The sequence below is a fragment of the Oncorhynchus clarkii genome, chromosome 19, assembly GCF_045791955.1.
Source record: "Oncorhynchus clarkii lewisi isolate Uvic-CL-2024 chromosome 19, UVic_Ocla_1.0, whole genome shotgun sequence".
NCBI classification, from domain to species: domain Eukaryota; kingdom Metazoa; phylum Chordata; class Actinopteri; order Salmoniformes; family Salmonidae; genus Oncorhynchus; species Oncorhynchus clarkii.
This window is the reverse complement of record NC_092165.1, coordinates 45294974-45359667: the sequence shown is the minus strand read 5'-3', so window position 1 is coordinate 45359667 and position 64694 is coordinate 45294974. Positions and strand designations below refer to the sequence as shown.

Below are 64694 nucleotides of genomic sequence, written 5' to 3'. Positions count from 1 at the left end.
TGTCTCAGCCTCCAGTATTTATGTAGTTTATGTGTTGGAGGGCTAGGGTCAGTCTGTTATATCTGGAGTACTTCTGTCTTATCCGGTGTCCCGTGTGAATTTAAGTATGCTCTCTCTAATTCTCTTTCTCTTTTTCTCTCTCTCGGAGGACCTGAGCCCTAGGACCATGCTTCAGAACTACTTGGCATGATGACTCCTTGCTGTCCCCAGTCCACCTGGCCGTGCTGCTGCTCCAGTTTCAACTGGGCTGCCTGCGGCTATGGAACACTGGCCTGTTCACCGGACGTGCTACCTGTCCCAGACCGGCTGTTTTCAACTCTCTAGAGACAGCAGGAGTGGTAGAGATACTCTTGATGATCGGCTATGAAAAGCCAACTGACATTTACTCCTGAGGTGCTGACTTGCTGCACCCTCGACAACTACTGTGATTATTATTATTTGACCATGCTGGTAATTTATGAACATTTGAACATCTTGGCCATGTTCTGTTATAATCTCCACCCGGCACAGCCAGAAGAGGACTGGCCACCCCTCATAGTCTGGTTCCTCTCTAGGTTTCTTCCTAGGCTTTGGCCTTTCTAGGGAGTTTTTCCTAGCCACCGTGCTTCTACACCTGCATTGCTTGCTGTTTGGGGTTTTAGGCTGGGTTTCTGTACAGTACTTTGAGATATCAGCTGATGTAAGAAGGGCTATATAAATACATTTGATTTGATTTGATTTGAACCTCCAGCACAGAAACTTTTGTGAGAAGTGCTTTGGGTAATGCAGCAGAACACCAAGTTTGTCCTCGGAACATCCATATGTCTGTGTTAATCAATCAAATGGGCCCTCTCCTTCTCATTCCTTTCGTTCTCCCTCCCTCATTTTCTTTTCTCTCTCCTCCCTCTCTGCCTGAAGCCTGCTCTTGTCCCTGACATGAATCACAGTTTATTGGAGAAATGGAAGCCGAGTTCTGCTCCCGTCTTTCTCATTAAAGGTGGAAGTGAGGAGAGAGAGAAAGACAAAACCCTGCCATTGCATTAGTTATCAGTCAGCTCCCTCCTTCTATAACCCATTTACACATTGCTGGGCTATGCCTGTCATTACAGTCTGCCTCTCCCCCACAGCCAAGGTTAATCACCTGCAGGGAGGACTGTGCACCGCAACGGGTACAGCTGGAATTACTGTGTGCTACCTTAGTCCGTGTGCTACCTCAGAGTGTGTGTGTGCATGAGTACGTGCGTGTGTGTGCGTGCGCCGTGCATAAGTGTGTGCTACCTCAGTGTTTTTGTGTGTGTGTGTAGGTCTAGGTCTGTGTGTGTGTGCGATAGGAAGGTGGGGAGTAGCGGAAGGCTGTTTGATGTGTCAACAGTCACAGTTCAGTAATGGCTAATCTGACACAGAAGGTGATGAGTCGTAACAGAGCTGGAGTAATTCATGAGATACTGTACAAACCAGTGGAGGCTGGTGGGAGGAGCTATAGGAGGACAGGCTCTTTGTAATGACTGGAAACCACATGTATGACTCCATTCCATTTCATTCCATTCCAGCAATTTCAATGAGCCCATCCTCCTAATATTAAGATATTATTATATTAAAATATTAAGATTTCTCTATTCCTCTATATTCACAATTAACAAGATTGTTTAATAATGGATATAGGCTATAAGACAACCATAGAATGTGATAGAAATACATTGAAAGCAAAGAAGTATCACATTTTCTACAATGAAATTATATTTAAATTCCCCTTGAGACTCTCAAACCATTTCCTGAAAACGTAATAATATAATCTCAAATCATATTTATATGTAGCATTTCTAGAAACCACATAATGATAATGGAGGAAAATGTATGTACACATTTATCTGTCATGCTCTTCATTGAGCATTATGTTTACCCATCCCTTAGGAATGTGCTCTGAAATCGAATTATAGTTTTTCTCTTAGCATGTTTCCCATAAACCAACTTCAAACGGTTGTATACAGACCACCATACTGCAGCCTTCCCACAGGACAAGAGGCAGGGAAAGGCGAAATGGAAAAAATGTGGAACAAATTGGGCCTTTATCATTCCATCCTATCAAAGAAAATGGAAGATTTAGGTATTTAAGGCAGTGCTTTTTTAATCAGCCCTAAAACACATGACCTCATTCACCACAGCGATGTCCCCTTCATGGGGATGTGGAGGAGGTTGTTAGGCCCATTGAGAATCTCCACATTATAGTCTCTTCATACAGCATGTCAACAACACCTCTGTCTGTGTCTGTGATGCACAGTACATGGGGTGGGAAGGGTGGAATCACACACGGTGAAGAAGATGAGTCCGTAGAAGCAGAGATACTGTATATAAAGACGAGATGGACTAGTCTCCTCCCACCCTTAGCAGATGCATCCGGTTTTCAGGGGTACGGCCCACTGGGCACAGACGTTAATTCAACGTCTATTCCACGTAGGTTCAACTTAGTTTCATTGAAATCACCTGGAAACAACATTAATTCAACCATTGAGCTATCGTCAACCGTAGCTTAATTTTCCACTGAAAATCGGATGTGGGAACTCCGGGCAAGCGTTTCCTTTACGCCTGCTACATTAGGTTAGTCTCCGCCCTAACAATGGGAGTTGTGGTCCCAAAGGCGGGAAGGCAGGCGGTCTGCTTATCGGTATGCTTATCAGTCTGCTTTTAGTCTGCTTATCGTAGACACATTTTGATGGAGTAATCCCTCTCACTTCACCTCTTCCTCTTTGGTAGAAGCCCTTCTGTCAAGCTGGCAACTAGTGATGGTGTCAGATGGGACTGAATTAAAGGGGTTAAAGTTTAGAACCAACATTTGTGATCAAATCTTTGATTAGGCCTGGGCACCCTAGTGGCAACTTTCAGGGCAAGTTGGAGGTGGCAGGCATTTCATAGAAAGGTCTTTCATAAACAAGGATACTCATAAAATAAAACGTATTTAAACCCCTCAAAAAACTCTAACAATGTTCATCACCTTTTAAAGTTACCCTGCATCAAGTCTGTTGAGTATTGTTGCCCCCGACCTCAGAATGTTGGGAAGTACGTGGACAGGTGTGACTCTCCCAGGTGCTTCATGGCCTGCTGGTGTGTGAGACGCTCCACTGTACCACTCAGTGATGTTATTGCTGACATGGGAGAGGCCTGTTTAGCCCTTCTTCAGAGATACATCCAGTCTATACACATGAGTCAAGTCCCTCTTAAAGGTGAGTTCATAAACTTAACAAGACTTGCCTAAATCGTATTTGCTTTCTCCTCTCTAGAATGCTCACTAATAAAAGTAGGTGATAAGAGAAAGGATACACTTCAAAAACATATATATCTACTAATCAGTAAAAAAAAAAACTTTCAAGGAAAATTCTATATTTAAGATGATCAATGGTGAATAAGACGTTTATTGGTGTGTGTATGCACAGACCAACTTTGTTTATCAATTACATTGTTTTTTCTGCTGTCAGAGCTAACGAGTTTTAATACTCCAGATATGTTGAGAATTCTGCCGCACAAGGGTCTTGAGTAATCTTTTGATCCTGCTCTGACGTCATTGCCATCGCCTTGCGTCAGATAGGCCTCCCAAATTAGCCTTGTGTTGTCTGGATTCCTTGATCGAATGAAAACATCTCTCAGAGGATGTTTCAGGGAGTTTAACCAGAGTGAGATCTAGAAAACAATAGGGAGATCTAGATAACCATAGGAACATCTAGATAACCATAGGGAGATCTAGATAACCATAGGGAGATCTAGATAGCCATAGGGAGATCTAGATAGCCATAGGGAGATCTAGATAGCCATAGGGAGATCTAGATAGCCATAGGGAGATCTATATAACTAGAGTAAGATCTAGATAACCATAGGGAGATCTATATAACTAGAGTGAGATCTAGATAACCATAGGGAGGTCTATATAACCATAGGGAGGTCTATATAACCATAGGGAGATCTAGATAACCATAGGGAGGTCTATATAACTAACCTTGGTTGGTATCCTGCAAATACGTTTTTGTGAGAAGACAGACTTTGATACAGAGATGTAGTTTGAGTTTGAATAACAGGTATAATATGTCAAACAAGATAAATTATATCAAAGACAGTATGTACCTTACAGCAAGAGCTTGATAGGAGGCAAATAAATAAAGAAACAAGGTTACTGTTTAAGAGAGAAACAGGTGGAATTCACTTTCACACGGTTCTCAGTGCTCCAGCCTCGGTTGCAGCATGGTGAACAGGAGGGAAACTGTGTTTCAGTTCATTGATAACATGCTGAGCAGTGGAGGCTGCTGAGAGGAGGACGGATCATAATAATAAAACTATGTTCTAGCCATTATTATGAGCTGTCCTCCCCTCAGCAGCCTGCACTGAAGCTAATAGAGAGATGGCCTCTGGCCCTGGTTACCTCTGCAGTCCCCTGGCTATGTTCATATCTCCCGTCTGTTTCTCAGCTTACAGCTGAATCCATTTGGCCCTTATCTCCTTGGCCCTGTGGCAGTGATTAGAGCAGTGACAGCCACAGTCCTGCCATCACACCTAGAGCCTCTCCTTTGAGGCCTAACCCCTGGGGTCCTGGGGGCCCAGTTCACATCCAAGCCCCATGCCAAAGGGCTGGGCACGGCCAAGGGGGCGCGCCCACAGTCCCAGCCTCACCCTAACAAGCAGATGGGCATAACGGGCATTTTGGTTGCTCTGTTCAGAAGACACTCAGTCCTTTGGATTAGAGAGGGTCCTAGTCATCACAGCTCGATGATGTTCACAGATGGCGTACGGTTGTTGTTGTTATTGTTCTTGGGGAACTGTAGAGGGGAAGAAGGGGAACAGCAGTGATGAGAAAGATGAAGGCTCCTCTCTAAGCCTTGAATAAAGGGTCATTCTGCTATGAGCACGGAGCACCTGGACAAAATGGGAGGATGCCTTGGTCTTATGATGCTTTTTCTCTGGAAGGGAGATAGAGGGTATTTTATCATTTTAGTGTCAGAATTGGTCTAGTTGGCTTGATCAGAGATGACCAGAGGGCATTAGCCAGTTGTTGAGGGAGATGGAGAGGAGCAAATGGACATGGGACAATCATGCCAGCAGCAAATGGGCTGTTTGTGCATTGATTGAAAAGCTTTGGCTTTATAGCACTGTTGTGGCTTATGTCCTGAGAGAGATGCATGTTTGCATTTTAACTGTGTTTTTTAGGACGAAGTGCTGCCAAAAATGCTAGTAAATCAATGCATGTTCTGTTATAGGGTGGGAGTTGCCCTGATGGTACTATGTGTGTTACTGTGCTAGGTGCTGGTGGAAGTGGTAGGTTTTAAGTCGCCGGGACGATTCACCTGCCCGGTGTCGGTTGGGACTCGGGGTGGGGGGGTTATACCTTACTGCGCAACAGCCCCCCCGTTGGGTGCTCCGGAGTACTGCACTCTGATGAGGTCTTGGCTTTGTCCTTGTTGTTGTTGGGCTCGTTGTCTTTGATGATGTCATACTGACGGCAGAAGAGAGCAATCACACCTGACAGAGAGAGGAGAAGAGGGCACACACAGACAGATCGTAAATAACAACCACATTACCGAAGTGAAGAGCAGACGGAAATAATTTTACAAGGACAAATAACTACAAATTGTGGACAATATTTGTTTAAAATATACCCTTCCTTTGTTCTACACTCTTGAGGGTGTATGTGTGATGGTCTGTGGTGTGTGTGTGTGGTAGGGTTGTGAAATTCCGGTAAATTTCACAAAATTTCCAGGATTTCCAATAATCCTGGTTGGAAGATTCACAGAATAAGCAGGAAATCCAGAATCTTCCAAATATTTCTGGAACACCTGGGAATTTGGGGAAACTTACTGGAATGTTGTATCCCTAGTGTGTAGGTAGCACTCTGACCTTTGGAACATTCCACCCCTCACCTGCCCACATGATCAGCACCACCACGATAATGATGAACTCCCCCGCCCTCAGCTGAGCTCCCACTTCCTCCATGGTCACCTCGTCTGGAGGGTCAAGATACAGCAGCACAATCATTTGGTCACCATGGCAACACCATCATCAGAGTTATTGTTGGTAACTGGCATCTTATTAAATAACTCCACTGGTGCTCACAACAGGCCAGATTAATGATGGGGGAGTGTCGTCATTTGAATAGGAAGGGCATAACCTCAGTGAGCCCCGTATGTATACCCTCTCCTCTCTACTGTAACTATACATACACTGTAGTTGGTCTGCTCCTTGTTAGCTGGATAGAACTGTCTGCTGACAGTGTATTGTGTAGACTGATCTTGCTATTCCTCTCCAGTCCCAGAATGGCACCACTTATCACTGTCTCTCTGTCAATTAGCACTGCTTCAAACAGACCAGGTTTTTCATGATTTCAGGTGATTCTGACACAAGCCTAAAAACCTGTGTACAGCCTCAGCCTCTGTGACTACAGATATGCATCTGTTGGTCACAGATAACAAATACATAAAATGGGCCCCACAATGGGCCTCAGGATCTCGTCCAAGTATATTTGTGCTTTCAAATTGCCATCAATAAAATGCAATTGAGTTCGGTGTCCGTAGCTTATGCCTGCCTGCCCATACCATAACCCCACCTCCACCATGTGGCACACTGTTCACAATGTTTACATCAGCAAACCTGCTCACCCACACAACGCCATACATGTGGCAACATTCTCTGGCAACAGCTCTGGTGGACATTCCTGCAGTCAGCATGCCAATTGCACGCTCACTCAAAACTTGAGACTTCTGTAGCATTGTGTTGTGTGACAAAACTGCACATTGTAGAGTGGCCTTTTATTGTCCCCAGCACGGGGTGCACCTGTGTAATGATTGTGCTATTTAGTCATCTTCTTGATATGCCACACCTGTCAGGTAGAGAAATGCTCACTAACAGGGATGTAAACAAATTTGTGCACAACATTTTAGAGAAATAAGCTTTTTGTGCATATGGAACATTTCTGTGATCTTCTATTTCAGCTCATGAAACATGGGACTTTACATGTTTACATGTTGCGTTTATATTTTTGTTTATATTTTTGTTCAGCGTAGCTCCCCAATGAAGAGCGCTGCTATGTGGGAAACTCACAGCAGACGCCCCTATTAGATCACTCTGTCTGAGAGAGGCTAATAGTGTCAAATGATTCAGTAGAAGCTGAGCATGAAGTGAATACATAAGGTTGAGGCAGGGCCAGTGGGGATCCCCACTCTGAAGGGGTTGGAGAGAGACAGTTAATCACAGCAGCCAGGAATGATTGTGCTGGGCCTTAGACAGAACTCAATAATCATTATTATTACAAATAAAGCGCCAAAAAGAATCAGAGTTTTGTGTGTGTGTGTGTGTGTGTGTGTGTGTGTGTGTTTGCATGCATGTGTGGCCTATGTTTGTGTGTGTTCATGGTCCACTCATACAAAGCAACTGAAAGCAACATCACATATTGGACTGTTTGCAACTTCAGGAGATTGCTGGCTAAAGTTCACCACACAACAGCATACTGAGTGCACCCCATTTAAAGACCAAACAGAAGAAGGCAGTGACTCTGACATTCTGAGGGCCCTGGGTAGCTCCACTACCCTTCTGCATGTTCTCCCAATGAGCGATTCAGTCAATCGATGGGCATTAACAAATCAAAGCTGGACAGCCAAATGCTCCCAATTCACTTGTTTGGACATGATTTATTTAGAAAGAAACACCTGTCTCTATAAGGTCCCACAGTTGACAGTGTATGTTAGAGCAGAAACTATACATGAAGTACAAGGAACTGTCTGTAGATCTCTGAGATAGAGTTGTGATGAGGCATACAGTAACAGTCAAACGTTTGGACACACCTTCTCATCGTTTTTCTTCATTCTTTCTATTTTCTACATTGTAGAATAATAGTGAAGACATCAAAACTATGAAATAACACATATAAAAATATTGTAGTAACCAAAAAAGTATTAACCTCTAATGACTCCCCATCCCGCATGAGGGAGCGTAATCATTGACTGACACTAATTAGCATAACGCAATGGACATAAATATTCCTAGAAAATATTCATATTCATGGAAATCACAAGTGAAATATATTGAGACACAGCTTAGCCTTTTGTTAATCACCCTGTCATCTCAGATTTTAAAAATATAGCTAGACAAACATTTGTGTAAGTTTATCGATAGCCTAGCATAGCATTTTGTCCAGCTAGCAGCAGGTAACTTGGTCACGGATATCAGAAAAGCAATCAAATTAAATCGTTTACCTTTGATGAGCTTCGGATGTCTTCACTCACGAGACTCCCAGTTAGATAGCCAATGTTCCTTTTTTCCAAAAATATTATTTTTGTAGGCGAAATAGCTCCATTTGTTCTTCACGTTTGGCTGAGAAATCGCCCGGAAATTGCAGTCACGAAAACGGCAAAAAATATTCAAAATTAGCTCCATAATATCGACAGAAACATGGCAAACGTTGTTTATAATCAATCCTCAAGGTGTTTTTCAAATATCTATTCGATAATATATCCACTGGGACAATTGGTTTTTCAGTAGGACCGATTGGAATAATGGCTACCTCTGTATTTTACTCGAGAATCACTCTGGGAGCCATCAGGTGACCAGTTGCGCAATGTAGCCACTTACGGGTATTCTTCAACATAAATGCGTAAAACTACGTCACAATGCTGTAGACACCTTGGGGAATACGGAGAAAAGGTAATCTGGTTCATAGCCCATTCACTGCTCAATAGGGACGCATTGGAACGCAGCACTTTCAAAACATGAGGCACTTCCGGATTGGATTTTTCTCAGGCTTTCGCCTGCAATGTCAGTTCTGTTATACTCACAGACAATATTTTTACAGTTTTGGAAACTTTAGAGTGTTTTCTATCCTAAGCTGTCAATTATATGCATATTCTAACATCTTGTCCTGACAAAATATCCTGTTTACTACGGGAACGCTATTTTTCCAAAAATGAAAATACTGCCCCCTAGTCACATTAAACAAATCAGAATATATTGTATATTCTTCAAAGAAGCCACCCTTTGCCTTGATGAGGAATGTTTTTCCAACAGTCTTGAAGGAGTTCCCACATACGCTGATCACTTGTTGGCTGCTTTTCCATCACTCTGCGGTCCAACTCATCCCAAACCATCTCAATGGGATTGAGGTCAGGTGATTGTGGAGGCCAGGTCATCTGATGTAGCACTCCATCACTCTCCTTCTTGGTCAAATGGGCCTTACACAGCCTGGAGGTGTATTTTGGGTCATTGTTCTGCTGAAAAACAAATGATAGTCCCACTAAGCGCAAACCAGATGGGATGGCGTATCACTGCAGAATGTTGTGGTAGCCATGCTAGTTAAGTGAGCCTTGAATTCTAAATAAATCACTGATAGTGTTACCAGCAAAGCACGTTGGGAACCACACATGCGGAGATAATCAGTTCACCTACTCTGCTTCTCACAAAGACCTGGCGGTTGGAAACAAAAATCTAAAATTCCACCAGTCTAATGTCCATTGCTCGTGTTTTTTGGCGCAAGCAAGTCTCTTCTTATTATTGGTGTCCTTTAGTAGTGGCTTCTTTGCAGCAATTTGGCCATGAAGGCCTGATTCATGCAGTCTCCTCTGAACAGTTGATGTTGACATGTATCTGTTACTTGAACTCTGTGAAGCATTAATTTGGGCTGCAGTTTCTGAGGCTGGTAACTCTAATGAACTTATCCTCTGCAGCAGAGGTAACTCTGGGTCTTCCTTTCCTGTGGCGGTCCTCATGTGTGCCAGTTTCATCATAGCGCTTGATGGTTTTTGTGACTGCACTTGAAGAAACTTTGTTATTCAAATTTTCCAGATTGACCGACCTTCATGTCTTAAAGTAATGATGGACTGTCATTTCTCTTTGCTTATTTGAGCTGTTCTTGCCATAATATGGGCTTGGTCTTTTACTAAATAGGGCTATCTTCTGTATACCACCCCTACCTTGTCACAACACAACTGATTGGCTCAAACGCATTAAGAAGGAAATAAACTCTACAAATGAACTTTTAACAAGACACACTTGTTACTTGAAATGCATTCCAGGTGACTAGTTCATGAAGCTGGTTGAGAGAATGCCAAGAGTGTGCAAAGCTGTCATCAAGGCAAAGGGTGGCTACTTTGAAGAATCTCAAATATAAAATATATTTTGATTTGTTGAACACATTTTTGGTTACTACATGATTCCATATGTGTTATTTCATAGTTTTGATATCTTCACTATTATTCTACAATGTAGAAAATAGTAAAAATAAAGATAAACCCTTGAATGAGTAGGAGTGTCTAAACTTTTGACTGGTACTGCATATCTGGGAAAGGGTATAAAACAATGTCCAGAGTGTTGAAAGTTTCCAATAGCACAGCGGTCTCCATCATTGGGAAATTGAACTAATATGGAACTATCCAGGCTCTGCCTAGAGCTGGCCGTCCAACCAAATTGAGCAACCCCGCCAAGAAGGACCTTGGTCAGGCAGGTGACCAAGAACCCAATGACCACTCTGATAGAACTACAATGTTCCTTGGCTGAGATGGGAGATCCTGCCAGAAGGAAAACAGTCTCTACAGCACTTCATCAATCGGAGCTTTATGGGGGAGGGGCTAGACGGAAGCCACTCCTGAGAAAAAGGCACAACAACACGCCTGGAGTTTGCAATAAGGCACGTGAAAGAGAGCATGAGGCTAACTATGATGTGTTCTGATAAGACAAATTTGAACATTTTGGCCTGAATGCAAAGCGCTATGTCTGGAGAAAACCTGGCACAGCTCATCACCCATATAACGCCATCCTTTCCCGTGAAGCATGGTGGTGGCAGCTTCATGCTATGGGGATGGTTTTCAGAGACAGGGACTGGTAAGGATAGAGGGGACAATGAATGGAGCCAATTACAGGCAAATCCTTGAAGAGAACCTGCTTCAGAGTGCAACCGACCTTAGACTGGGGAGAAGATTTACGTTCCAACAGGACAATGATCCCAAGCACACAGCAAAGCAACGCTGGAATTGCTTCAGAACCGTTCAAAAGTTTGGGGTCACTTAGACATTTCCTTGTTTTTGAAAGACAAGCACTTTTTTTGTATATTAAAAAACCATCAAAATGATCAGAATATAGTGTACACATTGTTAATAAATTAAATTAATAAAATAAATTACTATTGTAGCTGGAAACGGTTGATTTTTATGGAATATCTACATAGGCATACAGAGGCCCATTATCAGCAACCATCACCCCTATATTCCAATGGAACGTTGTGTTAGCTAATCCAAGTTTTTGATTTTAAAAGGCTGATTGATTATTGGAAAACCCTTTTGCAATTACGTTAGCACAGCTGGAAATTGTTGTGCGGATTAAAGAAGCAATAAAACTGTTCTTCTTTAGACTAGTTGAGTATCTGGAGCATCAGCATTTGTGGGTTCGATTACAGGCTCAAAATGGCTAGAAACAAAGCACTTTCTTCTGAAACTCGTAAGTCTATTCTTGTTCTGAGAAATGAAGGCTATTCCATGCGAGAAATTGCCAAGAAACAACGCTGTGTGCTACTCTCTTCACAGAACCGCGCAAACTGGCTCTAACCAGGATAGAAAGAGGAGTGGGAGGCCCCGGTGCACAACTGAGCAAGAGGACAAGTACATTAGAGTGTCTAGTTTGAGAAACAGACGCCGTTTGCAGTTTCATTAAATAGTACCCGCAAAACACCAGTCTCAATGTCAACAGTGAATAGGCGACTCCGGGATGCTGGCCTTCCAGGCAGAGTTCCTCTGTCCAGTGTCTGTGTTCTTTTGCCCATCTTAATCTTTTATTTTTATTAGCCAGTCTGAGATATGGCTTTTTCTTTGCAACTCTGCCTATAAGTCCAGCATCCCGGAGTCTCCTTTTCAATGTTGAAGTTGAGACTGGTGTTTTGCGGGTACTATTTAATGTGCACCAGACTCAGTCGTGCACCCTCCTCATTAACCTGTGATGAGTTATTCCCAATTTTTGATGAACAAATAAGGTTTTATATGTAAGATGGTTAAGTAAAGATTATTATTATATTATTTCTTGTGCCCTGGTCCTATAAGAGCTCTTTGTCACGTCCCACGAGCCGGGTTGTGACAAAAACTCATTCTTATGTTTAATAAATGTATCGTACATTGTCTGTGTGGCAGGCTTACAATGATGGCAGAAAACAACATTTGAGATTGTGCTGAACCTGGTGCTAGAGGGGGTACGCACCTGGAGGTTGAGTGTTTGAAGGGGTACGGGACTATAAAAAGTTTGGGAACCACTGTCCTAGGCTACCTGGCGAAAATGCTTGCTCGCTAGCCTAACTTCCTTTCATGGGCAACGTTATCTAGTTAACATTAGCCTTCTACATCTAGCTACATACTGAACTTCCATCCGCTCAGGCCAGGGGAACAATGTATGAATTTATGGTTTGATCAGAATTGCAGTTCTAATTATTGGCCACTATGGAGAATTAAGTAAAACCACAAGCTCAAATCCCTATCTCCATCCATGGCTAATTTAGGAAAGGACCAATTTTAGCTAGCTAGCCACCGGACAACCACACAATGAGATGCAACTATTAAAGTTTTTCTGTCAATTGCTCTCAATGTGATATGATTGGAGGAAAGCCAAATCCAAACTGGCTTCCCTTGACACTTTTTTTGGTGGCTTCCCTTGAGATCCATAAATACATGTCACTGTGTATATGAGACTGCCAGAGAGGTTATGCAATACAAGCAAACCGAGAGAGTCATTTGAGAGGACGGTACATTTAGCACAAGTCATCTCTCCCTTAGTATGATGACTGTGTGCTTTTGGGATGCAATGTGTGGGCGAACTTGGTTGGTATGTGCGATGGTGTAGTGCTTGGGGAAATGGATGGATGTGTGTGATGTTCATTGCAGTGTTTACTGCAGTGTCTGTTAAATGGTGCAGTCAGTGTTTACCGGTATGTATAAAAAAGTGTGTGTATGTATTTGTGTGGGATGGTAAAGTGTGATTGTTTGTACATAGATCTCTCTGTGTTTGTGTGATATGGTGCAGTGTTCTGGGAAATGGATGTCTGAGCTGAACCAGAAGGCCGTTGAGTCCCAGAGTGGTGCCCTTGAGTGGGATGTTGTGCCCTTGAGTGGGATATCTATTCTAAATGGCCTCATTGGATTTCACAACACATAAATAAATATACGCTACATGACCAAACGTCTATGGACACCTGCTCATCGAACATCTCATTCCAAAATCATGGGCATTAATATGGAGTTGGTCCCTCTTTTGCTGCTACAACAGTCTCCAGTCTTCCGGAAAGACTTTCCACCAGGTGTTAGAACATTGCTTCCCTTCAGTCACAAGATCATTAGTGAAGTCAGCACTGATGTTGGGCTATTAGGCCTGGCTTGCAGTCGGCGTTCCAATTAATTCCAAAGGTGTTCAATGGGGTTGAGGTCAGGGCTCTGTACAGGCCAGTCAAGTTCTTCCACACCGATCTCGACAAACCACCTCGCTTTGTGAACAGCATTGTCATGCATTGTCAACGTTGTCTTGCTGAAACAGGAAAGAACCTTCCCCAAACTGTTGCCACAAAGTTGGAAGTACAGAATCGTCTAGAATGTCATTGTATGCTGTAGCATTAAGATTTCCTTTCACTGGAACTAAGGGGCCTAGCCCGAATCATTAAAAACAGCCCCAGGCCTTTATTCCTCTTCCACCAAACTTTACATTTGGCACACATTGGGGCATGTAGTGTTCCCCTGACATCCGCCAAACCCAGATTCGTCCGTCGGACTGCCAGATGGTAAAGCGTGATTCATCACTCCAGAGTACGCGTTTCACTGCTTGCTAGTCCAATGGGTACGAGATTTACACCACTCCAGCCGACGCTTGGCATTGCGTATGGTGATCATAGGCTTGTGTGCGGCTGTTCGGCCATGGAAACCCATTTCATGAAGCTCCTGATGAACAGTTATTGTGCTAATGTTGCTTCCAGAGGCTGTTTGGAACTCCGTAGTGAGTGTTGCAACAGAGGACAGCACTTGGCGGTCCTGTCCTATTTGCTTGTGTGCCCTACCACTTTGCAGCTGAGCCGTTGTTGCTCCTAGAAGTTTCCACTTCACAGTAACAGCACTCAAAGTTGACCGGGTTTAGAGCTAGCACGTCAGAAATTTGACTAACGGACTTGTTGGAAAGGTGGCATCCTATGACATTGCCACGTTGAAAGTCACTGACCTCTTCAGAAAGGCCATTCTACTGTCAATGTTTGTCTATGGAGATTGCATGGCTGTGTGCTCGATTTTACCTGTCAGCAACAGGTGTGGCTGAAATAGCCGATTCCAATAATTTGAAGGGGTGTCCATATACGTTTGTATATGTAGCGTATGAATATACAAATCATCATCAACTTTGACTCCTGCTTCTACTAATGGTAATAGTACCATTGCACTGCCAACACTACTGAACATTGCTATTGCAACTACGGCAACAAACTATTACAACAAAGCAACTGTGTGTGTGTGTGTGTGTGTGTGTGTGTGACTACAGTCATTTTTCAAGGTGTCTGCCTGGCTTTACACAGGGAAACAAACACTTCTCAGAGGCACGCACAAATCAGCCTCAGCCAGATCCATCTCATCTCAGCCCAGCCATCGCTCATACACTACCACCACTTTCACTGCACAGGGTCTCGTCTCCTCTCATCCACCTATATGGATGTAGCTCTGGGAAGGTTGGGGCCCCTGGGGACTGGACATCAATGTGATGGAGCTGTTGGTAGCATTTTCTGCTAGTTTCTCCTAGCTGATAATCATGAGAATGTCTCTACTAAGTTACATGCGAGAAGTGTATGTGTGTTAGTGTGTGTGTGCGCGTGTGTTTATGTGTGCGCGCCTACGGCCGTGTGTGCAAACAGCCTATGCCCGTGACAGAAGTGTTCCCAGAATCACAGGCCCTTTGCTGTCCTTGCCTCTGCTTCATGTGAGTGAGAGTGAGGAGTGAGTGAAGGAGCGAGGTGGCGAGGGGGTGAGTAGTGAGTGAAGGAGCAAGGCAGCGAGGTGGGTGAGTAGTGAGTGAAGGAGCGAGGCAGCGAGGGGGGTGAGTAGTGAGTTAAGGAGCGAGGCGGCGAGGGGGGTGAGTGGTGAATGAAGGAGCAAGGCGGCGGGGGGGTGAGTAGTGAGTGAAGGAGCGAGGCGGCGAGGGGGGTGAGTAGTGAGTGAAGGAGCGAGGCGGCGGGGTGGTGAGTAGTGAGTGAAGGTGCGAGGCGGCGGGGTGGTGAGTAGTGAGTGAAGGAGCGAAGCAGCGAGGGGGTGAGTAGTGAGTGAAGGAACGAGGCGGCGAGGGGGGTGAGTAGTGAGTGAAGGAGCGAGGCGGCGAGGGGGGTGAGGTAAGGGGTGCCAGCACAGGGCAGGGCCTGTGGGCAGTTGGGGTAGACACATCAATACATCATGAAGAGCACCCTGAAGGTGTTGTATTCAGGAATTGTGGTAAGAGTGCTTGATGTTTAAGAGCATTCTGTTGTGGAACAGAAGAAATACCTTAGGTACTGTGTGTATTTGCTTGTTGAGGTGTTTACCTTTACTCTTGGAGGCCTGTGTCTCGGCCTCCTTGGGCGTGCGGAAGCGCAGGGGTTCGCTGTGCGGACTCATGGGCCCACTCATGCTGATGGACTGCACGTGCACAATGTAGTCGGTCTCCTCCGCCAAGTCCCATAATGCACAGGAGCGGGTGGTGGTGTTCACTTCCTGGATGAAGCGTAGCATGCGCACATCCTTTTTCTGTTGGCACATCATCACAGAGGGGCGTTTAGCGAGCAGTGTAACACATATCCACTGATGTTGAAGAGAAGACTCACACACAACATTGCACCGTAGTGAACTTCTCACAGATATCACCCACTCACTCCCAATAAGTTTAGTTTAGTTTAGTTTATTAGGATCCCTATTAGCTACTGCACATGCAAAAGCTACTCTTCCTGGGGTCCACATAATACAAATACATCACAAAGTACAGAACAGTTATAGACAAGGACATTAAATAACTAATAATCCTTTTTTAAATGTATATAAAAAAAATAAGAGTTATATTTTGAAAAGACGGCAAGAAACAACAAAAACAAGTCTTAGTAGTAGAAGTATGCAGGTACTGTGCAGTAATAGTAGACAGAAATAGACTGTGTGGAGTGGAGCTGTATGTGGAGGAGTGGAGAGAGGGAGCAGCAGTCAGGAGATGGATGGGACCAGGGCTCTCATCTGGGCTTCTGGGACCAGGAAATCATCTGGGCTTCTGGGACCAGGAAATCATCTGGGCTTCTGTGACCAGGAAATCATCTGGGCTTCTGGGACCAGGAAATCATCTGGGCTTCTGGGACCAGGAAATCATCTGGGCTTCTGGGACCAGGAAATCATCTGGGCTTCTGGAACCAGGAAATCATCTGGGCTTCTGGGACCAGAGCTCTCATCTGGGCTTCTGGGACCAGGAAATCATCTGGGCTTCTGGGACCAGAGCTCTCATCTGGGCTTCTGGGACCAGGAAATAATCTGGGCTTCTGGGACCAGGGCTCTCATCTGGGCTTCTGGGACCAGGAAATCATCTGGGGGCTGCATTTGGTCTTCAACGAGGTCCAGGGGGCCAAACTCAAAATTGGTTACATTTCCTCGCCATCAAAATTTGCAAGCAATATTTATCTCTATCTATCGTTAATGGAATTTTCAATGCTCCCTGATTGTCTAGCTTTAATTTCGGTGATAATTATCTAGCTGAACACACTCAAGAAACTTTTATTATTATTTCTAAACAGTTTCAATTTGGTTTTAGTCATTTTAAAGGATATTGAGTTTGTTCCCTCGTGGGTCGGATCTGGCTTGACCCCCCTGCTCTAATCCTAACCTACACTTTGCTGTCTCATTGGCCAAGTTATCTACACTGACTGTCAAATTGACCACACACCTGTCCATCTGCATTACTATGCTGAACTACAGAGTGAGTGTTCAGAGATGTGCAAAGCAAAGATGTGTGCTGTGCAGGGACTGTGTGTGCCAAGATAAATAATATTGTTTTTCCCTCTTTACATAGCTGTCATCATCCACTGCCGTCGTCGAGGAGACAGGCGCTCTGGCAGGATCGTCCCGACAACATAACGTCCTGTGACAACGGTTCTGCAAAACAAGTGGCTGGCCGGGGACGCAGCGGAGAGATGGTGGGTAACGATTGGTGACATGTACTAATTAATCTCCTGTTGGCAAGTGTGTGTGTGTTTGAGTGTGTTTGTGTGTGTGGTGTGTGTGAGTGTATCCTCCTCCATGTTGCGCTCTGTCTCTCTCACCTGCTGTGTGATGGCGAAGCCGATGACGGGGTCCCCCTCGGGGATGTCCCATGTCACCACGGCAGACTTGGCCTTCAGAGCCTTGATGGTCACATTGACAGGAGCCGACAAGCTGTCTGCAAACACACAGAGGAAGAGAAAACGAGAGAGAGGAGATACACATGAAGCAAATTAAGTATACTTTCTTACTGTCTAGTGGGTACTGGGTAGAGTGGGTACAGTCATGGGTACATGTATTATTTACACTGCCTCAATAGAGTACTTCAAACAATTCGGAAAATCTCAGAGCTTGGCTAGTCTAGACAGTATGGCTACATATTGGCCATCAGCCTTCCTGAGGTGGTTTAATTGTTCACTACTACTTACCGAGGGAGAGCTGTGGCCTGATTCATTATTCACATCCATTCAGCATAATTATGATTCATAAGAAATACAACTGCAATCAAATCTAGAGTGGAGCTACTATTAAGGGGTTGGATTTTGAATAGCCTTGCAATTAAGGGTAGAATTTTGAATAGGTTCACATTTAGCATCAGTTGAATATTCAGTTAAATTACTCTCAACTCAAAATGGGGTACTGTATAGAGTTGGATCACTTTTTGTTATTCGGTGAAATGATACGTTGTACATGCTGCTTACCTTGGCAGTTTAATTAGGGCTTATATGATACATACAAGTAATGATTTGTTGCTGTGTAATTCATTTTTGTTGTGTGTGTGTCCTCAGCTATTACCTGAGGAGAGACATGGTAAAATCTATTCTGCGCCGCCCCTACAGATTATATCTACACCTGGTTTTCTGAGCAATCTTTAGAATTATTAGGACATGTAAAGAGCTTAATCAACATTCCAGGGTGTATTTGTGCCAGCAGCGGTAACACAAGCCTCCCTCTTATAGGCGAATGGTGAGTTCGAAAAAACTGAAAGTATGCACTCTAGAAACAGTTTTTACATACAAACTGTTTGAACACAGAATCAGACAGGCTTCTCAAAAAAGTCACCGTGGTAGAACGTTTGTTTTGATTGTTGAGTTTATTTAAGTCCCATCAGGTAGCCTGACTTCAGATGTGTAAACAGGATTATTAGGGAACTCGTTCTTCTTGCAAAGCATGTAAAAGTTTTAAATTAATTATTATATTAATCTGACTATCCACAATAATCGGGTTATCGTGTGCATGTAACCGTGCTCTCTGTCTATCTTTCTCTCTCTCTCTCTCTCTCTCTCTCTCTCTCTCTCTCTCTCTCTCTCTCTTTCTGTCTCAATTCAATTTCAATGTTATTTCAATGGAATGGGAAACATATGTCTACATTGCCAAAGCAAGTGAAGTAGATAATAAACAAAAGAGAAATAATATATATATATATATTTTTTTTTCTCCTCTCCAAACATTACGTTTTTGTATTGTTCGTTATATTCTTTATTAAAGATGTATCGAGATAACCACGCTGCATTTTGGTCCTCCTCTCCTTCGACACAAGAACCTTAACAGTAATGATGTATCTCTCTGCCTTGTATGTGAATCCATTAATTTTACAATGATATTAAATCTATTTGTAATTAAATCTATTTGTAATTCCATACTCAGACCTTTCTTGATGGCCTATTACCGAAACTCAACTATAGTCTCTTGCATATTTCTAGATCATCTTTATGGAGTCAGATAATTCATGAGGCCCTTTCCTGCAGTCAAATTACCTAGTGGCCTCATGCTTGGAATGTTATTCATATTTTTTTACAATTTAATTATTAATACACATTGAAACAAATTAAAAGCCAAAAATGTGGTGTTTCTATGTCAAACTTTTTTTTTTATGTTTCATTCTTCTGTGGTGTAAATAAAGTGTAATATTGGGATGCAAACAAACAATTTAATACATTTCAAATCTGTATCTGACATACTACAGGTGTCTTTTTTTAATGACCGTAACCATGTGTGTGAGGTGTTTACTTTTGTTTCAAAGTAGATTTGTTTACAGTTTTTTTCGATTGCTAAACGACAGTGGACACAACTGGAGTCACATGTGCAAAACTCTAACTACAGTCTGCACAGCAGCAGTTCATGTGGTCCAAACTCTAGTTTGTTTTTCATTGCTTGAACACAGTTTTCAAAACTCTACACACTTATCCCATGACTTTAACCACAACCTGCACAACACTGTGGATTTACAGCACTTTGTTCAAATGCTAACACACTGCTGTCAAAACTGTGAACCACACATTCGAAACGGAATAGATTTCAGCCTTGTGCCTTTCAAACACTGCTGATTGCAATTTCAGCTGAAAGGCTAAGCAGGTGTCTTGTTTTAGACTTGTTAGTGAACACACACACATATTACAGTATATATAGGTAGAGCTCAGAAAGACTCATTTTGGAAATGGAACAAGGAAGATGGGTTCGTGGAGGGAGAAGGGTGGCAGGGAGAGGGCGCATGCGTGGAGGAAGACAAAGAAGACAAAGAGCTGTTATTTCAGATGAAATAAGGGCTACACTTATAGACCATGTCGTGAACCATGGTCTCTCATTGAGAGAGGCAGGGTTGAGGGTGCAACCCAATCTGCAAAGATCCACAGTGGCATCTGTAATGCGAATTTTCCATCATGCAAACAGGTGAGAGTTACATCCTTACAGTAAATGAAAACATTACAGGAATCTATTTTGTATTGCAATTATAGAATATTTACACAGATATATATATTACAGTAAGTTTGACTGTAAAATATATTTTTACAACAGGACCCAAAGGCTGCCCCCAACAGGGGGAAGAGGAAAAATATTTTCAGATGTGCAGGAAAATGCTATTGTTGACATGGTTGTTGTCAACAATGCAATAAAACTGTGGGAGATTCAAGATAGAGTGCTGGCTGATAATGATACATTTGAAAATGTTAATTCTGTCAGCACAACAACTATTGCTCGAGTCCTAAAGAAACACCAAGTTACAATGAAACAGTTATACACTGTACCGTTCGAGAGAAACAGTGAACGGGTAAAAGAGCAAAGATACCAATATGTCCAGGTAAGACGTCTGAGGTTACGTACACAGCTATACAAAATATTTACAGTAAAAAAAAACACTAGCAATTCTACAGTAAAACTGTGCACTTACTGTTTTTCAGAGAGTAATGGAGGTGGAAGCACTGGAAAGACCACATTCATTTGTATTTATCAATGAAGCTGGATTTAACCTTGCCAAAACACGGCGCAGAGGAAGGAATGTTATAGGTCAAAGGGCCACTGTGGAGGTTCCAGGCCAAAGGGGGGGGAAATATCACCATGTGTGCTGCAATGGCCAATGATGGTTTGCTTCTCAACACACCACTCATTGGCCCATACAACACAGAAAGGCTTATAGCTTTCCTAGCCAGTAAGAAACCCCCAAGTTTTTGTCATAGTTTGCGATAACGTTGCTTTTCACCACTCTGCAGCTGTCACAGATTGGTTTGCAGCACATCACAGATTTATGGTTTTGTACCTGCCTGCATATTCACCCTTCCTCAACCCAATAGAGGAGTTTTTCTCTGCCTGGAGGTGGAAAGTGTTTGGTCACCACCCACATGACCAAATGTCTCTTTTGGAAGCCATGCGTGCCGGATGTGAGGACACGAGTCCAGAGGACTGCCAGGGATGGATAAGGCACTCCAGAAGGTTCTTCCCCAGGTGCATGGCAAGAGAAAACATTAGATGTGATGTTGAAGAAAACCTGTGGCCTGATGCTAGAGAGAGGCAGGATTAGCCCCTCAATTATTTGTTCGAAATACAGTATGTACTTTTAGTTTCTACCTTTTTTTTCTCATTACTGTAATTCCGTAAATTACTACAGACTATTGAAGCAAACTGCTAATTTTCATTTACCTTAAAGAATTGTTATGTTCTAAAAATTTTAATAAATCATGTGAAAGAATGTCACTCTTTTCTTTGAAGAAAATATTACTTTGTATGAAGTCACTGAAATTGTTCAAACTGTAAAGATGAAAAGTTTGTATTTTCTGTATTGGTGTTTGATGCTAGTGTTTTTACTCTCAGTGTGTTCTGAGTGACAGTGTGTGTTATCTCAGTGAGGGTTGTGCATAGTGTTTGGCTGCACTGAGCGTGTTTTGAGCCATGTGTTAAGAGTTGTGTTGCTTGGAATGAGTTTTGCAGGTGATGTGAACTGTTTAGCTCAGGTGACTGTTGGTAGTGCAGACTGTAGTTAGAGTTTTGCACATGTGACTCCAGTTGTGCCCACTGTCGTTTAGCAATCGAAAAAAACTGTAAGACCACTAAGAAACACTGTGTGACCCTGATTTAGCCAACTGCAGTAGACTTTGTTAACATATTAATTGCATAGTCTTATCACGAGTCACATAGGAGGTATAATATGTATAGATATCAAATATTACCAAAAGTAGTGCACTATAAAGGGAATGGGGTGCCATTTGGGACGTACTCCACTTGTGTTGTTTGGCCTGCTGTTGACACAAAGAATAACAACAGCTGAGAGGTGGATGCAGTGTGAAGCACCTTGTTCTAGTGCAGAGCACCAAACACCAACCACCAAAGCTCAGGTGGATGTTTTTACATGTTGGTTTTGGGTAGATAGAAAGACAGGCAGATATTGAGACATACAGATAAAAAGACAGAGCGATGCCCATGCAGTGAGAAGAAATGTCCTCTGAATGTTTCCCCAGTTCGACATATACTATTTATCCTCTATGCAAAGAGTCCTCCTCACGTCCAGTACTTCCAGTCACTGAGTTAGTTTGATCTGATTGTTCTCCATTTGGCTCTAATACCCCCCACAAAAAAAGTATATGTGGTGACGTTGAATCAACGTGGAAAACAGATAGGATTTGTCATCAATGTAAGGGATTTTTTTTTTTTTCCACCCAACTTATTTTATTACGACTTCACATTGAATGTACATTAGTTGTCAACTAAACAAAATTCACATAAAAATGAGATGTTGAACTGATGTCTGTGCCCAGTGGGTAGGCATGTTAGTGTAGTATATTGAGATGTGTGATTTACAACAGTCAGAATGCCACCCTGATTAAAATGACAATTGAACAAGTAAAGAGCAGTGCTGTATATTTCACCTTTATTTAACCAGGTAGGCTAGTTGAGAACACCTTTATTTAACCAGGTAGGCTAGTTGAGAACACCTTTATTTAACAAGGTAGGCTAGTTGAGAACACCTTTATTTAACCAGGTAGGCAAGTTGAGAACACCTTTATTTAACCAGGTAGGCAAGTTGAGAACAAGTTCTCATTTACAACTGCGACCTGGCCAAGATAAAGCAAAGCAGCGCGACAAGAACAACAACACAGAGTTACACATGTAATAACATGGAATAAACAATAAACAAGCCAATAACACAATAAACAAGTAAATAACATAGTAGAAAAAAAGAAAGTCTATATACAATGTGTGCAAATGGTGTGAGGAGGTAGGCAATAAATAGGCCATAGTAGCGAAGAATTACAATTTAGCAGATTAACACTGGAGTGATAAATGAGCAGATGATGATGTGCAAGTAGAGATACTGGTGTGCAAAAGAGCAGAAAAGTAATTAAAAACAGTATGGGGATGAGGTAGGTAGATTGGGTGGGCTATTTACAGATGGACTACATATAGCTGCAGCGATCGGTTAGCTGCTCAGATAGCTGATGTTTAAAGTTGGTGAGGGAAATATAAGTCTCCAGCTTCAGGAATTTTTGCAATTCGTTCCAGTCACTTGCAGCAGAGAACTGGAAGGAAAGGCGACCAAATGAGGTGTTGGCTTTTGGGATGACCAGTGAGATATACCTGCTGGAACGCGTGCTACGGATGGGTGTAGCTGAGATAAGGCGGAGCTTTACCTAGCATAGACTTATAGATGACCTGGAGCCAGTGGGACTGGCGACGAATATGTAGAGAGGGCCAGCCCACTAGAGTATACAGGTCGCAGTGGTGGGTGGTATAAGGTGCTTTGGTAACAAAGCTATATTGCAGGAAAAAGCCCCCCCCCCCCCCCCCCCCCCCCCCTCCATTCTCACGTACTTCTTGCCTCCTCTAAAGTAATGGGTGCATGAAGCTCCTGTATATGTGTGTGTGTGTGTGTGTGTGTGTGTGTGTGTGTGTGTGTGTGTGTGTGTGTGTGTGTGTGTGTGTGTGTGTGTGTGTGTGTGTGTGTGTGTGTGTGTGTGTGTGTGTGTGTGTGCATGCTTGTGAGGGAGCAGACACTAGCAAGTCTTTGTTAGATTCATCAGAGTGACAGGCAGTAGTGTGTAGAGCGCTGGGCTGTGTCATGAGGGTGACTGTGTTCAGTGGGTGACAGCTCACTAACATCTCCCTTCATTACAGAGCACTGCTCGAGGGTGGCTGAAGTCCTGCAGACTTCTAAGGCGAGGGGGATGTAGAAGAGCAAAGCTGTATGTTTGGGCATGTGCATCTGCCTCTGAATACAAAGTTCCAATCCAGCGATAGAAAGTTGCTTTGAGATTTTTGTTAAGCCTATCCCAAACATTAACTCATACCTTAACTCAAACCTTATCTCAAACCTTATCCCAAACATTAACTCATACCTTAACTCAAACCTTATCCCAAAACTTATCCCAAACCTTAACTCATATCTTATCCCAAACCTTAACTCATATATTAACTCATACCTTAACTCATACCTTAACTCAACCCTTAACCCAACCCTTAACCCAAACCTTAACCCTTAACCCAAACCTTAACTCATATCTTAACTCAAACCTTATCCCAAACCTTAACTCATATCTTAACTCATACCTTAACTCAACCCTTAACCCAACCCTTAACCCAAACCTTAACCCTTAACTCAAACCTTAACTCATATCTTAACTCAAACCTTATCCCAAACTTTAACTCATATCTTAATTCATACCTTAACTCAACCCTTAACCCAACCCTTAACCCAAACCTTAACTCATATCTTAACTCAAACCTTATCCCAAACCTTATCCCTTACCTTAACTCATATCTTAACTCAAACCTTATCCCAAACCTTAACTCATATCTTATCCCAAACCTTAACTCATATCTTATCCCAAACCTTAACTCATATCTTAACTCAAACCTTATCCCAAACCTTATCCCAAACCTTAACTCATATCTTAACTCAAACCTTATCCCAAACCTTACCCCAAACCTTAACTCATACCTTAACTCAAACCTTATCCCAAACCTTATCCCAAACCTTATCCAAAAACTTAACTCATGTCTTAACTCAAACCTTATCCCAAACCTTATCCCAACCCTTAACCCAAACCTTAACCCAAACCTTAACCCTTACCTTAACCCAAACCCTAACCCAAACCTTAACCCAAACCTTAACCCTTACCTTAACCCAAAACTTAGCCCAAACCTTATCCCTTACCTTAACCCAAACCTTATCCCAAACCTTAACCCAAAACTTATCCCAAACCTTAACCATTCAAAGTTAATGCCTAAACGTAACACTATCCTTAAAAATGCGGACGTAATGCCTAAACTTAACCTTAAACACTTTTACATTTGGCGTTTAAAACAACTTTGAAATTTGACGTTTGAGAAACATGGATGAACTTCTGATTCTGACGTGATACTGTGAGAGCTAGTTGTAATTGTTAGCCAGAAATGATGTGATATATAAATAAAATGGCTGCATTAGACCTTTAAGTACTTGCACACACAAACACACACACACACGTAAGCACGCACACACACACAAACCCTGGCTGTCTCCCACCTAGTCTCATTCTCATTAATGAATGTACTTCTCTGACCTGCCCAGGCCCTTCTCGCTCAGCTCCGATCAGCCGTTCTCTCTGTCTGTTGGTCTGTCTGTCTCTCTGCACTGCTGTGACACAAGCCACACATTAATACAGTCAGAGATGTGGGCACACCTGCCCCTGTGACCTTCCTTCCCTCTGTACTGTCCATCTGTCCCAGAGAGATGCACTCTCTGAGTGTTGAACCAAGGCTGAGTCTGACTGAGTTGCTTTGCTGATCTTAGAACCTGGTGTGGTCCGGCAGCATTTCATCCTTTCACGCCTCTGTGCTCATACAGCTCTTACTGCTCAGCAATCAATGACACCCTTCTCATTTCATTGGTAAATATCACACAGACAGACAGACATGCTGGCAGTAATAGCTGAGGGGAGTAGAATATCAAAGTGGACCCATACGGTGGTGCTTCTCACTAATGTGTGTGTGCAATGACCCAATGGGCACATCCTGGTTGAATCAATGTTGTTTCCACGTCATTTCAATGAAATTAATAGACGTTGAATTGGCATCTGTGCCCAGTGGGGAGAGACCATAAACAGACAAATGAACTGAACCTTGGGTTGCTGTCTCAGCCATAGTCTGCCCTCCTGGGGATATGAGCGGCGATAAATTAGCACATGTTCATTAACACGTCATCGCCTGCTGCTAACGAGCACCCTGGTGGAATCACAAGTGGCTTTTCAATATCCTCCAAACGTGTCATTGAGATTGCAAGAGGAAACACTTCTCCTTTTGTGCTTCCCAGTCATTCCTACTCTTCTTCAGGCTGACTGTACTGTGCAGTACGTCCCTGCATTATCAAAAACAGTTGGCAGGTGTGTTCTTTGTTCATTCATAGTTAGTGTGCCATGATAGAGAAATCAGTGGTTTGTGCTGATCTGTAGTTTTCCAGAACGGACCTTGGCGCCCACTCCTGCCTGCCCGCACGCAGTCACATACTCACTTTCAAACCCACAGCAGTTAAAGAAACAGCAGGAAAGGCCGAGGCGGAGTTGGAACAATATAGTTAATGTGTCTCATTTGGCATCTAAAGCAGCTGTTGAATAATTAAGGTCTGCGATAGGCGCGCAGGGAGAGACTGGGAGCCATAACATGATGGCATGTTCAATTATGAATGCACTATCACCTGTTTTATTAAATCTAGCTCTTCAATCTCACTCTATCTCCACTGCTTATTGCCACTGCTTATTGCCGCTGCATGGGCCCGGGGAACAAAACAGTTTCCTGTTCTCTTGGTCACTCTTTCTCTTCATCTCCATCTTTCTCATACATACTCGCTTTCCCTCCTCTTTCGTTCAGCCATTCTCTCTTTCCTTGTCTATCTGACTCAACACTCTCCCTCTTTCTCTTTCTCTCTCTTCATCTGTACCTGTCTCCATCTATGTTGCTGGTGTGTTTGTGCTCCAGTAGGGCCTAGTTTGACAGGTGGACTGCAGACATTATCCTAGTCCTTCTGAATGTAAAGAGTGCTCAGGAGGACTGACACTTCAGTGGGAGCTGCTCAGTGCCTCCTCCACTTCAGACAATAGAACGTCAAAGTTAAGGCTTGGCATAGAATAACCAACCCCTAACATTACCCCACCCCCTCATAATCTCTGCATCCTTCCATCACCCCCAGATCAATCCACAGCCTCTAAAATACAGCACGCTATGACTCACTTGCATACTGTTAACATGGTTTGTACTATGCATCCCTCTGGTTGTGATTGGCAGAAGAAGTACGGATAAATAGACACACTCCAGGTTTACAGTACATACAGAGTTACAGGGGCACAGACAGCTCCTAACCAAGAGCTCATTAAGGCCTGGTTTAACATTGAAAATGGTATGGTCTAGTTTACTGTGGAAATGTACAACCCAGAATGTGAACCAGAGTGTGGCTTCAAACCCCTTGCCCAAAACCATAGAGACCAGTGTGTGTATGCATAAGTGTGTCTTTTCTCTGTCTTTTCCCTCTCCATGCAGTAGCTCCACTCCACAAATGAGTGTTGTGATAAGCATACCTCCAAGGCTTTCCTCTTTTGAGGAGAAATTAGTTATTTACTTTTACCAAATGAATTCTCCAACCCGCCGGCCAAGAGAGCAGCAAAGAGGCGAGCTCCAAAATATCATCTCACTCTATCACTCTCTCACCCACTCACACTCCCCCTCACTCGCGCAATTAACAGATGTGCCACGAAGACAAGAATACTGGTCTCGGCACCAGTGTGACAGATTTGTATTTGTATTTATTATGGATCCCCATTAGATGCTGCCAGGGCAGCAGCTACTCTTCCTGGGGTCCAGCAACATTAAGGCATCTATACAATTTTAAAAACATTACAATACATTCACAACAGATTTCACAACACATTACGTGTATGCCCTCAGGCCCCTGCTCAACTACCACATAGATACAACACAAAAACCATGTGTATGTGAGTATAGTGCATATGTTATTGTGTGTTTGTATGCATTAGTCTGTGCCTATGTTTGTGTTGCTTCACAGTCCACGCTGTTCCACAAGGTGTATGTTTATCTATTTTTTAAATCTAAGTTCTTTGCTTGCATGAGTTACTTGACGTGGAATAAACTTTCATGTAGTCATGGCTCTATGTAGTACTGTGCACCTCCCACAGTCTGTTCTGCACTTGGGGATTCAACATGTCAATACCTCTCACAAATACAAGTAGTGATGAAGTCAATCTCTCTCCACTTTGAGCCAGGAGAGATTGAAATGCATATTATTAATGTTAGCTCTCTGTTTACATCTAAGGGCCAGCTGTGCTGCCCTGTTCTGAGCCAGTTGCAATTTTACTGTCCCTCTTTGTGGATAGACTTCTCCCCATCTTAGCTGGGAAAAACTCCCTAGAAAAACTCCATAGAAAGGCAAAACCTAGGAAGAAACCTAGAGAGGAACCAGGCTCTGAGGGGTTGCCAGTCCTCTTCTGGAAACTGTTGTAATTTCTTCATAGTGTTTGTTTGAATAACTCAGGAAACGGTTGCTATTGACTTTCACACATGATGAAACTGATCCCAAAGTCTATAAAGATTAAGGACACCAGTTGTCTTAACACATCTGGTCTGAAAGAGAATCAAAGTAGACATCATGGCTGTGCTGCTTTTGTTATTGGTAATGTGAGTAACCCTTCATGGTACTCAACACCTCCAGTTTCTTATGTCGTATTTGACATGTGCCGGGTGGAGATTATAACAATGCATGGCCAAGAAGTTCAATCGTTCAGAGATGACCAGCAGGGTCAAATAATAATAATCACAGTGGTTGTAGAGGGTGCAACAGGTCAGCACCTCAGGAGTAAATGTCAGTTGGCTTTTCATAGCCGATCATTCAGACGTGGGGGACATGGCTGAAGATTTGTGATTCGTCTGTTAGCATGGAAATAACTGTGAATTAGCAGGGAGCTAATGCGGCCATTACAACTAGAGCACACCTAGTGGTTAGACCGTTGGGCCAGTAACCAAAAGGTTGCTAGATCAAATCCCAGAGGTGACAAGGTAAAAATCTGTTGTTTTGCCCCTGAACGAGGCCGTTATCCCACTGTTCCTAGGCCGTCATTGTAAATAAGATTTTGTTCTTAACTGACTTGCCTAGTTAAATAAAGCATAAATAAAAAATAACTTGCTCCTACATCAATAAAATGCAAAAGCACATCCCAGGATGCCCCCAATATCTAACAGGTACCGTACACATATATATACATCAGGACATGTACACAGTGAACTCATACACACTGTAAATATGAAATTAGAATATAGTATTTCAGAATGTGACCTATTGCTTGCATGTCAATATCAGACTGAGAATAATTTACATTCGCAATCTCTTCCTATCTGCAAGCGTAACCAATGGCATAACACCTTATTGCTATGTAAATTCAACCAACCAATAAAAATACATAAACATTGAATACATATTTCTACAGTGGCAAGTGGAAACATAACCAGAAACATAACCATAACCAGAGCCTGGGTGGCGGTGCTGATTATTTGACAAGCACCTGCATCTGCTCGTCTGTTAACTGCAAATTAAATCTAATCCCCATCAAGGCTCCTGCACAATCAATGTCCCAGTAGAGCTAGGCACATAATACACACAGCACATAAACATGATAGGATTTTTTCACTATTCTCCCTTTCTCCTTCTTTCACTCGCTCCTATTCATCACTCCACTTCCCTGTAACCTACTCTTCTCCTATCCACTCCCTCATCATCTATCTCCCTGTCCCTGTTTCCCTCTTTCTCCTCATCCCTCACTTCCTGTCTAATTTTCTTTATTTCTCTCCTCCTTATCCCTCCCTCTCTCTCTCTCTCTCTCTCTCTCTGTAGAGTGTAAGCCACTCTGTTGAGGCAGCTGTTGTGGTAATGTCTAGCTGCCTGCCTAAAAGGATGGCACTGCGATGGAGATGGTGGCGAGAGAGAGAAAGAGATGTCGGCATTGACTTTCTCTCTGGCTTTCTCTCTTTGCCTTGCTTTTTTCTATCTCTCTCACTTTCTTTCTCTGTCTGGCTGTATTTCCCTCTCACTTTTTTCTCTCTCACACTCTTGGTCTCCCTCTCTATCCCTCTCTTGTTTTCTCTTTCTCTGTGCCTCTCTCTTCCTTTTCTCTCTGACTTTCTCTTTCTCTCCTGGTGAGCATGACTGTTCTGCTCTGAGAGCCGCCTCTGGGGGGGGGGGGGGGGGGGCATGCTTCTCTCCCTCTTCCCTGTCTGAACGGCCTGAATGTCCCCAGGCCTGTAGCTCTTACTCTTTCTCCTGCTACCCAATCCAGTCTATCTCATGCACACACATTAACTTTCAGGAAGACTAGGGAAATTTTGAGTTTTAGACTGTGCAGCAGCAGCAGAGAGGATTAGCACTGGAACTAGCGCAGCAGAGATCTGGCAGCAGAGTTAGACAGCATGTTATTACAGAAGAGAGAGAGGGAGAAATTGATACAGGTAAACTCCTGGAAGCATACTAATGTAACTCACACCATCTGGGCTATCCCCCAGGACATTAACAGAGAGGAGAAAATAAAAACAGTATTTTTACTCTCTGGTGAGCTGCCAAGGGGGCTGTGTGTATATGTGTGTGTGTGTGTGTGTGTGTGTGTGTGTGTGTGTGTGTGTGTGTGTGTGTGTGTGTGTGTGTGTGTGTGTGTGTGTGTGTGTGTGTGTGTGTGAGTGTGTGTGTGTGTGTGTGCGTGCGTGCGCGTGCGTGTGTGTGTGTGTGTGCGTGTGTGTGTGTGTGTGTGTGTGTGTGTGTATAACAGGAACTTATAACAGCACTATAGCAGTCACTGGCGCAAACCACCCCTCCATTATCATATTGCATTCATGGGCTCTAAGTGGCAAATTTGAACCCACACCCCCAAAACCTCAGCCCCCCCATCAATACCGCCTGCCATTCCCCTCCTCACCACCCACTCTTGGTAACAGAGCTAACTCCAGACTGCGTCAGAGACATGGCAAGGACACGTCAGTCTGTCCTGGTCATCGCAGACCTGATGGCCAGGAGCTAGTGTCTGTCTGTCGAAGTCTATCTACTGTGTGTTCTCAATGACAGCAACAATGCCCCTCAGTCTCAGACAAACACAAGCACATCCATTCATTTCCATCTAGCTCAGCTCTTTGAGATCAGAAATGTAGAAAATATGGACTCAGACAAAAAGTGAGCAATTGAGTACACTACATGGTGAGCTGGAGTACACTACATGGTGCCCTGGAGTACATTACATGGTGCGCTGGAGTACACTACATGATGCGTTGGAGTACACTACATGGTGCGCTGGAGTACACTACATGGTGTGCTGGAGTACATTACACGGTGTTCTGGAGTACATTACATGGTGCGCTGGAGTACACTACATGGTGCGCTGGAGTACATTACATGGTGCGCTGGAGTACACTACATGGTGTGCTGGAGTACACTACATGGTGCGCTGGAGTACACTACATGGTGCGCTGGAGTACATTACATGGTGCGCTGGAGTACACTACATGGGGCGCTGGAAAATAAGCTGCTGAAATGAGTTCCACTGTAAAAAGACACTGAACAGATGCTGTTGTGTTGAGATGTATTTCAGTTAACCATACTCAACAGTTCCTAAATACATACCCTCACAGAATCAAATAAAATACAATTTTATTAGTCAAATGCGCCGAATACAACCTTACAGAGCCCCTAACCGTGCAGTTTCAAAAAAAGATGGATAAGATTAAGAGATAAAAATGGCAAGTAATTAAAGAGCAGCAGTAATGTAAGGGATGCGTAATCGGTGGCAGGAAGTCAGATGCAGGAGAGCAGAACTTGGTAATAGCCGGAGCAGTTTATTAGCAAAACACGTGCACAAGCACTTACAAAAAAGATTCCCACACAAAGACATGGGGGGGAACAGAGGGTTAAATACACAACAAATGATTGAGGGAATTGAAACAAGGTGTGAGGAAAAACAAGACAAAACACATGGAAAATGAAAAGTGGATCGATGATGGCTAGAAGACCGGCGACACCGACCGCTGAGCGCCGCCCAAACAAGGAGAGGACCTGACTTCGGCGGAAGTCAATTGCTTCCGCCGAAGTCGGGTCCTCTCCCTCGTCTGAGGGCATAGCGGGATTTCTTATAAGCTTCCGGGTTCGAGTCCCGCTCCTTGAAAGCAGCAGCTCTGGCCTTTAGCTCAGTGTGGATGTTGCCTGTAATCCATGGCTTCTGATTGGGGTATGTACGTACGGTCACAGTGGGGACGACGTCCTCGATGCACTTATTGATGAAGCCAATGACAAATGTGGTGTACTCCTCAATACCATTGGATGAATCCCGGAACATATTCCAGTCTGTGCAAGCAAAACAGTCCTGTAGCTACTGTTTTAGCGATCAAGTCACTGATGCTTCCTGCTTTATTTTTTGCTTGTAAGCAGGAATCAGGAGGATGGAATTATGGTCAGATTTGGCAAATGGAGGGCGAGGGAGAGCTTTGTACTGTAAGCGTCTCTGTATGTGGAGTATAGGTGGTCCAGAGTTCTTTTCCCTCTGGTTGCACATTTAACATGCTGATAAAAATTTGGTAAAACTGATTTAAGTTTCCCTGCATTAAAGTCCCCGGCTACTAGGAGCGTCGCCTCTGGGTGTGCGTTTTCTTGTTTGATTATGGCGGAATACAGCTCATTCAATGCAATCTTAGTTCCAGCCTCTGACTGAGGTGGTCTATAAACTGCTACGAAGAATACAAATGAGAACTCTCTCTGTAGATAGTGTGGTCTACAGCTTATCATGATATGTGATATACTCAACCTAGGTGAGCAATAGCTCGAGGCTTCCTTAGATATAGTGCACCAGCTGTTATTTACAAAAATACATAGTCCACCACCCTTTGTCTTACCAGACACCGCTGTTCTATCCCGCCTGTACATCGTATAACCAGCCAGCTGTATGTTGATATTGTCGTCGTTCAGCCACGACTCCATGAAGCATAAGATGTTACAGTTTTTAATGCCCCGTTGGTAGTTTAATAATTTGCCGATTTTATTGTCCAAAGATTGCACGTTTGCTAGCAGAATTTAGGGAAGTGGGGGTTTATTCGATTTCCTTCGAATTCTCAGCAGGCAGCCCACACTCCAGCCTCTCTTTCTCCACCTCCTCTTCACGCAGATCACGGAGGTCAGGACCTGTTCCCAAGGGAGCCGTATATACTCCCCCTTCTGGCTTATTCGAGAGTCTTCAAATAAGAAAATAGATTCTGCTAGTCTGTTGTCAGTAATTGCAGTCCTGATTTCTATAAGTTATTTTCGGTCATAAGAGACGGCAACATTATGTACAAAATTAGTAAAACAATTACTTACAAATTAACGCAGATTAACAAATAAAAAACATAATTGGTTGGGGGCATGTAAAACCTCTTCCTTCTGCTCCGGCGCCATTTTATCTCAGAAGCCAGCAGGAAAGCAACAAGGTTTAGTCCTCTGTCTTAATCTGTCTTAATCTGCGCATTCTAGGGCTGTGAGTCATGTGCAGGAGCAGGCAGCAGAGCATCAGCATCCCTATGTGTGTGTGTGTGTGTGCGTGTGCGTGTGTGTGTGTGTGTGTGTGTGTGTGTGTGTGTGTGTGTGTGTGTGTGTGTGTGTGTGTGTGTGTGTGTGTGTGTGTGTGTGTGTGTGTGTGTGTGGTCTAAGCCCTGTCTCAGGCCCCTCTCTCTTTACAGTGTCTGAGTTAAGGCAATACCAACCAGACTAATTTTTTTGGTCTAAGATTCCACTTGTCTCTGTTGCTGCTGTTGGCTGGTGCTGCAGCACTGCTCGTGCTCGTTGACATTTTCCTTCTCTCTAGTGTGTTTGCCTGCTGTGTTCAAAAATACCATCAGCGTGTCATTAAAGCTGTTCTGTTTGATTAACATGGCTTTATTAGTGCTTGTTAGTGCTGGTAATGGCTTTAATTTATGTGTATGCTGAGCTGCAAGTGCCCTCTTGAGACAATTCTTTACTTTTGTCTACAGGTCTACTGCCAGATAACTCATTAAACATGTAATAATACAGCCAGCCAATGAATGATTACTATTTGATTACTATTAAACTGTTACCACACACCTGCATAAACACACACTCAAGCAGACACTGGCACACACTCTACTCATATCGTAAAATGCCCTGCCTCCAAACAGCCCCCATACATGTAGTACGTACGTGTAAGCTACCCTTCCTTTGCTGTATAACCCCATGCATGTTCTGTTTCCTCCTCTTTTGGTTGTGTGTCTGTCTGCTGGGTATTGTCCGAGTTTAAACAGCCTGCTCTTTTGAAACTGTGATGATTCACCCAATCAGAAGTGGTTGGCCTAGATAACAACCAGCCATTTAGAGAAATCACCCGAGCCAGATGAAGTTCAAAACAGTAGCTATGGGCTAATATTCGTATTATTCATATTTCAAAAGATTCAGAACTTTATTTAGCATAAAGGAGACAATAGTAGACTAAAGTGAAGAAAGATCATGTTGAAGACAGACCTTCAGGAACAACAGTGCATGTCCCCTAGTTTGTTTAACATAATGTGATTTTAGATGCTTTTCTGATAAACCACCTCACCAGTAAATATTATAGAAATAACTTTTTAGCCAAATCAAATCACATTTTATTTGTCACATGTGCCAAATACAACAGGTGTAGACCTTTCTGAAATTCTTACTTACAAGCCCTTAACCAACAATGCAGTTCACGAAAATATTTACTAAATAAACTAAAGCAAAAAATGAAATAAAATGAACACAGTAAGATGACATAACAATAATAAGGCTATATAGGGGTACCGGGGTACCGGTACCGGTACCAAGTCAATGTGCGGGGGTACAGGTTAGTAAAGGTAATTTGTACAGTACATGTAGTTAGGGATAAAGTGACTATGCATAGATAATTAACAGCGTAGCAGCAGTGGGGGGGTCAATATAAATAGTCTGGGTGGCCATTTGATTCATTGTTCTGTAGTCTTATGGTTTGGGGATAGAAGCTGTTAATAAGGCTAACACTTGTCGCTCCTGTACCGCTTGCCGTGCAGTAGCAGAGAGACGAGTCTATGACTTGGGTGACTGGAGTCTTTGACAATTTTTTGGGCCTTCCTCTGACACCGCCCAGTATATAGGTCCTGGATGGCAGGAACCTTGGCCCCAGTGATGTATTGGGCAGTACGCACTACCCTCTGTAGCGCCTTACGGTTGGATGCCGAACAGTTGCCCTACCAGGCGGTGATGCAACTGGTCAGGATGCTCTCAATAGTGCAGCTGCAACACTTTTTGAGGATCTGTGGACCCATGCCAAATCTTTTCAGTCTCCTGAAGGGGAAAAGGTGTTGTCGTGCCCTCTTTACGACTGTCTTGCTGTGTTTGGACTATGATAGTTTGTTGGTTATGTGGACACCAAGGAACTTGAAACTCTCGACCCGCTCCACTACTGCCCTGTCGATGTTAATGGATGCCTTTCGGCTCTCCTTTTCCTGTCGTCCACGATCATCTCTTTTGTCTTGCTCACATTGAGGGAAAGGTTGTTGTCCTGGCACCACACTGTCAGGTCTCTGACCTCCTCCCTATAGGCTGTCTCATCGTTGTTGGTGATCAGGCCTACCACTGTTGTGTGGTGATTGTGTTGGAGTCGCGCTTGGCCACGCAGTCGTGGATGAACAGGGAGTACAGGAGGGGACTAAGCACGCACCCCTGAGGGGTCCCAGTGTTGAGGATCAGTGTGGCAGATTTGTTGTTGCCTACCATTACCACCTGGGGGCGGCCTGTCAGGAAGTCCAGGATCCAGTTGCAGAGGGAGGGGTTTAGTCCCAGGGTTCTTAGCTTAGTGATGAGCTTTGTGGGTACTATGGTGTTGAACGCTAAACTGTAGTCAATGAACAGCATTCTGACGTAGGTTTTCCTTTTGTCCAGGTGGGAAAGGGCATTGTGAAGTGTGATTGAGATTGCGTCATCTGTGGATCTTTTGGGAAGTAGGCAAATTGAAGTGGGTCTAGGGTTTCCGGGACAATGGTGTAGATGTGAGCTATGACCATTCTTTCAAAGCACTTCATGGCTTCTGATGTGAGTGCTACAGGGCGGTAGTCATTTAGGCAGGTTACCTTCATATTCTTGGTTACAGGGACTATAGCGGTCTGCTTGAAACATGTAGGTATTACGGACTCGGTCAGGGAGAGGTTGAAAATGTCAGTGAAGACACTTGCCAGTTGGTCCGTGCATGCTCTGAGTACACGCCCTGGTAATCCGTCTGGCCCCGCGGCCTTGTGAATGTTGACCTGTTTAAAGGTCTTGCTCGCATCGGCTACGGAAAGCGTGATCACACAAGTCGTCCGGAACAGCTGGTGCTCTCATGCATGCTTCAGTGTTGCTTGCCTCGAAGCGAACATAAAAGGCATTTAGCTCGTCTGGTAGGCTCGCGTCACTAGGCAGCTCGCAGCTGGGTTTCCTTTTGTAGTCAACAATAGTTTGCAAGCCCTGCAACATCCGACAAAAGTCGGAGCCGGTGTAGTAGGATTCAATCTTAGTCCTGTAGTGACGCTTTGCTTGTTTGATGGTTCATCTGAGGGCATAGTGGGATTTCTTATAAGCGTCCGGATTAGTGTCCCACTCCTTGAAAGCAGTAGCGCTAGCCTTTAGCTCGGTGCGGATGTTGCCTGTAATCCATGGCTTCTGGTTGGGATATGTATGTACGGTCACTGTGGGGACGACGTCATCAATACACTTATTGATGAAGCCAGTGTCTGAGGTGGTATACTCCTCAATGCCGTTGGATGAATCACGGAACATATTCCAGTCTGTGCTTGCAAGACAGTCCTGTAGCGTAGCATCCGCATCATTAAGCAAGTCACTGGTACTTATTGTTTTAGTTTTTGCTTGCAAGCAGGAACCAGGAGGATAGAATAATGATCAGATTTGCCAAATGGAGGGCGAGGGAGCTTTGTATGCATCTCTGTGTGTGGAGTAAAGGTTGTCTAGAGTTCTTTTTACCTCTGTTTGCACATGTGACATGCTGGTAGAAATTAGGTAAAACTGATTTCAGTTTGCCTTCATTAAAGTCCCCGGCCACTAGGAGTGCCACTTCTGGATGAGCATTTTCTTGTTTGCTTTGGCCTTATACAGCTCGTTGAGTGAGGTCTTACTGCCAGCAGGTCTTACTGTCTTACTGTGGTGGTAAATAGACGGCTACAAATAATATAGATGAGAACTCTCTTGGTAGATAGTGTGGTCTACAGCTTATCATGAGGTACTCAAATAGACCCCCCCCCCCCCTTACCAGACGTAGCTGCTCTGTCCTGCCGATGCACGGAAAACCCAGCCAGCTCTGTGTTATCCATGTTGTCGTTTAGCCACGACCCGTGAAACATAAGATATTACAGTTTTTAATGTACCGTTGGTAGGATAGTCTCAACAGTAGATCATCCAGTTTGTTTTCCAATGATTGCACATTGGCCTATAGAACCGATGGTAGTTGCAATTTACTCACTCGCCTACGAATCCTCACAAGGCACCCCGACCTTCGCCCCTGTATCTCTGTCTTTTCTTCATGCAAATGACAGGGATTTGGACCTGGTCTCCGGGAAGCATTGTATCCTTCATGTCGGACTCTATAAAGAATACATCTTCATCCAGTTTGAGGTGAGTTATCGCTGTTCTGATGTCCAGAAGCTATTTTCGGTAATAAGAGACGGTAGCAGCAACTTTATGTACAAAATAAGTTACAAACAATGCGAAAAAACAAACAAAATAGCACAGTTGGTTAGGAGCCATCCCCTCCGGCGACATCATCACTTCCACAGCTAGTGATTTGGCAGTAGAGTGGAGATGATGAGTGTTTAACTACCTTTGGCTACTCTGTCTGGGTGCTGTAACTCCTCCAGGTGGATGGTGTGATGACTTGACACTTGACAGTTAATATACTACCGCTACTGAAAATCTGTGGCAGGGTTAGCGAGTGCCAAGACTCCTCTGGTTCACTAGCGTTAGAGTCCTCATTGGGGGAGTTTAATAGTCATATTACATTATATAGTAAAAAACATGTTTCTTTAGAACAGCTACTCGGTTCATCAGAACATGAAAGGGTCCCTAAAGGAGGACTTGCTGGGCATTTCTACTAATTGGTTACTGTTTAATTATTTGATTGATTGATTGGTTGATTTGATTTGATTTGTAGATTGACTGATTTATTGTGTGTTATGGCGAGCCTGTTTCAGAGTAGTGCAATGTCTGGTGGAATTTACACCCACGTTAAAAGAGTGTGAGGTTAATTTTAAATGGAAACATTAGCTTTGCATTCGTACTCCAGGGTGACTTACACTTTATGACTCACAATAAATAGAAACACATTAAAGGATGTCACAACTATAAAGTTTACAGTGTGTTGACGCCCACCCACAATTTGTCCGTCCTACTCACACTAATTGTTTCATACATTCTGATTGTGCTGTACGATTGGATAAAGCACTGACTCCTGAGCCAGTCCTGCAGGCAGTGCAGAGAGAATTTGCTCCATCTACATCAAACTCCTTATAGCCACAGTAACTTTCACCTATTGTATGTCATTTCACAAGACAGTACTAGAGAGACAATACACATAGCGATGCAGCTAGCCCCTAATTCATAGATCTAATGGTGTTCTTCAATGCAGTGGACCTAGGGATACACCGAGTGTGCAGGCTTTTTTCCAGTCCAGTTCTAACACCCTGTGGGTCTCCAGGACCAGGATTGAAGAACACTCAGACAATCAGAGAGACCATTAATCCTCTTCCATCTCCTTAGTAGAAGTGTTAAGTGGAGAGAGTCAAGGGCACTTCTGGATGGAGATTGGATTGGAGTGGATTGGAGGGAACATTGCACTTGTCTAAAATACTCTTCAGAATGTGTTTCTTCTCAAAAGTCTTCAGAAAGTCAATGTAGAGGAGAAAGGAAAGCATGACAGGTAACCAGAGAAGAGGATATGAGAAGCTAGATTGGGGAGCCATGCCACCCATATGTGCACTCCACTTTTTGCAAAACATGATGTGCTTACACAGGAAGGATGTGTGTGTGTGTGCATGCATGAAATTGTCTGTGTCTAGGCTGTGTCTAAGTATCTGTGTGTATGTATGAGTGTGTGTGCGAAAGAGAGATAGGTGGTATAAAGAGGAGGACGATGGGAGCAATGCAATCCAGCTGAAATGTAAATGCTGGAGAGGGCAAGGTTGCGTGGACCAGAGGTGAATTCTTATTGCAGTAGTGTGTCAGTTTGATTAGCAGCACTCCGTCAAGATGAGCTGTGAAAGCCACAGCACTCATGTGTTTCGGGCAGGCACAATATGGATTCTGCTGGGGTTCTTCTCACCAGTCTATTCCCCGTGCTCACTCCCACACATAGATCTGCCAGCACGCCTTCCAAGGAACAATAAACAATTGTTATTTTCTTCCACAGATTGTATACCAACGTGTGCCAGTGGTCCATTAACTGTTATTTTGGTCCCTGCTGTATAGATATGACATATTACTGTGATGTGTTTAGAATAAGATCTGCATAGATTTGTTATCCTACTCCTCATTATGTAATAACAGTACATGTGAATCACAGCCAATTGTTTTCTTCTTTTCTGGATAGTAAAAAATATATTATTTTATTAAAGCTATTTCATTACCTGGGACATTAGGCTTGAACCTGTACATTGTGCTACTTAATTAAATTCAAAGATCAGCTTTACTTGGAACACAGACACACACAGTTGGTTATCTATGAACATGTTCGGGTTAAGTCAGTTTAACATCATATGAGTCTAAATCTTATGAAAGTAACCATTTGGCAACTGCTTGACTCAACGTCTAGTACTATTCTTGCTTATTGGTACTAAATATGAAATAGGCTACAGTAATTAAAACATCCTCGAAACATAAAGTAGACAAAAAACGATTGGTGCTGAATTGTTACAAATCAATTTGTCCAGAAACGTAACGGCTCTTGTTCCATAGCATATCGAGTGTTTTTCCCAAAGATATCCTATTATATTACCAAATTCTTTGGTTTCTTCACCAGTATAGACCAGTCCCAGTGTAAAATGTCTGTTGCATTGTATCAATACAGGATCTTACACACACAGGCTTCATTACTCATTGCACAGAATAGGCTAGCCTAAATGCCAATTAGAAACAAATTAGGACAAACATTCACTTATTCCCATCGTTTATTTGCACGAACACCAATGCAATCCCCCTAACGCTCACACATTAACCTTAGCGTTCTCACTGCATGGCGAATACGTGAATGCCTGGGTGAATAATTGCTGAAAAATATATATTTTTAAGTAGCCTACATAAATATTAACTTACCCGCTAAAACGCGAGAGACACCTAGACAGCTGAGAATTAGCAGTGGCACGGTTGACAGGAAAAATCTCTCCATCCTTCAAACATTAGAGGACTTGAGATCCAATTTACTCTGCACAGCGCTATGTTAACCGCTTGGTTGTTGTTCAGCATTCACGTCAGTCCATGGGTATTTTCTCGACCAAAAAACGTTTACTGTCTCGCAACGCTTGCCGCAGATCGACTGGCGAGCGCATTCAGCACCAGGGACAGCGACTGCGTTTTGCCACCTGCATTCAACAGTGGCTAAACATGCTTAAACATGCTGCGGACCTTGTTCTTGTGTGTCGCCCACGACCGCTCTTCCTCAACTACGAGAGATATTTACAGACATTGAAGTACAGACGAGAGACGACCAGACCAGACACATCTGTGCCACTGAAGTTGGGTGGTGCTCAGTGGCATTCAACTAGGCTACCGCAGACAGAACGTGCTCGCGCTGCTCTCACTGCCTGTGCCACTGGCTCGAGATGCCTGTCCATTGACTCTCGCGTGCGTAATCATGGGCTAAAGAGGAGAGATGCATCATGCACAAGCACACAGGCATACAAGCCCCTGTTATTATTAATATGCGCAGCAATTATACCTCTATGCACACAATGTCCACTTGTAAACTTTATTCTTTATGATTAAATTAGGTATGAAAGCATCTCACAGATTGCTGCTATTGGTTACACTAAACAGCAATAACTTTGAATTTTGCTTAAAGTGTCACTATATTTTTCTCAGTTATAGACAAAGGCTGTGAGAGCCTTGAGTTCAGGTGTTGAATCTTGAATATTCAGACATTTCAGATTTGCATTTTGGTAGGCTATACAGCAGTGGAGTAGGATATGGGGCATATTTCAAGTTTGCATAGTTTGTATAGCTTACCCACTGGGCACAGACGTCAGTGCAACGTCTATTATACGTTGGTTCAACGTAATTTCATTGAAATGACGTGGAAAAAACGTTGATTTAACCTGTGGGTACTTAGTGCTCTATAGGCAATTATTATGGTGTATTATGGCTCTCACAAAATGTTATGCCTGCAGGATAGAAATAATGCAATAAAGAAAAATGTGCACTCTGTTTCTGATCTGGTCATTTATTGACAGGACATACAAACATGTTTCCCTATTTCATCCGTTGAAGAGCCCTGGGGTAAGGAATTTTTTTCACAATAAAAAATTCATTCCAATTAAGTCTAAACTTTTAATAATTTCAGTTTTCATACAGTTACACATGGGGTGAAGCTATCTATCACTGTGATTGATATCAATAAGACCAAGTCAATCTAGCGGACGTCCCATTTGTCATTGACCAGTTAAATTTTCTGAGCCTGTCATGTCAGTGATGTGATCGAGTGCACTCTGTCACCGACACCCCGTCGCATCTAATTATTATTTTCAGTCTACACCATTATCAAATAATGCATGTGCAAGCCCACGCGAAAAACAGCCGCCTGTGCATAGATAAATAATTTATGTAGTTATTTGACACGCTGTTGAACCGCACAAATCCGTCCATTCACTATAGTTAAAGCAGCCACACCACCACACCCATGACCTCCTCTATTTCAATATATATAACTGCCTATAATTATTTTACAGAGAAAAGTTACATGAAAGCCGATCTTACCTGAGCTGTAGCCTACATCAGTCGCCGCTCAATGATGTGTGCGCATGCTTCACTTTGAGAAAGCACGCGTCCGGAGTCGGGCTGCCCAACTGAGAAGCGACGTTAGCGAATGTCCTCGGTGTCCCCAAGACAGGCACCACACCACACTTCCTCTCACACTACACACAGCTTTACAGCATCTGGCTGGGTGATGGCGTGTGTGCGTGTGATAGAGAATAAGTGAATGAAGGTGTGCCTGCGAGTGTGTGCAAGTGTGTGCGTGTGTGTGTGTAATTGTTCTTTGCAGCAATGTCATAAAAGCAAGTGTTTCCAAGTCAATTCCGTGGAGGTTGATTATATTTTACCTCACACATTTAAGATAAAGAGGAAGACACTCCTTAGAAATTAGCTACTGTACATGTTTATGAGTTGCAACATTAAAATGTAAAACTCTGTCCCTGTGGACAAACGTTGTTCTGGTGCAAAACCCTCAGTGTGTCACTTGTGCATGGTTAATGTGACATCAGGTGAAGTATACTGCTGCTACTCAGTCCAGGCTGGTCTCAGACTAGCATACTAACATAGTAAATGTAAATTCAGGACTTTGTTACATAAGACAGAAAGCTACTTATTTAAGGCAACAATTAAAGAAGGGTGGTTGGTTGGATGTGTAGGAGTATATCCTCAACTTTAGCATTTTTGCTAATTAGCAAATTTGCAACTACTTATTACTTTTGAGCTAATTTGCTATTACTCAGCATGTTAACTAACCCTTCCCCTAACGCAAACCAAAACCCTTTAACCTAACTCCCAACCTTAACCCTTTAACCTAACATCTAACTCTAACCTTAACCCTTTAACCTAACATCTAACTCCTAACCTTAACCCTTTAACCTAACATCTAACTCCTAACCTTAACCCTTTAACCTAACATCTAACTCCTAACCTTAACCCTTTAACCTAACTCCTAACTCCTAACCTTAACCCTTTAACCTAACATCTAACTCCTAACCATAACCCTTTAACCTAACTCCTAACCTTAACCCTTTAACCTAACATCTAACTCCTAACCTTAACCCTTTAACCTAACATCTAACTCCTAACCTTAACCCTTTAACCTAACATCTAACTCCTAACCTTAACCCTTTAACCTAACATCTAACTCCTAACCTTAACCCTTTAACCTAACATCTAACTCCTAACCATAACCCTTTAACCTAACTCCTAACCTTAACCCTTTAACCTAACATCTAACTCCTAACCTTAACCCTTTAACCTAACATCTAACTCCTAACCTTAACCCTTTAACCTAACATCTAACTCCTAACCTTAACCCTTTAACCTAACATCTAACTCCTAACCTTAACCCTTTAACCTAACATCTAACTCTAACCTTAACCCCCAGTCTGACGTTAGCCACCTAGCTACAACAAATTGGAATTCATATCATATTATGGACATCCACAAATTAAAACATACTGTACATATCATGCTAAATGTAGTGTGTCAGATTTACATACAGATTATTACGAAATGCTCTGAGACCAAGTTGTAGCGTCCAGCTTTGGTCATGTGTGTTCTCTTCAAACAATACCAATACCAACACTTGTGTAATTGTGTAAGTGATTTTCACTCTGCTCCAGAGTCATAGAGCCGACTGAGAATTTGAGCCCAAAGGCCGGCAGATGGCGATATTGAGTCGTTTCATCTTACCCTCCGAAGTGAATCTATGCACAGTTATACACTCCTATCCCTGTGGACCGTGTTCAAAAAGTAAATATTCTCCATTCAGTATGCAAAGGCATCAATTTCCTCCTTTAAGGGTGAGGTGGAAAAGGTGGGGACAAAAACAGAAAAAATATGGTTACTTTCTTTATGAATCACTATTTCCCACCAGCGGCTAATGCGAGTCCCGAATGTTGCAGCGCTTTCCTTGTTTTTTTTCTACAGCACAGTGGATTGTTGACCGGACCCAAATTGAGGAATTGCAAGAGATCTCTTAAGTCTAGGGCCTATAGAATATGAATGGGCTTTAAATTCTCCACTCAGCAAACACATAAAGGACTGAGTCCAAGCGTGTAATTTGCTTTTGGAAAGGGCTTCACTGATACCTTACAGTTCACAATATTAAACGTAGATCAAGCAGAAAATCACAAATAAATCAGAGCTGTTTTTAATGGACGTTGTGGTATATCCATTCTCCCGGAGGTCCTCACTCTGATGGAAGATACTGAACGTTTACACTCTGTCTGGGTTTGTTTTGGTGTGTGTGTGTACATTTCTATGGTTGCTATAATCATCTCAAAGTAAAAAGGGAGCCATACAGAGAAACATTAGACTGGAGTTAGTGAGAATACGAAAAATAGTTGTTTTCCCGACCCTTTGAAGTTTCCCAATCTGCCTGGGACCCATCTGCCACGTCCACGTGGAGACTGTTGAAGCCAATGGCTCTGTTTGCATAGAGAATTAATTGGTCCAGTCATTCATGGTGGACTAGCAATATGGTAGAGAGATTAAAAACAAGAGCTGAGGGACTATTGACTTGGCGTTTCTCTGGGTTGATCAGAGAGCTTGATTTTGATGATCATTAATAGGTGGATGTAGATCAGGCTGTGGAGGCCCTACAGTGGTCACACTGACAGGTTTTAATGCATTCCATTGGTGTTTGAGGCAGACATGGTTGGCCTTGGTTTTGGATAGATGGGTTCATTTGTAATGTATCTTGTGTGCATTTACAGTGGTAAAAACCTGCAGCCATTTCCAGTTGCTGAGGCAGAACTCATATTGTGTGACTTTCAAGGAGGACTGAAAGTTATATCTATCTGTTCTGAATGAACATGATGACCATGTGCAAGCCTAAGGGATGGATTATAACCCACTGAAAACAAAATGTAATCCCAAACTTTGTTGGAATTCATAGCCTGAATCAGCATTTTAGGGAGGGGAAAGCAGACAATTTACCTGAGCATTAATATTTCCTGATATGACGTTTTGATTTACCTATGACTATCCCTCAATTCAAAATTAGTTTTGGATTATGAGCTGTGAAATCTCAAATCCTGGAGGTTGTGGGGAGGTGAGGGTTTGGGGGGGGGGGATTGGAGGACTGGTGGTGGAGGGGAGGCAGGGCTACTCTGGTGGAAGGGCAGGGCTACTCTGGTGGAAGGGCAGGGCTACTCTGGTTGAAGGGCAGGGCTACTCTGGTTGAAGGGCAGGGCTACTCTGGTTGAAGGGCAGGGCTACTCTGGTTGAAGGGCAGGGCTACTCTGGTTGAAGGGCAGGGCTACTCTGGTTGAAGGGCAGGGCTACTCTGGTTGGAGGTCCAGTGGAGGTAGCAGCAGGACAGGATTCCTTTATTCGCCGTCTCAGGCTAACCTGATTGGAATGCTGGCCAAGAATATGTTATGTGAGGCTAGCTGGCCAGAGCATCAGGAGGGAAGGGACTGGAAGATAAGGCCATGACAGGAGAGGCTCAGTTGGTAGAGCATGGCACTTGCAATGCCAGGGTTGTGGGTTTGATTCCCACGGTGGACCAGTATGAAAAAGTACAAAAATGTGCTCACTACTGTAAGTTGCTCTGGATAAAAGTATCTGCTAAACTGTATAAAGGGAAGAGAGAGGGTAAATAAATAAGGGAAGAAGATTACCAGTTTATGAGTCACGAAAACAGATGCAGGGCTTTGGTGTGAACTCACAGGAAGGTAACCTAAATTACTTCAAATCCTTGTCTCATTCTTTGAACCAATTCACAAAAATAAGGATTTTAATCTATGATTTCTGAACAATTTCCAAACACCTGCAAATGTATGATATGCGCTAAAATGTTCATGTGGCTTGGATTCTTGCCCCCGACACTGTTTTTGCACAAGAGGAAGAGCAGTCTGCTCATGTGGAGTTCGCCATTGAATGATTGACTTCCCGGTCCTAATCTCATTACGGCTCCATTGAATTCAGAGTTAATTTCTTCACTTTGTGCTGAGACACACTCCCGTCAGAAAAGTGGAAAATCTGAACAGGCACACCGCCACAAAGCCTCTTAGGTTTAACACGAGAAATATGCCGTTTCAGAAATAAATTAAACAAAACAAATTTTAACGGTCACGGAAGGACTAGCAACGAAACTCATGATCCACGGTGGCTATTTTTATCCCCAAAAGTGTTAAGCGGAGCGACACAGGGGAACCCAAGAGCAGACAGATGGGGAAACAGGGCTGAATGAACCAAAATATTTGTTGTTACACAGAGAGATATGGAGTGCAGACGAGTTGAAGCTCAGATGAGTTGCAGAAAAGCCAGATGTGGAGACTGAGGTTGGAGTTAGCCAAGTAGAACAGGGTAAACAGGTCCTGAAGGGAATCCAAGGTAGTGGTGGTGAGTAAAATCCAGAGCAAGGTAGTTGGGTGGTGAGATGTGGAACAGGAGACAGCGGTAACTGCAATGAGATTATAAACGTGTCAGGCAGGGAAACAGGCACAGCAGCGTAACAGGCTCTTGCGTAATCATACATTGCTAGACTCATGAACTGACTGAGCAGAGATTACAAACTGGCAGAATGGAAGTGGCAGGACTGAGTATTTGTAGAGTTCTTGATTATGGAACGAGTTGCAGCTGGTAGGGATCTGCTCTGACTCCAGCACACCTGTCTCCAACCACACAATCACACAGAGAGGGAGGTCAAGAAGACACCGGATGAACACCAGAGGGTGTAGCAGAAGCAGATGTGCCAAAAAGTCCCCATTTATCAAAATGTCTATCTTCTTATGGTGATCACTGCTTTAGATAAATAGTTTCTTGAGGAACACTTAATTGAATCAATTATTATGTCTATGTCTAATGCCGTGGATCTACTCCACTACTGTGTGTGTGTGAATTCTTCAGGGCATGGAAATGTTGCTCAATTGGTATAAAGGGACCTAACATGTGCCAGAAAAACATTCCCCACACCATTACACCACCGCCACCAACTTGTACCATTGACACCAGGCAGGATGGGGCCATGGACTCATGCTGCATACGCCAAATCCTGAATCTGCCATCAGCATGGCGCATCAGGAACCCGGGATTTGTCGGAGCCGGCCATGTTTTTCATCTCCTCAACTGTCTAGTGTTGGTGTTATGTGCCGAAAAGAGCTGCTTTTTCTTGTTTTTAGCTGATAGGAGTGGAACCCGGTGTGGTCATCTGCCGCAATACCCGTCTGTGACAAGGACCGACAAGTTGTGTGTGGTGAGAGGGACATGTGTGTGTCATTCCGTTCTGGACACTGTTCTACTGCCATTTGCTTTGTCAGTTTGTGGCCCCGCCTGTTAGCTTGCACGATTCTTGCCATTCCCCTTTGACCTCTCATCAACGAGCTGTTTCCACCCATAGGACTGCCGCTGACTGTATGTTTTTGTTTGTTACACCATTCTTGGTAAACTCTAGACACTGTCGTGTGTGAAAAGCCCAGGGGCCAGCCATTTCTGAGATACTGACACCGGCGCGCCTTGCACCGACAATCATACAATGATCAAAGTCGCTTAGCTCACTCGTTTTGCCCACTCTAACGTTCAATCGAAACGGAACTGAATGCCTTGATGCCTGTCTACCTGCTTTATATAGCAAGCCATGACTACGTGACTCACTCTGTAGGAGCGAATCATTTTCGTGAATGAGGTACCTAATAAACTGGCCACTGTGTGTATAAATACTGTACCTATTAGACAATATCAGGCGCAGTTAATAGTTAAGTATGGATGTCCATGCCTAGTGCCACAATAGGATATGTCTCAATGCCTTAATATTTAGGGCTATCCCTCAGTCAGAGCTAATTCAGCCAGGCAAGTCTATCCGAATAATTACACCCATGAATAAGGTAATGAATGAGCCAAGGAAGGGATTCTGGACCATGGACAGCACTCAAGGTTTTAGTCTACATTCAGGACCATGGACACCGCTTCTAGTTGTAGTCTATGCAGTTCTATTCAATGTCAATAACAGTGTGGGCCCTGTGTCTTCTAATGTATGATCAAATAGGTGATTTTCAGGGGTAACGGAGAGAACATTTTCAATCCATATTTTAAATACCTTTTTTTACATTCGGTTCCATGGTTACAGTGCAAGGGGACATTTGCTACTTGAGTGGAAAAGTCAATTTAATCTGAATGGTTCTGCATAGCAGAGAGTTATTTTACTATATATTTTATGAGTGTGTTTTGCAGCCCTAGTCGGAAAATGGTCTCCCTCTACAATGGTCCCATAATTCATCTACGGTTTAATATCCAACGCAATTGTGAAGAAGTAATGTTAATTTTATGAAACAAGTATGAAATGATGCAGGAGGGGAAATGATCATTAGATGAAGCATCAGAGAGTATTTAAATTATGCACTTTGCACACCAAAAGAAAGGCAGTTCTTTGTACCCGATAGTCAGGTAAATCAGTAAAGCACAGTGCTGCTTGGCATGAAATGCCCAGATAATCTCGATCAATTACAGTATGTGCATGCTATTTTAGTTTTGTTTAAACATATTTTATTTGGATTTCACGTATAATAACCTCCTTTTAGATCCACAATGTAGCAATTTGAATGGGAAGCTGGCACTGGAATGCATTGTGTTAAAATAAATACCTCACTGAAATTCTTGAAATTACACAAATCCATAAACAAAGGAATTTGCTGTAGGCGACAGAATGTGTGGAATGGTGTCATACAGTATTTTTTGTCAAACTAGCTCAGTCAGTTCAAGCCAGTTTCTTATTTTGCCCAGGTTTAGTGGATCTCATTCACTATCACACACCAACGCCTTATTTCTACTAGTTTCCTATTTCTCTGCACCAGTCATCAAAGCAGAAAGCTCTAAATCCACCTCTTATGAATCAGTTCATGTGAATGAGAGTGATTCAGTTAGGAAAAATCCCAAGCAGCATCTGTAGGATGCTGAGATGCTGACAGTTCAGGGCTGCAATGTCATTGAAGTTCCATGCATCGCTCCAGGAAACCACTGTGGAATTGTTTTTGACATTTTGTAAATGTCAAAATGATGGAGCTGGGAATTGTCAAAAACGCAATACACATTAGATAGAACATCATAATAATATTTCACTCCTCATGAGATGGAAGCAAGAGCATCAGACTTCCTGTGTATGGCTGTTAATTCCTCTTTCGCATAACGTCTGTTCTTGCAGTGACAGGCCAGTAAATGCAGTGCAGGAAACTCACATTTCCACTGTAGCTTGACAGAAGCCTCCCCATCCTCCTCTTTACCTGCCACTCACTGTCAATCTCAATGAAATGGCCCACTAACCACAACTATTACTATCCAATGAGAGATTCCCTGCCAGCGGCCATGGGGCTAATGGCTGGGGCTGACAAACCTTTCCACCCGCTATAATAAACTCTATTTCAGGGGGACATTGACAAGGACAATGGGGCTATGTGTAAGGGGTGCGTGACTGGCTACAGGGAAGTCAGGCGCAGGAGAGCAGAACTGGGTAATAACCAGAGCAGTTTAATATGCAAAACCAACGGCACCCAGAACAACAAAATATGGGTACAAAATAACCTGTTGCGAACCAGTCAAAGTGCACAAACACTTTACAACAAACAATTTCACACAGATGATATGGGGGGGAACAGAGGGTTAAATACACAACTAGTAATGAGGGAATGTACAGCAGGTGTGTGGGAAAACAAGACAAAACAAATGGAAATTGAAAGGTGGATCGGCGATGGCTAGAAGACCGGTGATGTCGATCGCCGAATAAGGAGAGAAACCGACTTCGTGACACTATGACAACTTTGTGTTTCTGTTACCGGTGACTGTCGTCTTCTGAGAAGGCCGGTATGTGCAGCTCTGGCTGGCTGGCACAGGGGAAACAGTGTGTTTGTTTTCAACATGACAGAGAAATAGATATTTTGAAATTCATATTGGTTCCAGTTCATGACAGGTCTTGTCATGAATGTTCTTTTAGAATTGGCTGTTTATTTGATGGAGAAAAAAACATTCACTCACACACTATAAGTTCTCTATGTGCACTCGTGCAACAGGCTTTGCACTGCTTCAAGTCATGTTTTGGTAATGCATGATCTGAGTGTAAGAGGAAAGCAGACTAATATTCCAGGAACTAATCCACCAGGGAGGGCAACGCACCAATGCATATTTAAAAGTGTGAGTTTCACTCTGCCCTCTGATTATGAGGCTGTCTTTCTACACGCCCACGTGTCCTTCCTTCACATGGATGTAATGGTGTACTTTGACACATACATCTTACTGACGTAATGTATACAGACAGTATGTACGCTCTCTTTGTCTTCTACACACCCGCCAAGATTTAAGCATAACATATGATGTCCTGACCAAATCAAAGTTTATTTGTCACGTGCTCCGAATACAACAGGTGTCTCCCACCTTACAGTGAAATGCTCCTACTGATGTGGTTGACATGAGAAGGGTGTGTCCATTTGGTCAGGTAACCATGGTAGAAACATGTTGCTTCAATGTGGAGACTAGCAGATTCCAGGCAGACTAGTTAAAACATATGGAAATGTACTCATTGTAAAGTTGAGTGGAAATTCATCATAGTTAGAGTATAGGGAGAAAACCCTGCTTTTACAGTATGTTTGGATTGCAAATGTTTTCCCGTTAAATTTGGTTTACACCATCAAATCATGGAAAGTGATATCAACATTAATGCAATGCAAAATGAAACACACCCCTGTCCATGATAATGTGTCAGTAAGTTGTATGGCTACCCATACAGGAAGTGGGGTCATTAATCACTGTGATTGAATAGACCCTGCTATTCTTTAAAACACTTGTATTATTGGACTTTGTTATCTATGTATGTTCATTAATAGGTCACATTTGCAGGCGATCTGTATTATCTGTAATCTGTGAATAAATCGCTGAGGTCTGTCCTCATAGTCTCTTTCTCACTATTGATTTGTCTCTGTGTGGAGAGGAATGTATTGGAATACATTGTGTTCCCATGATTAAATTACCTTCCCCAAGCATGAACTGTATAGAGTACATATGGATATAAATGACCATTCATACCAAACTTAGTTTCACTCTGTGAAGATGGACCTGTCCAAGACAGCCTAATAGTTTGGAATGGGGAAAACACCTGTCAATCTTCTCACTCCCAAGCCATGGTTTGAGATCTCTCTCTCTCTCTCTTCCTCACTCACCCACTTTCTCCTTCTTTCTTTATCCTTCTCTTCTCCTTCGGTGCAGGTCATTGCTATTAGCCATCTTTCAGTGCTGACGTAGACCTACCTGCTGAATGCTGATACAGACAGAGAGCAATGTTCACAGGACCAGCCTTGGCCAGAGTACTCTAATGCAACAAACAGACAGATTGAGGATGAGTTAAAAAAAGATTGCATGTATTCAGGGGAATAGGAAGAGGAGCGGACAGTGATGGATGTACAGGAGGGAGAGATGACGTTGAAGAATGAGAGGAAGGGAATTGTTCTTGGGGTGATATACTGATGAGGATGGCTACAGAGCGGGGGATGAAGGGAGAAATAGAAAAGCAGCAGAGGTGAACATGACTTTAGTAGGGGTCAGCTGCAGTGTGTTGTGTACACCTCACACAGCCTGCCAGTCTATTATATACTCTGTGTTGTGACCAGTGTGTCTGTCTCTCTATTGGAGCTCTCAGGGCTTGACACTCCTGGCTCACAGGGGTTTCTGTGTCTCCCTTAGCACTAATGGCCTATACAGCAGAGTGGATGGTCACTAGACAATGAGATCCAGCTATCCCCCAGGGGAGAGGAAGAGGATGCAGCATTAAATTGTTACTGTATAGATGATGAATAGCAGGACAGGGGAGAGAATAAGAAATAGATGATGAAGAGAGAAAGATGAAGAGAACAGATATGGAGAGATATGGGGAGAGGGAAAGTAGAAGGGGAAGCAGAGAGAGCGAGAGAGAGAGAGAGAGAGTGAGAGAGAGAAAGAGTGAGAGAGAGAGAGAGATGGTTTGAGCAGCAAACCAGTAGCACATGGTTGTTGATGAGAAGATGCATGACACAGGGTGTGATATTTACAACAGCGCCTGCTGGATGGCCCTTGCGGCTGTGAATTTACATGTCTGTTCTGTGGCCTTTCCACTGTTTGAGAGTCACGTATCATGGAAGTCTGTAGAGAGAACCTGGTACACTAGGTGGAACTCTCTCTTCCCATCCATTTGAGGTTTGACTCAGTCATTGGCTTTCACATTTCTGGCTCATTTGGTCTCTTAGCTAAATACTTCTTTATAATTATCAAGCGAGAGAGAGAGAAATAGATTGAATATGCAAATTATTTGTAATTCAAACACACCTTAAACATTTATGAGGTAGAACATCAATACTCTTCACCATAAATATGCAAATAAATAAAGGAGGCAATTAAGGAAGTGAGAAGAGTGGTGCTGTCTAAAGCTTTCAGGTATTGAAGATCGATTGAAGCAGGGTGGAAGTACAGTATATTAATAGTATAAAGTATTCATTACCCATTGATAAAAGCAGCTCACTTTAATATCACTCATAAACAGCCTAACCACATTATAAAGGCAGCGTTCATCACCTACCCACTTAACTATCATCATTTACCCAAATAGGAGGCCTAAAACATTTAGGGAGGAACCAAGAGCATTTCAAGTTGACCATGTTGGGGACTCCTTTCATAGATGCACTGGTTTTCTCAACTGTGCTGGTTGTTGGCTGAGAGAACAGGTTGTTGACCCTGGCTACTCGTCAGCACAGCCACTGGAATAGGACTACTGCCTCATTGCAGAAGCACTCACAAACTTTATTGTGATTGGATGAGACAGGATAGCTGGTCGTAAACAGGAAATGATCCTGTCATCAGATGTTTACCACTCAGATTCATTGATGTGTTTCTTTGATACTTGGCAGTATTTATAAAGTTGGTCTTGATCGTTAACTGGCCAGATGGTTGCTGAGTCATCTCATGAGTTTCCTTGGATGTTCGATGGAAATCTTCTCTGATATAATTATATGTAAGAGCTGCCTCACTGTTTGTATTTGGTTTGCAGGTTTGAACTATTCCCCCTATTGAGCACAGTAGTCGGTATAGGACGACAAGAAAAACTCAACAATATCAGAATAGGAGTCAACAACAAGTCACACCTCCATTTCTATGGAGAACTAGTTTGAGGTAAAGTGTTGTGTTTCTGTACAGGCCACGCAGCAGACAGTCACCTCTAAGCGCCTGACCTGTCCACCACCGGAATGAACCACTCCAGTCTCCATCATCTGGTCCAATCTTGTTAATGAAGCACATCATACCATACTTTGTACATACCATACTTTGTACATACCATACTTTGTACATACCATACTTTGTACATACCATACTTTGTACATACCATACTTTGTACATACCATACTTTGTACATACCATACTTTGCAGAATAAAAATGCTTTATATTGTTTTTTGCTCCTAACCAGATTTACGTAATTAAATAGACAAATGACTCAGAAATAGAAATACACTGCTCCAAACAATAAAGGGAACACTAAAATAACACGTCCTAGATCTGAATGAATGAAATATTCTTATTAAATACTTTTTTCTTTACATGGTTGAATGTGCTGACAACAAAATCACTCAAAAATTATCAATGGAAATCAAATTTATCAACCCATGGAGGTCTGGATTTGGAGTCACACTCAAAATGAAAGTGGAAAACCACACTACAGGCTGATCCAACTTTGATGTAATGTCCTTAAAACAAGTCAAAATGAGGCTCCGTAGTGTGTGTGGCCTCCACGTGCCTGTATGACCTCCCTACAACGCCTGGGCATGCTCCTGATGAGGTGGCGGATGGTCTCCTGAGGGATCTCCTCCCAGACCTGGACTAAAGCATCCGCCAACTCCTGGACAGTCTGTGGTGCAACGTGGCGTTGGTGGATGGAGCGAGACATGATGTCCCAGATGTGCTCAATTGGATTCAGGTCTGGGGAACGGGCGGGCCAGTCCATAGCATCAATGCCTTCCTCTTGCAGGAACTGCTGACACACTCCAGCCACATGAGGTCTAGCATTGTCTTGCATTAGGAGGAACCCAGGGCCAACCGCACCAGCATATGGTCTCACAAGGGGTCTGAGGATCTCATCTCGGTACCTAATGGCAGTCAGGCTACCTCTGGCGAGCACATGGAGGGCTGTGCGGCCCCCCAAAGAAATGTCACCCCACACCATGACTGACCCACTGCCAAACCGGTCATGCTGGAGGATGTTGCAGGCAGCAGAACGTTCTCCACGACGTCTCCAGACTGCCACATGTGCTCAGTGTGAACCTGCTTTCATCTGTGAAGAGCACAGGGCGCCAGTGGCGAATTTGCCAATCTTGGTGTTCTCTGGCAAATGCCAAACGTCCTGCACGTCCCCCACCTGTGGACGTCGGGCCCTCATACCACCCTCATGGAGTCTGTTTCTGACCGTTTGAGCAGACACATGCACATTTGTGGCCTGCTGGAGGTCATTTTGCAGGGCTCTGGCAGTGCTCCTCCTGCTCCTCCTTGCACAAAGGCGGAGGTAACGGTCCTGCTGCTGGGTTGTTGCCCTCCTATGGCCTCCTCCACGTCTCCTGATGTACTGGCCTGTCTCCTGGTAGTGCCTCCATGCTCTGGACTCTACGCTGACAGACACAGCAAACCTTCTTGCCACATCTCGCATTGATGTGCCATCCTGGATGAGCTGCACTATCTGAGCCACTTGTGTGGGTTGTAGAGTCCGTCTCATGCTACCACTAGAGTGAAAGCACCGCCAGCATTCAAAGGTGACCAAAACATCAGCCAGGAAGCATAGGAACTGAGAAGTGGTCTGTGGTCCCCACCTGCAGAAGTGTGATTGACTTGCAGTTACATTGTGTTGTTTAAGTGTTCCCTTTATTTTTTTGAGCAGTGTATGTTAAGAAGTACCACCATTTACTGGAGGGAAAAACACAACGGTTACTGAGGAATGGTTTTAGAGAGCATTACTTATAACACAATTTCAGCGTTATACTAGATGGTGGTAATCATTCAAGACCTCTTCTGCCCCAGCTCTTACTCACACAATCTGATTCTATATTTGGCATCTCTCTCTCTCTCTCTCTCTCTCTTTTCCTCTCTCTTTCCCCCTCTCTAGCTATGCTGATTGTGGCATTGCTGTAGCTAGTGGTTGTGAAAATGTTATGATCCAACATTTCTCATTCCTCTTAGTTGAAAGACATTCCCCAGCCTGTGTTTGTTTGTGTGCCTGATAGAAGCTACTTGATAATAGTGTGTTTTTATGGGATATGTGCCAGAGGAAAGCCAGGCAGGTTATGGGGACCAGCTGGTATGTTTGATCATCACAATAGTGAGAAAGCTGTTTACGTCCCTTAAACACACTTGGTTATTCTTTTAAATTCAGCCTGCAAAGGCAGCCGCGTGTGAATCCATTTACATTTAGAGGAGTTTTATTGAGTCTGCAGGAATGATAAAGCATATGATTTATGCCCAGTAACAGCATGCTATGCCAAACTTCATTTTATGGAAGGAGAGTGGAAGAGTTCAGTTTGGGAAATTGCAGATTGCATCTGAGATGGACATTGTAGATTACAGTATGTTCAGATATTTTTCTCTCTGAATACAAAAAAGTTAAACGTGTGATAAATCAAAACTTAAGCATTTCATTTATTAAGTATTATGAGCAGATACAATGTCCCACTTTGTTCAAGGAATACATCTAACTGACCAGTTCAGCACAGGCAGCCTGTATAGAAAAGCACCTGTGTTACTTGCAGCCTTGAAAACATGGCAACAAGGAAACATGGCATTAGTTCTCATTTAACCTCCAGCACCTCATCCCACATCAGCCATCCCTCTTCCACAGTATCCTGTGCTGGGGTTAAAATGTAGCAATCCAAAAAGGGGTTTTATGAAGTGTCCCAGGGGCTCAGCATCTACCAGTGTCTCTGGCTGCTCTCTGGCTGCTCTCTGGCTGCTCTCCGGCTGCTTTCCGGCTGCTCTCCGGCTGCTCTCCGGCTGCTCTCCGGCTGCTCTCTGGCTGCTCTCTGGCTGCTCTCTGGCTGCTTTCTGGCTGCTCTCTGGCTGCTCTCTGGCTGCTTTCTGGCAGCTCTTTGGCTGCTCTCTGGCTGCTCTCCGGCTGCTCGCCGGCTGCTCTCCGGCTGCTCGCCGGCTGCTCTCCGGCTGTTCGCTGGCTGCTCTCCGGCTGATCTCCACTCATTAGCCATCAGACTGGTCACACATTCCACCTGTTATCCATCTGCTGCTACTGCTGCTGCTCACCACAACTTTCAGCACACTGACACTGGCCCAATACTAAATAGGTCTGCCATCTCTCTGAACATACAGTATAGCAACTAAATACCATCCCTGTCTGTAACGCAGCACACACTGTCCCAATACTAAATACCATCCATGTCTGTAACACAGCATAAACTGTCCCAATACTAAATACCACCCCTGTCTGTAACACAGCATAAACTGTCCCAATACTAAATACCATCCCTGTCTGTAACGCAGCACACACTGTCCCAATACTAAATACCATCCTTGTCTGTAACACAGCATAAACTGTCCCAATACTAAATACCATCCTTGTCTGTAATACAGCATATGCTCATCCAATACTAAATACCATCCCTGTCTGTAACACAGCATGAACTGTCCCAATACTAAATAGCATCCATGTCTGTAACACAGCATAAACTGTCCCAATACTAAATACCATCCCTGTCTGTAACACAGCATAAACTGTCCCAATACTAAATAGCATCCCTGTCTGTAACACAGCATAAACTGTCCCAATACTAAATACCATCCCTGTCTGTAACACAGCATAAACTGTCCCAATACTAAATACCATCCCTGTCTGTAACACAGCATAAACTGTCCCAATACTAAATACCATCCCTGTCTGTAACACAGCATAAACTGTCCCAATACTAAATACCATCCCTATCTGTAACTTACAATACAGCAGCCCAAATACCCAACACCCTCATACACTGTGAACATGCATACACCTACATCCCAAATATAAAAGACCTCCCCCACACAGTTACCTGCGCAAAGTCCTTACCTCTGTCTCAAATAATATATATCAAATCAAATCAAATCAAATCAAATTTTATTTGTCACATACACATGGTTAGCAGATGTTAATGCGAGTGTAGCGAAATGCTTGTGCTTCTAGTTCCGACAATGCAGTAATAACAAGTAATCTAACTAACAATTCCAAAACTACTGTCTTGTACACAGTGTAAGGGGATAAAGAATATGTACATAAGGATATATGAATGAGTGATGATACAGAGCAGCATAGGCAAGATACAGTAGATGGTATCGGGTACAGTATGTACAAATGAGATGAGTATGTAAACCAAGTGGCATAGTATAGTATAAAGTGGCTAGTGATACATGTATTACATAAGGATACCGTCGATGATATAGAGTACAGTATATACGTATGCGTATGAGATGAATAATGTAGGGTAAGTAACATTTATATAAGGTAGCATTGTTTAAAGTGGCTAGTGATATATTTACATCATTTCCCATCAATTCCCATTATTAAAGTGGCTGGAGTTGAGTCAGTGTCAGTGTGTTGGCAGCAGCCACTCAGTGTTAGTGGTGGCTGTTTAACAGTCTGATGGCCTTGAGATAGAAGCTGTTTTTCAGTCTCTCGGTCCCAGCTTTGATGCACCTGTACTGACCTCGCCTTCTGGATGATAGCGGGGTGAACAGGCAGTGGCTCGGGTGGTTGATGTCCTTGATGATCTTTATGGCCTTCCTGTGACATCGGGTGGTGTAGGTGTCCTGGAGGGCAGGTAGTTTGCCCCCGGTGATGCGTTGTGCAGACCTCACTACCCTCTGGAGAGCCTTACGGTTGAGGGCGGTGCAGTTGCCATACCAGGCGGTGATACAGCCCGCCAGGATGCTCTCGATTGTGCATCTGTAGAAGTTTGTGAGTGCTTTTGGTGACAAGCCGAATTTCTTCAGCCTCCTGAGGTTGAAGAGGCGCTGCTGCGCCTTCTTCACGATGCTGTCTGTGTGAGTGGACCAATTCAGTTTGTCTGTGATGTGTATGCCGAGGAACTTAAAACTTGCTACCCTCTCCACTACTGTTCCATCGATGTGGATAGGGGGGTGTTCCCTCTGCTGTTTCCTGAAGTCCACAATCATCTCCTTAGTTTTGTTGACGTTGAGTGTGAGGTTGTTTTCCTGACACCACACTCCGAGGGCCCTCACCTCCTCCCTGTAGGCCGTCTCATCGTTGTTGGTAATCAAGCCTACCACTGTTGTGTCGTCCGCAAACTTGATGATTGAGTTGGAGGCGTGCGTGGCCACGCAGTCGTGGGTGAACAGGGAGTACAGGAGAGGGCTCAGAACGCAACCTTGTGGGGCCCCAGTGTTGAGGATCAGCGGGGAGGAGATGTTGTTGCCTACCCTCACCACCTGGGGGCGGCCCGTCAGGAAGTCCAGTACCCAGTTGCACAGGGCGGGGTCGAGACCCAGGGTCTCGAGCTTGATGACGAGCTTGGAGGGTACTATGGTGTTGAATGCCGAGCTGTAGTCGATGAACAGCATTCTCACATAGGTATTCCTCTTGTCCAGATGGGTTAGGGCAGTGTGCAGTGTGGTTGAGATTGCATCGTCTGTGGACCTATTAGGGCGGTAAGCAAATTGGAGTGGGTCTAGGGTGTCAGGTAGGGTGGAGGTGATATGGTCCTTGACTAGTCTCTCAAAGCACTTCATGATGACGGATGTGAGTGCTACGGGGCGGTAGTCATTTAGCTCAGTTACCTTAGCTTTCTTGGGAACAGGAACAATGGTGGCCCTCTTGAAGCATGTGGGAACAGCAGACTGGTATAGGGATTGATTGAATATGTCCGTATATTACACATGGGCCATTTAATCCCATATCTTGAAGCAGTCTTTTTCACAGTTAGCCATGATGATAAGGCAGCGTAGCAGGCAGGTAGCCTGCTGAAGGCTGGTTAGAGCGTTGGGCCAGTCACCGAAAGGTTGTTGGATCAAATCCCTGAGCTGACAAGGTAAAAATCTGTTCTTCTGCCCCTGAAAAAGGCAGTTAACCCACTGTTCCCTGGTAGGTTGTCATTGTAAATAAGAATGTGTTCTTAACTGAATTGCCTAGATAAATAAAACAAAACAAAATGTAAATCCCTCACTCACTAGCTAACAGCCTTCAGCACATACCACTAGTCTTCAGTACTTGATAGAGATCGATTATGGGAGACATGTTTACAGATGAGCTCTGTAATTCTTCATAATGACCTGTAAACCTGTTAAAGGTGTTATATCTCATCTCTGTGTCTAATAGCTTAATGTAAAGTAACATACTGACTGAAACACTGGAACGTATGTAACAGCATGGACCATTTCCTATGCAAATCTGACATGGGCCACAATAGTAGGCTTAACGCAGTTACATTTGCTGCACGGATTACATGCTGGGGGTGGAGCAGTCTATCTCTGTCTGTGGCACGGATGAGACATTCTCTCACATTTAAAATGATTCATGGAATGGGAGCAGAGAACAGGAGAATGGGGATGTGGGAGTGTGCCTCGGAAATGGAATGGCAGAGATCGGGACAGTTGAATTGGAGAAAATATAGAGGACAGGCCACGACAGCCGAAGAACACAACAATCTGTCAGGTGTAATTCAACTGGCTGCAACATTCATATGGTATAGCCACATCCATTTATTTCTGTTAAATATCTACACAAAAGACTTGATTGCATAAATGACACATATCTCGAATCAGGACTAAGCCCTATGCGCAGATAAGCCCTATGCGCAGATAAGCCCTATGCGCAGATAAGCCCTATGCGCAGATAAGCCCTATGCGCAGATAAACCCTATGCGCAGATAAGCCCTATGCGCAGATAAGCCCTATGCGCAGATAAGCCCTATGCGCAGATAAGCCCTATGCGCAGATAAGCCCTATGCGCAGATAAGCCCTATGCGCAGATAAGCCCTATGCGCAGATAAACCCTATGCGCAGATAAGCCCTATGCGCAGATAAGCCCTATGCGCAGATAAGCCCTATGCACAGATAAACCCTATGCGCAGATAAGCCCTATGCGCAGATAAGCCCTATGCGCAGATAAACCCTATGCGCAGATAAGCCCTATGCGCAGATAAGCCCTATGCGCAGATAAGCCCTATGCGCAGATAAACCCTATGCGCAGATAAGCCCTATGCGCAGATAAGCCCTATGCGCAGATAAACCCTATGCGCAGATAAGCCCTATGCGCAGATAAGCCCAATGCGCAGATAAGCCCTATGCGCAGATAAACCCTATGCACAGATAAGCCCTATGCGCAGATAAACCCTATGCGCAGATAAACCCTATGCGCAGATAAGCCCTATGCGCAGATAAGCCCTATGCACAGATAAGCCCTATGCGCAGATAAACCCTATGCGCAGATAAGCCCTATGCGCAGATAAGCCCTATGCGCAGATGTCTCATTTTGTCTTTAGTGAAAGTGTCCCTCCTCTATTGTCCCACACCCACACCCACACTCCCACTTGTGTTGCCAGAATGGCAGGTGTCAAAGAGAGGTGTGACACTGAGTGACGAGTCACCTCCCTCCTCACATCAAAAAGCCATTGAACCAGATGGAGAGCTGATGGGTGGCTTATTATTGATGTGCTCCACACACCAGGGGAATTGATCGATAAAGAAGAAAAATGACCCGTCAGAGAATCTCAAAAAGTGGACTTGGCAAGCGCTCATAATCGAATGGCAGCCACTTGTAAACGATGTGAAAAGGATCAGCTTTTAACCTCATGATTTATCAGAATAAATGTCAGCTAGGTGGACGATCCGAATGAAGATTATATTGCATTATATATATTATATCACACACACACACCCCTGCCCTTGTCCGTCCACACACTGGTTAATACTAATGCCACCCCAGCATTAAGTTGGCAGAGCCAAATGACATATTGGCAATTAGAGGAGAGCATGTTTGATGATTTAATCAGTGCTGCGGTATGGTCCTGCTTTGTTTAATTGCTTTCCAGAGAAAAGTTCTGGAGTGGTGACACAATGCCAATACATTGTTGGGAGGACAAAAATGTTGCTGATGATGAGATGAACCAGGCCTGTTTTTAACAAGGATTAAAATAGCTTTGCTTGTTGTTTAGTTCGACGCCAGATGAATGAATGGACAAGTGGGAGGCCTCTCACATGCCTTCTAATTAAACAGATGTATCTGCATCATGATTGTATCTGCATCAAACTTGATATTCTGAAGCAGTATTGGCAAATACTAATAGGGTTGAGGGAAAAATCGATACAGGTGAGTATGGCAGTAATATTTTAGCAAATGTTATATCAATACTGTAGTTTTTTTTTTTACTTGGTTGTTTACATTAGCTAGCGTTAGTCGTTATACCTGCTTCAAAACTCAGGTATTTATCATCCTATAGCTCGTGCTCCATCTTATTTTTAAACGTTTTAAATGGTGAGCAAACATGTTTTGAGCGATTTTACCTCCAAAATGATCGAATTGCAATTCATATAGAATCGTGATACAAATAGAATTGCAATACATATCATATCGCCACCTAAGTATCATGATAATATTGTATTGTGAGGTCTCTGGCAATTTCCAGCCCTGCCTACTGAGCCATGCCTGAGATGATATGAACGGTCATGTATGCGATTTACTCATATCTGTGAGCAATGGGATGGGGGGGTTCTCTGCACCAATGTACTTTCTTTAATTAATGATAATGCGTTCTTGGTGTGACAAAGAGGTTATGACATCATTACCCATAATTTTGACAGACTTTGTATGCCCTGCATGTGTAACAGACAAGGTGAGTGTGTGCGTGTGTGCACTGTATGAGTTTGTGAGTTTGTGTGTGCATACCTACGAGCCTGATGCCTGATGCCATCACCCCCTCATCATTGTCAGCAACCCCGCTCCTCCCCCCTCCTCACTCCCAGCCTGCCAACAGAATGCTAATTGTGCCCTCAGACAAGATGGAGAGGACTCTGTTCTACTGACGTACCACAGAGCCTGAAGACCAATACACAAGCTTACTGTAGAAAGAGGGTGTGTGTGGAGGGGCTACTCACATCATACTAGTCAACTCCAGTCATAAGAGTGTCAGTAATGGCAGTGATGTGGGTAGCAGTAAAGCAGTGTAATGGCAGTTCGAGGAATCGATAGAGTCATTTATATTGCCGTGTGGAGATGGAGAATGGTATTGTTGGTCATTACGGGTGCTGTTCCTGGCCTTGGCCTGCTGAGATACTAATGTACAGGCCAGCCTCCTGATTCATTTAGCAGGGGAATTGTGGCTGTGGAATATCAATTCACCAGCCAATTCCTAACCCTCATCAGTACTCTGTGCTGTTGTGCTAAGGCGGATTTGGTTGTCATTCATGATTGAATAACTGTTTTTGACTCCGGTGTCGCCTTCCCCTCAGTGGGCCACGACAGTAGCTCCGGACAGAGATGCCATAGTGGTGAAATTAAAATTCATTGATCCCGCCAAAGGGAGCCTCAAATAAATTAATTATTTTCCTCCACTGGCACTTTATTGATCAGGGAAGTTTGGGGCCCTTCCTCTAAGTAATAACCTGCTGTCTGGGCACTTCTGGAAAAAAATACCAATAATTGAAAAATAGATGTAGACAGTGTGAGAGTTTGATAAGACTCACTAAAGTTGTGGAAACATGGAGCATAAATCCTGCCCATGTTTAATTTAATTTCTCCTTCTCTCCAGAGTTGTTAATGTATGAATCTAAATTACTTTGTGGACGGTGGCAAGGCGTGCTTTTATCCTGGGTAAGACACATTTTTTTCCTTGGAGGAGCCACTCTTCACAGGAGCACCTTTGTAAGAAATGCTTTGGAATGTAATTAATGGACAGGACAAAACCATGAATAGCAATGTGGTGAATATGCCATTTCTCCAATGCCTCGCTCCCCCTCGGCCTTGAACCTCCCCTCTCTACCCAGACTCCTCTTTAGGGAGCACTTACGCTGTTTCACAGCCGAGTGGTTCATTTGAAGGAGGGCCGTTAAATGAGGATGTGTGTTTAATCATAAAGCCTACGATAGTGACAAGGCCAAACGAGTTACAGCTCCACTCTATACACTGTGACCATACAATACGTCGTCTCGGGCCAGACACCTCTTTAGTGGGTGGCCAGGCATGGCCTGATTAAAAACATACACAATCACATTTGCCAAACAGCAAATTACCCTCATTCTGTCTTATCACTCATAATTCACTGTGAAGAGTCACAACTTCAGGAAACCCTTTCTGAGACAAATTGTAACATCAGCAATACTTGATGTGGTGAATGTAGATGGAGCTCGGTAAGGAACAGAAAGTCAACCCTTGAGTGTGTGTGTGTGTGTGTGTGTGTGTGTGTGTGTGTGTGTGTGTGTGTGTGTGTGTGTGTGTGTGTGTGTGTGTGTACGATCATGTGTGTGTGTGTGTGTGTGCGAGCGTGTGTGTGTGTGTGTGTACGATCATGTGTGTGTGTGTGTGTGTGAGCGTGTGTGTGCGAGCGTGTGTGTGTGTGTACGATCATGTGTGTGTGTGTGTGTGTGTGTGTACAATCATGTGTGTGTGTGTGCGAGCTTGTGTGTGTGTGTGTGTGTGTGTGTGTGTGTGTGTGTGTGTGTGTGTGTGTGTGTGTGTGTACGATCATGTGTGTGTGTGTGTGTGAGCGTGTGTGTGTGTGCGAGCGTGTGTGTGTGTGCGAGCGTGTGTGTGTGTGTGCGAGCGTGTGTGTGTGTGCGAGCGTGTGTGTGTGTTTAACACGGGACGTGTTAGATTACTACCCAGCCATTTGAGGAGGATGGATGGGTATCATTAGCCAGGTATAAGATCTAAATCATTTGGCCTAAAAAAGTGGTAAAGCTGTGCTGGTTGTGCCTATAACATTACAACAGGCTTCTGCTTGATAATCATTATAATCCCTCAATCACTGGAGCCTCCATTCAGCCACGATTTGACAAATCAACTTTCTCAGCTTCCTGCCTCCTCCTCCTCTCCACTTCCTCTCCTACTGGCCACATATGAAAGGAAAATGACAGTGGAAATCTTTTCTGCCACATTTTCTGGAATTACATCCCGCAGTTCCCGCAGCTTGGGTTCTGTAATCCATAGGCACCATGGATAATGCTGCACGGCTATTGACACTAATGGGAAGACTTTGAAAGTGACGGCGTTAAGCATTGGGGCTAGACTGTGCAGGGAGACAGAGGTTTACTCCAGCAAATGTGGTCTGCTCTATTCACGGACTGCTACTCCAAGAAGCTGCTCAACTCTCTCTCCATCTGTGAGCTGAGAGATGAGGGATAGCTTCCACAAACTTCTTGGAGACCTGACTGTGTGTTGTTTAACCACCCATCCTTACAGATACCACTCTTAAGTTCTCATAGGTATTACTGACCACTGCACAAGGACTGTTGCTACAAATTGGACCTATGATAAGCTATTGTGGTATAGCAAATGAAAAGAGAAATTATTTGAACCGACCAGTTACACACCCCACAGCCCAGATCCCACTGACAGGAGTATATCCACAAGTGATAGGTTGAATTGACCAGCATGCAATATCCAAAGTCCCTGCGGTGTACTTAGACAGACAGATTGACCACCATGATATACCCTCAGCTCCTAATGTGTGCTTAGAGTCCATTGACCATCATATACCCTCTGAGGTGTGTTAAACACTCTAATGGAGGAATGATCTCCACTGCTCTAACTCACTAACTGCACTTGCTCACTGACAGAACAAAGTTCAGTTCCATCCTGACTCTCTCCATTATGCTCTCTCTCTCTCATCATATCTCTTTTAAGCTTCCTCTCTTACTGTGAACCTAATGACAACAATCAGAAGAATTTGAGGGTATGCAAGTGTAGAGTAAATATGTAGAAGCAGCCATGTTGGGATGTGTGTCCTGATGTGAGGAATTACTAGCCTGGGTACCAGTCTGTTTAGTTTTAGAACATTTCAGTCCTTGTACTCCTTGTTAAACATGTTTAGCATGACAGCAGACTCAAATCAAAGTGTATTTGTCACGTGCGCCGAATACAACAGGTGTAGTAGACCAAACAGTGAAGTGCTTACTTACAGGCTCTAACCAATAGTGCAGAGAAAAAAAAGTATGTGTGTGTAGGTAAGTAAAGAAATAAAACAACAGTAAAAAGACATTTGAAAATAAGAGTAGCAAGGCTATACACAGA

General features: G+C 43.6%; 1 protein-coding gene across 1 annotated transcript; it reads right to left on the bottom strand.

Annotated features, from left to right (window-relative positions):
* Positions 1 to 4464: 4464 nt before the first annotated feature.
* LOC139374292 (fibronectin type III domain-containing protein 5b-like) lies at positions 4465 to 39895 on the bottom strand. The gene is made up of 6 exons (XM_071115327.1): positions 39823 to 39895; positions 17267 to 17382; positions 15518 to 15719; positions 5877 to 5960; positions 5345 to 5478; positions 4465 to 4778 (listed from the first exon to the last, which is right to left on the bottom strand). Exons 1-6 carry the CDS (start codon positions 39893 to 39895, stop codon positions 4719 to 4721), a joined length of 669 nt encoding a protein of 222 aa, XP_070971428.1. The 3' UTR covers positions 4465 to 4718.
* Between the last annotated feature and the right edge of the window lie 24799 nt (positions 39896 to 64694).

Bases quoted from the DNA above. Each gene is read 5' to 3' on its own strand.
- LOC139374292 (XM_071115327.1), bottom strand. From the start codon at position 39,895: ATGGAGAGATTTTTCCTGTCAACCGTGCCACTGCTAATTCTCAGCTGT. The intron at 5,961-15,517 runs GTAAACACCTCA...TTGACCCTCCAG, and splicing joins ACAGGCCTCCAAGAGTAAAG to ACGAGGTGACCATGGAGGAA. The intron at 5,479-5,876 runs GTGAGGGGTGGA...TCTCTCTGTCAG, and splicing joins GGTGCTGATCATGTGGGCAG to GTGTGATTGCTCTCTTCTGC.